At 48.1% G+C, this 72,089-nt stretch overlaps 2 protein-coding genes and 1 pseudogene across 2 annotated transcripts; 2 read left to right on the forward strand and 1 right to left on the reverse strand.

Moving 5' to 3' along the window:
• Positions 1 to 22,005: 22,005 nt before the first annotated feature.
• LOC136464979 (protein FAR1-RELATED SEQUENCE 5-like) lies at positions 22,006 to 25,067 on the reverse strand (annotated as a pseudogene).
• Positions 25,068 to 35,328: 10,261 nt separating this feature from the next.
• Positions 35,329 to 36,450, forward strand: LOC136464981 (uncharacterized). The gene is made up of 2 exons (XM_066463897.1): positions 35,329 to 35,634; positions 36,055 to 36,450. The coding sequence occupies exons 1-2, from the start codon at positions 35,329 to 35,331 to the stop codon at positions 36,448 to 36,450; spliced, it is 702 nt and encodes a 233-aa protein (XP_066319994.1).
• A 9-nt stretch (positions 36,451 to 36,459) lies between these two features.
• LOC136464982 (uncharacterized) lies at positions 36,460 to 36,864 on the forward strand. The gene has a single exon (XM_066463898.1). The coding sequence runs from the start codon at positions 36,460 to 36,462 to the stop codon at positions 36,862 to 36,864; it is 405 nt and encodes a 134-aa protein (XP_066319995.1).
• Positions 36,865 to 72,089: the final 35,225 nt, after the last annotated feature.

A 72,089-nucleotide genomic window follows, 5' to 3' on the forward strand; every position in this document is an offset into this window, starting at 1 on the left:
TATTTTTGGAGATTTTCAACTTCTTTAGAAAATTTGTGAGTAATTTGTAAAATGGACTCAGTGGCAATTCTATAAATATTTCAAAAATCAAAATGGAGCAGGGCGCCACCTCCTGCTCGCCACCGAGCTGCTTACCGCCGGCCGTCTTCGCCGCTTCTTCGCATGGTGACATGTAGCTGTCCCCGTGGCGACCTCGTTCAGGAGCTAGCGAAGCTAGACGCACCCTCCCCTTCTTTAAAGAGGAGCACCCGCCGCTGTCGTCCTCTTCTTTTCTTCTCTGCTCTGTTCCACCACCGCTCAGCTCCGCCGCTCGCTGTAGCCGCCATCGAACCATTCCCGTCGTGCCTACCTATGCCAGCATGATCGCCTCGATCTAGCGCTTCTCTTCGGCTTGCTCGCATCACTCAAGTTGGTTAGAATCACCCAGTGCAACATATTCTTCCCCGTGACCGGCCGGAGCTCCACCGCGATCATCTCACCGTGGTCAAGCCACTCCGGTGAGCCTCTCATCGATTCTTTTTGTGGTTTAGCCTCCCCGTGACGTCCAATTGCTCGTAAGCTCGATCGTTTTCTTAGTCGAAGCCCAGGTACGTCAGAGAGCGCCTCGCCGCCGTGCCCACGCCTCCATGGCCGCCATGGCGGTGTAGAGCTTCATCCGGTGCACCTGCTGCTGTTCTAGGTGTCGGGGTATGTTCGCAGGGTGGTGTTGGTCATGCTGGTGCGGTCCGCCTCGTCGGAGCCTCGCCACTGGCGAGTTTGATCGGCCAGAGCCGGCAGCGCTGCCGTGTCCTGTGTTTGTGTCACTGATGAACAGGCCTAGACTGTCAGTGAGAGAAGGGAGAGAACAGTGAGATTTTGTATTTTCTAAATTTTGAATAGTGCAGAAACTTTGGTAATTCATAGGAAAATAATTATAGCTCTAAAAATTCTAAAAATTTGTGTGTAGCTTCTGTACATGTTCTATTATGGTTTAAAAATATGAAACTTGAAATTTGAATAAATGTTTAATGTTAAAAAATTCAGTCAATTAATTGATAAAAGTAATTTCCATGATTTTTTGTAGGCCACTGTATAACTACAAAAATTATGAAATTTGTTTTGGTACACTAATTTGTCATGAGGAAGTGTACATGAAATTTTGAGGTCATTTGGAACAAGTTCGTTTTGAGCTTATTTCCAAATTAATTCAAAAATGAATAAAAGCAAACCCTAAGTGTTAGGTTAGAGTTTGATCTTGTTTTGGTCATGTTTTGTGACCAGTAGGGTTTCAAGATCAATTTGGTCAAGTCACTTAGGTCATAAGCCGTAGGTCATTAAAGTGTTGGTAAGAGTTTAGTTAATGAATGATTTCATTCATTAAGGGTAGAACTTTGGAGTGAAACTTTACGGTAGTCCTCTACAAGACTATAGGGTTTCTTAGTAATAATTGTTGTGTGGTCCTTGATGGTAGAATTGCAAGTTGGTTTTGTTGGCTTGCAACTATATCGTGAAGGAAAGTTATACTCAAGGTGTTATTACGTTTCATGCACCATGAAAGCATCATGTTTACATTATCATCATGTTGAAGCATATGTTATTATTTCATGTAGAATCTGAGAGTGAACCGATCCTCTGGTGTTTTGACCTAGAACTAAAACTTGACATGTCATCATATGCATTGCAAAGCATTCATAAAGTAGAAAAATTTTGAATGCATTCACTAAATAAGCTTTATTTCATAAGTTGTTATTTTATGTGATGTAATGTGATCTAAAACTCTAAATGAAGATCATGACCACAAGGGTCAAATTTCATGTGATCATGTGAAACCATGTCATTTGACTCAAATAACCCTAATGGGCCATGTAATTGGTAAAAAATCATAGTTAAGTAAAAAGGTAAACAAATTAAATTTTAATTCAAATTCAAATCATAAGAGTCCTTTTTGCCCCTTTTGTCTATTTCAAAATCTATTTGGAATTTGGGGGTGGAATGGAATGGAATGAGAAGGATTGGAACATGGGATATGAACACTTAGTTCGAGATAATGAACTAAGAAGACTTAGGGGTAAAACTTGAAAATAGGATAAAAATAGTAAGCTTTTGGCAAAGAACTTTTGAATCTTGCTACATCCTTACCTTGTCCCAACACCTGCATCACTAAAGTCCTTCGCCCCCTTTTTCGTCAGGTCAGTCTTGTTGAGTACTTTTGTACTCAGGGTTTGTAGACCCTTGTTGCAGGTGAGTCGTATGCACAGGCTTGTTTTGGTCCCTGCTGCATGTCAGTGTTTGAAGTCGATGACGATGAGGAATGATGAATGGCCTTTGGACAAGGCACTAGCTTGCGTGAAAAATGATGTTAATGTAATATTATCCCGCTACTATGGTTGTATGACACTTATGGTTTTGTAAGTTTGAAACAACTGGTTTGTAATATTAAAACTAAAGTCTTCCGCTTTATAATCTCTGATATGTATATTGAAAACTGTTGTAATCTGCAATGTCTATGATTGGGATCCTGTTCGGAAAAGATTCGTGGATGATTCTGGTTTCCTGAGGACACCCGACAGGCCTATTAAGTTGTTGGAAACTCGTGTACGCTATCAGAGGTCTGTTGAGACAATGATAGGTGCACATGGGCCTGATTTCTTTAGAGGTTATGCCACAGCTGGTATCGGAGCAGTTCCTATCTAAGATCATTATAGGCTACTTTTGAAAACCTTCAAACTAATTTGGATCAAAGAGATTAAACTTGATATTTTAAGTTCAAATTTCTTTCTTCTTACCTCTGATCTAGCCTCAATCCTATCTTATTTGAAAGTTTGTGGCAGATAATATGATTAGGTTTGTCCTATGTATTAAAAATCTAGTACTTTTGATTGTATAAATCTTTTGTGCTTAGATTCGTAAGATCGATTCATGCATCATGCTTGAACACCTTACATAATAATTCCCCTTAAAAGTGGTTGGGTAAGTAATGTCAATTCCATTCTTGCTAACCCTCAAACCCTCTTTATCCTCAACATTTCACAAGTAGCTCGCGATAGCTCACATACATCGGAGTTCAAATAAGTTATTACAAACCAAATTTAAAGTAGCGGAAGCAACGTAGTTTTGTGATCATAACACTAGTAGTTTAGATACATAGCCAGTCCATAGTCATATCCCGCAAAAGCATTCTAGATGAGAGACACTAACAGAGACCGTGCCCAATGGTCTAGTCATCATCCCCCACAGGGAGAAGACAGTACTTGCAGCAGCCATTATAGAAGATGTCATCTGCAACAAGAGGGAATAAACCCTGAGTACGAGAATATACTCAACTAGACTTACCCGTCATAAACCAGAAATAACATGACACCAAGAAGTATACAAGGCTGATATATAAGTGGAGCTCGCTTGACAATATTTTGCATAAAAGCTTAAGTAACATAAATAATCATTTATTGCTTAAGCATCAAGTTAATAATCATTAACCTGTCATCTAGATTAGCACCTATTCTATAGCAACCACTTGATCAAGGAACAAGCATTAATAACCATATCAGGTATAATAAGTCCATCATTAAATATCATCATTACTAAACCATCAAGGCATTTAGTGTGACAACAATGGAGATAATCCTGTCAAGTTTCTCACTAACCAGGAGAGACGGTGACTCGAATCGATTACTACCCAGCTAGGGAAATATTCCTAACACAAACCCATACTTCCCCCATCGAGGAGTATTAGGTCACCTTTGGTACAACTTAGAATCGTGGGCCCGATCAGCGCTGCACTCCTAGGGATACCATTCCACCAGGATGTTCAGGACTTTTAAACACCTGCCCTTGGACACTAGCAACGGCTCCCCTTCGAGGCGCACTTTCACTTACCGGTTTTCAGCCTAAGTGGAGCTACTTGGCTTTGCGGTCGGTTCATCGGATCCGGCCAACTAAGTGAGAGGCATGCGTTCAAAATGACAAGAAAGGCTCCATGCCTCAGTCCTTAATCGACACAGACAGGGATAGATCCACACCCAAGATCTCCATGCCTTGTTGCTTTACTATCGTCATCCCGCTCGGTCTCATTTTTATATTATTAACGCATGGTTCTTTTGCACGATAGCAAATATAGCCAACCGTGACCAGATAGATCCCTATATCTCGCAGGTGACAGGAGATCACCCTACTTCTACCAGTCTAAGCAGGGCTATGCATTTACTCGATCCTGACTAAATAGGATTCGGGGTATGTATACTGGACAAGGAAGGATATAATGCAACAATGGTTCCAGACAACTCCTATACTTAATGCAACAATACATATATAACATATATACTCAATTGCTTTCATAAAGTAGGAGGCTTATAATGCTCCAGGGCTTGCCTTTCACGAACAACGAAGGCTCATGCTGCGGGCACTCAAGCACGACATCCTCGCTGGCCTCTGGTTCTGCTGGCTGGACCTCCTGAGCAGGCTCCTCCACCTCCTGGTAGGTTCCCTCGAACTCCACGAGTGTCACTCCCTCCAGTACACCTATTGCATGCACATGCATAGGGTCAATATCATGTATGCACAAGAGAATGAGATGACATAATGACCATGTATGAGAATGACAGCAAGGTAACTCAAAGTGATTAACATTCATTGACCGAGTATGTGCAATGCTCTATTCAAATCACTTTAAAGAGTAGGTGTAAATCTCCTCTCTGTAGAGCAAGAGTGCACACTTATCGAGTTTACACAATCTAAGGTATAATTGCTCATCCTCAGTTAGAGGCCTAGTACCTACATCTAACAACTTATTTCAATTAGCCTAAGCATCTAAAACATCCCAATCATGCTTAAGCAAAGCAATCAAGCCATCAGGCAATTTTAGCAACTCTGGGCATACAACAGCAGTCAAGTAATTTACTCATAACTGGAGATTTATAAATCCAAATGACTTGCAACAAGACATTCTGGAAATCTTATGAAATTATCTACATTTCATCTTTAGACACCTCAGCATCATTCCCAAGTTAAACAAGTCGAAATTATATATTTATAAAATCTTGTCCTGACAAGACATAGAACAACCAATTCTGAACCCCAAATTTAAACAGTTGTAACTCCTAAACCCCTTGGACAAATACCACCAACTTTTAATAGTAGCTAGATACATGAACTATCTACACCTTTTATATTCACAAGTTTCCCAGCAAACCACATTTACATGGTGTAATGTACAAAGTCCCCAGAACTTTCCAGAAACTATTAATTGCAAGAAATAAATATTAACTTATGTTTTAAACTCTCATCTAGACAAAACCAACTTCACCAACATGTTACACAAGCCCAATGAACACCAGAAAACATGGTGCTCACCTCTAAATAATTTCTTTTAATGCCTTTATTAATTTATTTAGATAATTAGGTGAAATAATAAACATATATCAAAAGTGCTCAATAATTTCTACAAAAATTTCAGTAGCTCATATATGTCCTCAATAGGCTACTGCACAAGTTTCATAGCATTTGCACAAGTAGAACATTCTATGCAAAAATTACAAGCCAATAGTGATTATAAAAACATTTAAATAGAATAAATCACAAAGCCCTATTTCCGGCATCCACACTACTACCCTAGCATTTTTCCTAAGCAACACATATCAATACAAGACCAACCCAAGTGGATTCACATTTTTAGCATGCTTAAAACCCTAGATATACATTTTTCCAAGTTTATTAGGGCATACACAAGATAATTATACAATAATTATTTTACTGTGAAACATGGCATATTTCATATTTTTAATAAAAACTAGAGTCTATCATGAACACAACCCAACTTGAACCACCTCATTTGGAGCTCTAGAACTCAAGATATAAATTTCCAAAGATTGCATTCAAAACTGGATTTGAATAAACCCTAAACCCTAAGTGCTGTCACTGACGGGTGGGACCCGTTGGGTCAACGGACCCACTGGTCAGCCACACCGAGGCAGAGGATGCTGTTGACCGGCGATTCCTCGCCGCCAGTGAGGTTTTCAGCGAGGATGATGGCACTAGCGTGCTCTCCACGCCATCCCTCATCGGTTAGAGGCGAAGGTGGAGGCACGGAGCTACCGGAGCTGGCCTACCGGCGGCGATGGTGGCACAGCGGCGCTGCTCGACGATGCACCGACCATCTCCGACTAGTAGCGGTTTGATTGAGCTTGGCTCGAGCATCAAGGCTACATGAGGAACCTGCTACGCTAGAGAGAGAGAGAGAGAAGAGCGGCGTCGGAGAGGCTCGGCCACGGCGGCGCATGCACGATGGTGCTCCGATGAGGAACCCACAGCGGTGGAGAAAGCAATGCGGCCTCACCAGGACTCCGCTGGCTCAATGAGGGGGTCACCAGGGTAGAGGAGGACACGGCGGAGCCATGGATGTGAGCGGTGGAGCAGAGACACGATGGTGCGGGCTCTAGGCGGTGGCAGAGCTTGCGGTGGCGCTGCTACCGCTGCGGCTTTGCTAGTGAGCACGCGAGCGAGATGGAGGGGCGAAGTGAGAGAGCTAGGGGCGAGGCAGAGGCGTCATGGCATCCTTGAGGCCACCCCAGCCTGACCGGTGGGCCCGCGGCTGGCGTACGGTGGCCAGATGGCGTCCATGGCCTGACGGCGATCGGCCACCACGGCCCAGTCAGCTCTACATTCAGAGCTCCAAGCCCGACTGAAACCCTATTTTCATCGATCATTATTTCCCAAACCAGCGAGAATCAGCGTGTGGTGCAATTAACAAGTTGTATAGCTACATGTGTACTTCAATTTTGTCAATTGGAGCTCGAGCTGGTTCATCCTATATTGTGAGTTACAAAGCTCCAAAGCAATGTACCGTGAAACTAAAATGCAATATGACTTAACCAAATTTGCTAAGTGCTTAAACAACATGTATAACTGACTGGTGGGCCAGTTTTGAGGGTGTTCTGGTCATTTTCATGAGATGGTCATTAAACAACTTTTGTTCCTTATTAAATTGGCTACAACTTTTCTTAAGGGTGCACAACCATGCAAACAATCTAAGCTATACTTTGTATTTGGTCAACTAAAAGCACTCTAGTGGTCAACCAGAGTCAACCATCACTTAGAAGCTTAATTAGACTAAGTGGTCAACATGAACATTATTACATTAAGTGTCCTAAGCATAGTTAAGGTACTAATGAGCCTAGTTGACCATCACTTGCATTAACTACACATGGCCATAAGCATACATACACTGAAACATAAAAGAACATAGCAATGTTTCACATGTTTCATAATAATGTTTCACTAGTTTCATATAGATGTTTCATGTATATTGCTCATGCATGGATGAATGATGCTTATGCTAATGTAATGCAAGTGCAATGATGCAAACATAACATTGGGGTGTTATAGAGACGTGAAATGAAACGACTGAGTGCTGCGAGGCATCTAGTGACGCGCTGTACCCCTTTCAGGTTCTGCATCGGACCCATTTTCGTGATGGTCATGATTTTTTTGGGGTTGGCTTTGATGCCGCGCTCAAAAATGATAAATCCAAGCAGCATACCCCTCAGCACCCCAAAGACACACTTTTCGGGGTTGAGTTTGATGCTGTTCTTCTTGAGCCTTTCGAAGGTTAGCTCAAGATCGGCTACAAGGTCGTCGGTTCATTTGGACTTGACTACAATGTCGTCCACGTATGCCTCGATGGTTCACCCGATGAGTTCCCCAAAACACTTGAGCATACATCGCTGGTATGTTGCCGCCACGTTTTTGAGGTCAAACGGCATCATGACGTAACAATACGAGCCGAACGGGGTGATGAATGAGGTTGTGAGCTGGCCGAACTCCTTCATCGTGATTTGGTGGTAACTAGAATAGGCGTCAAGGAAGCCGAGGGTTTCGCACCCGGAGGTTGAGTCGACTACTTGATCTATGCATGGCAAAGGAAAAGGATCCTTAGGACATGCCTATTAAGGCTCGTATAGTCAACACACATTCTCCATTTCCCATTTTTCTTTTTTACAAGGACAGGATTTGCTAACCACTCAGGATGATACACTTCCTTGATGAACCCGGCCACCAAAAGCTTTGTAATTTCCTTGCCGATTGCCCTACGCTTCCCCTCGTCGAAGCGGTGCAGTCGTTGCTTCACTGGCTTAGAACCCAGCCTGATCCACAAGGCGTGCTCAGTGACTTCCCTTGGTACGCCTAGCATGTTCGAGGGTTTCCACATGAAAATGTCCTTTTTCGCACGGAGGAAGTCGACGAGCGTGCTTTCCTATTTGGGGGAGAGGTCGGCGTTGATGCACACCGTCTTCCCCTCAGAGGCGCTAGGGTCGATAGGGACCGCTGTGGCAGAACCTCCTAAGAAATCGAGCCCACGTGCACCTATCGTTGTCTCAACAGACCTCAGATATCGTACACGAGTTCCCAACAACTTAACAGGCCCGTCGGGTGTCCTCGGGAAACCCGGATCATCCATGAATCTTTTCTGAACAGGATCCCAATCATAGACATTGTAGATTACAACAGTTTTCAATATACATATCAGAGATTATAAAGCGGAAGACTTAAGTTTTAATATTACAAACCAGTTGTTTCAAACTTACAAAACCATAATTGTCATACAACCATAGTAGCGGGATAATTTTACATTAACATCATTTTTCACGCAAGCTAGTGCCTTGTCCAAAGGCCATTCATCATTCCTCATCGTCATCGATTTCAAACACTGTCATGCAGCAGGGACCAAAACAAGCCTACGCATGCGACCCACCTGCAACAAGGGTTACTCTAGAAGACTATAGGGTTTCTTAGTAATAATTGTTGTGTGGTTCTTGATGGTAGAATTGCAAGTTGGTTTTGTTGGCTTGCAACTATACCATGAAGGAAAGTTGTACTCAAGGTGTTATTACGTTTCATGCACCATGAAAGCATCATGTTTACATTATCATCATGTTGAAGCATATGTTATTATTTCATGTAGAATCCGAGAGTGAACCGATCCTCTGGTGTTTTGACCTAGAACTAAAACTTGACATGTCATCATATGCATTGCAAAGCATTCATAAAGTAGAAAATTTTTGAATGCATTCACTAAATAAGCTTTATTTCATAAGTTGTTATTTTATGTGATGTAATGTGATCTAAAACTCTAAATGAAGATCATGACCACAAGGGTCAAATTTCATGTGATCATGTGAAACCATGTGTCATTTGACTCAAATAACCCTAATGGGCCATGTAATTGGTCAAAAATCATAGTTAAGTAAAAAGGTAAACAAATTAAATTTTAATTCAAATTCAAATCATAAGAGTCCTTTTTGCCCCTTTTGTCTATATCAAAATCCATTTGGAATTTGGGGGTGTGACAAAAAGCAAAGTTGAAGCTTATTTTATAAGGATCAACTTTGGTATTCAAAGTTGTATCGGAGCAGTTCCTATCTAAGATCATTGTAGGTTACTTTTGAAAACCTTCAAACTAATTTGGATCAAAAAGATTAAACTTGATATTTTAAGTTCAAATTTCTTTCTTCTTACCTCTGATCTAGCCTCAATCCTATCTTATTTGAAAGTTTGTGGCGGATAATATGATTAGGATTGTCATATGTTTTAAAAATCTAGTACTTTTGATTGTATAAATCTTTTGTGCTTGGATTCGTAAGATCGATTCATGCATCATGCTTGAACACCTTGCATAATAATTCCCCTTAAAAGTGGTTGGGTAAGTAATGTCAATCCCATTCTTGCTAACCCTCAAACCCTCTTTATCCTCAAGCTATCCTTATAGTCCTACCCTAACTTCTATAGGCTATGGCAAGGCTAATGTGGTTGCCTATGCCCTAAGTCGCAAGAGTCATTGCCATTATCCAACTGTGAAACCTATGCAACGAACATTGTGTCAAGAGATGGAGCATCTGAATTTACAAATAATAGAACAAGGTTCCCTGTCTAATATTGCAGTTGAGTCCACTATCAAAGATTAGATCATTGCTGCTCAACGGGAAAGTAAGGGTATAGCCCATATCAAAGATAAAGTCAGATCTAGAAAACCAACATGCTTCAATATTGATGAATCCAATGTCGTATGGTTCAAAGATAGATTGGTAGTACCCAAGAGTCTGGAGCTACGAAAGTAGATTCTTGATGAAGCTCATTCTACAAGATACTCCATTCATCCGGGTAGCAACAAAATGTATCATGTTCTAAGAAAGAGATATTGGTGGACCAAAATGAAAATAGAAATAGCTCAATATGTGATACTTGTCAGAGAGTCAAAGCGGTTCACATGAAGACTGCAGGTCCATTACATTCATTGCCAGTTCCATCTTGGAAGTGGGAAGATATCTGTATGGACTTCATTGTGGGATTACCTAGGACATCTACAGGCTACAATTCAATATGGGTTATTGTCGATCGCCTAACCAAGATAGCTCATTTCTTGCCAGTTAGAGATAAATATCGAGCTGAATAGTATGCAAAGCTTTATCTTGATAGAATTTTTAGTCTGCATGGGGCACCCAAGACCATCGTCTCTGACAAAGGGTCATTGTTCGTATCTAAGTTTTGGGAAAGTTTACATGAGTCTTTGGAAACCAAACTTATCCGTAGTTCTGCTTATCATCCACAAATCGATGGACAGACTAAAAGGGCAAATCAAATTCTTGAAGATATGTTGAGAGCGTGTGTCCTTTCCTATGGTGCTAAATGGGATGAATGCCTTCCCTTAGCTGAATTCTCATATAACAATAGCTATCAAGAGAGCATTAAAATGGCACCATTCGAAGCATTATATGGTCGTAGACGCAGGACACCTTCAAATTGGTCAGAAGCTGGAGAACAATGGTTCTTTGGACCGAATATGGTCAAGGAAGCTGAACAGAAAGTTAAACTCATACAAGCTAATATGAAGGTAGCTCAATCCCGACAGAAAAGCTATGCTGATAAGAGGAGACGACCGCTAGAATTCAAAGTGGGAGATCATGTCTACCTCAAGGTATCGCCGATGAAAGGAGTTCATCGTTTTGGGATTCGGGGAAAGTTGGCGCCCCGTTATGTCGGTCCTTTTCAAATCCTACAATGATGTGGACCGGTCGCCTATCGCATCAAGCTACCAGATCACATGTCAGCTGTGCATGATATCTTCCATGTATCCTAGTTGAAGAAGTGTCTTCAAGTACCTGACCAAGTGATCGACTTTGGTGATGTAAAACTAGAACCTGACTTGACTTATGCCGAGTACCCCATTAGAGTCTTAGATCAGAAAGATCGAGTCACTCGAAGACGTACAATCAAGTTCTACAAGGTACAATGGAGCCAACACACTGAAGATGAAGCTACTTGGGAGTCCGAGGATTACTTAGAAGAAAACTCTCCTGACTTCTTTACTTCTATCTAGTTGCAATACCTTGTCTATATTGTAACTTGCCTCTTTTGTCAAAAGAATGGAAAATCCCCCCCACTTGCCTTTTGAACAAAGTTATGATGTGTTAGCTTGACACATTTCCTTTTCCATTACTTAGCCCTAAGTTTTAAATCTCGGGATGAGATTTCTTTAAGGGGGAAGGGTTGTAACACCTCTGGTGTTTTGACCTAGGACTAAAACTTGACATGTCATCATATGCATTGCAAAGCATTCATAAAGTAGAAAATTTTTGAATGCATTCACTAAATAAGCTTTATTTCATAAGTTGTTATTTTATGAGATGTAATGTGATCTAAAACTCTAAATGAAGATCATGACCACAAGGGTCAAATTTCATGTGATCATGTGAAACCATGTGTCATTTGACTCAAATAACCCTAATGGGCCATGTAATTGGTCAAAAATCATAGTTAGGTAAAAAGGTAAACAAATTAAATTTTAATTCAAATTCAAATCATAAGAGTCCTTTTTGCCCCTTTTGTCTATTTCAAAATGCATTTGGAATTTGGGGGTGTGACAAAAAGCGAAGTTGAAGCTTATTTTATAAGGATCAACTTTGGTATTCAAAGTTTTCAAATTTTACATATAAAATTTGGAGTAATTTTAAAATGATTGAAATGCTCAAATGCACCCCAAATTCAAATTTCAAAATGGAAGCAGAATTTGAAAATGTTTATTTAAGAAAAGTTGTAGAACTTGAAAATTGGAGCAACTTTTATTTTTGGAGATTTTCAACTTCTTTAGAAAATTTGTGAGTAATTTGTAAAATGGACTCAGTGGCAATTATGTAAATATTTCAAAAATCAAAATGGAGCAGGGCGCCACCTCCTGCTCGCCACCGAGCAGCTTACCACCGGCCGTCTTCACTGCTTCTTCGCACGGTGACACATAGCTGTCCCTGTGGCGACCTCGTTCGGGAGCTGGCGAAGCTGGACGCACCCTCCCCTTCTTTAAAGAGGAGCACCCGCCGCCGTTGTCCTCTTCTTTTCTTCTCTGCTCTATTCTGCCACCGCTCAGCTCCGCCACTCGCCGTAGCCATCGTCGAACCATTCTTGTCGTGCCTACCTACGCCAGCGTGATCGCCTCGATCGAGCGCTTCTCTTCGGCTTGCTTGCATCAGTCAAGTTGGCCGAAATTGCCCAGCGCATCGTATTCTTCCCCATGACCGGCCGGAGCTCCGCCGCGATCATCTCACCGTGGTCAATCCACTCCGGTGAGCCTCTCGTCGATTCTTTTTGTGGTTTAGCCTCCCTGTGACGTCCTATTGCTCGTAAGCTCGATCGTTTTCTCAGTCGAAGCCCAGGTACGTCGGAGAGCGCCTCGCCGCTGTGCCCGCGCCACCGTGGCCACCATGGCTAGCATAGAGCTTCCTTCGGTGCGCCTGCTACTGTTCTAGGTGTCGGGGTATGTTTGCAGGGTGGTGTTTGTCATGCTAGTGCGGTCCGCCTCACCGGTGCCTCACCGCTGGCGAGTTTGATCGGCCAGAGCCGGCAGTGCCGTCATGTCCTGTGTTTGTGTCACTGATGAACGGGCCCAGGCTGTCAATGAGAGAAGGGAGAGAACAGAGAGATTTTGTATTTTCTGAATTTTAAATAGTGCAGAAACTTTGGAAATTCATAGGAAAATCATTACAGCTCTAAAAATTCTGAAAATTTGTGTGTAGCTTCTGTACATGTTCTATTATGGTTTAAAAATATGAAACTTGAAATTTGAATAAATTTTTAATGTTCAAAAATTCAGTCAATTAATTAATAAATGTAATTTCCATGATTTTTGTAGGCCACTGCATAACTACAAAAATTATGAAATTTGTTTTGGTACACTAATTTGTCATGAGGAAGGTTACATAAAATTTTGAGGTCATTTGGAACAAGTTTGTTTTGAGCTTATTTCCAAATTAACTCAAAAATGAATAAAAGCAAACCCTAAGTGTTAGGTTAGAGTTTGATCTTGTTTTGGTCATGTTTTGTGACCAGTAGGGTTTCAAGATCAATTTGGTCAAGTCACTTAGGTCATAAGCCCTAGGTCATTAAAGTGTTAGTTAGAGTTTAGTTAATGAATGATTTCATTCATTAAGGGTAGAACTTTGGAGTGATACTTTAGGGTAGTCCTTTAGAAGACTGTAGGGTTTCTTAGTAATAATTGTTGTGTGGTCCTTGATGGTAGAATTGCAAGTTGGTTTTGTTGGCTTACAACTATACCGTGAAGGAAAGTTGTACTCAAGGTGTTATTACGTTTCATGCACCATGAAAGCATCATGTTTACATTATCATCATGTTGAAGCATATGTTATTATTTCGTGTAGAATCTGAGAGTGAACCGATCCTAGTTGAGCAAGTTGTGGAAGAATCCCCGGTTGTCTCAGGATTCGATATTTGTGGTACTGATCCAGAACCTGAGATCATCAACGAAGGCAAGCCCCGGTTTATGCATTAAACCATTACCTTGTTTACTTTGAAAAGTTTATCACCTATGTTACCTATTGCATTAAGTTGATTTATTCAAATGTTACCTACTTGATGCATTGCCTACCTTGTTAATTGTTTACCATCCTTGAAGATGATTTCATTTACAAAGACGTAGAATGCTTAGTATGCTTTATGGTAGGCTTTCAAAGTAAAAGTTTCGATACAAACAAAGATGGCATACTGGCCAAAGAAAGAAAGAAGATAGAATGAACTAGAGACTAGTCGGGTGACTTATCTTGAATGTTGGGTAATGTTGCCGACTATGTCGCTTAAAGGCCACTCATTGTGGATCTTCTGAACGAGACACTTTGTAGTACTGGTCACATACTCTGGTAAGCCTACTTCGGCTAATCTGATACTAAGATGAATGCCCACACACTGGGAGTGAAGAGATGGTGGGAGTAGCGTGTACCCTCGTGGCTGGATTGGAGGTGTGCTATGCTCTTGGGTGGCGTGGAGACGGCTTAGTATGGGAGGATCCGGTAGCGAGGTTGATATATGCAAGATTAAGTTCTACATATGTCATGTGATAAGGAATCCCCAGCTAGGACTTGAATCAATTCGAATTGCCAGTGCTTTGCGGATATGGAGACTCGATTCATTACAGAAGCAATGCAAGACTGGTGAATTACTAAAACTTGAGATAAGGAATGGAATGAGAAGGATTGGAACATGGGATATGAACACTTAGTTCGAGATAATGAGCTAAGAAGACTTAGGGGTAAAACTTGAAAATAGGATAAAAAATAGTAAGCTTTTGGCAAAGAACTTTTGAATCTTGCTACATCCTTACCTTATCCCAACACCTGCATCCCTAAAGTCCTTCGCCCCCTTTTTCGTTGGGTCAGTCTTGTTGAGTACTTTTGTACTCAGGGTTTGTTAACCCTTGTTGCAGGTGGGTCGCATGCGCAGGCTTGTTTTGGTCCCTGCTGCATGACAGTGTTTGAAATCGATGACGATGAGGAATGATGAATGTCCTTTGGACAAGGCACTAGCTTGTGTGAAAAATGATGTTAATGTAATATTATCCCGCTACTATGGTTGTGTGACACTTATGGTTTTATAAGTTTGAAACAACTGGTTTGTAATATTAAAACTTAAGTCTTCCGCTTTATAATCTCCGATATGTATATTAAAAACTGTTGTAATCTGCAATGTCTGTGATTGGGATCCTATTCGGAAAAGATTCGTGGATGATTCGGGTTTCCCGAGGACACCCGATAGGCCTGTTAAGTTGTTGGGAACTCGTGTACGCTATCTGAGGTCTATTGAGACAACGATAGGTGCACGTGGGCCTGATTTCTTTGGAGGTTCTGCCACAACCGCCTTGGTGCCTTCGACCAGCTCGAAGGAGCCAGCTACCTTCTTGGCATTAGGCGCTTCCTCGGCGTTGACTTGGTGTATGGCTGGGAGCTCCGCGGAGGCGATGGTGGCCGAGGAGAGCTCGCAGCACTCCACCTCGCACTCATAAGCGCGCTGGACAGAGGTGTCGATGGTGATGATGCCGTTCGGTCCTGGCATCTTCATCTTGAGGTAGGTATAGTTGGGGATGGCCATGAACTTCACGTAACATGGACGTCCTAGGATGGCGTGGTAGGTTCCATGGAACCCCACTACTTCAAAAGTGAGGGTCCCCTTTCTAAAGTTGGAAGGAGTCCCAAAAGTAACGGGCAGGTCGATCTACCCGAGCGGTATAGCCTACTTCCCTAGCACAATGCCGTGGATGGGCGCTCCATCCAGTCAGACGTGCGCATGGCTGATGCCCATGGCATCGAGGGTCTCGGCGTAGATGATGTTGAGGCCACTGCCTCCATCCATCAGCACCTTGTTGAGGCGCTTTGTGTCAACGAGGGGGTCGACCATGAGTGGGTACCGGCCTAGCCGTGGGACGTAGTCTGGGTGGTCGGCCTGGTCAAACGTGATGGCAGCATCGGACCACCTGAGAAAGTTGGGGACGGCCGGTTCTGCCGCGTAGACCTCCCGACGCTTGGGGGCGTAGGAGTCTGGCCCACTGAAGATCATGAGGACCCTGTCCTCATTGGGGCAGACGTCGTCGTCCTTCTCCTCAATCCTGTCTGCCACGGCCTCCGGCTTCTTCTTGGGTTTGGCTTTCTTGGAGCTTGCTCCTAGGAACTTCCTCAGTAGCCTGCAATCTTTCATTGCGTGTTTAATTGGGCCAACGTGGTGTGGGCATGGCCCTTCGAGCATCTTCTCAAAGTGGTCAGGGGTGCCCTTGGCAGACACCTTCTTGCCCTTGTGCTCGACGGTGGCCATGAGGGAGCCCTTATGCAGCTACTTGTTGTTGTTCTTCTTCTTGCCCGAGCGACCCGAGGCGCCTTTGTCGGCGTCGGCGTCGTCGCACTTGGCCTTGCCCTTGGACCGGTTGAAGATCACTCCAACTGCGTCCTCGCTGGAGGCATAGCTGATGGCGATGTCTAAGAGCTCCTTTGTGGTCCTAGAGACCTTGCGCCCTAGTTCATGAACCGCTGGTGGTCCCCGACAGGAAGCACTGATGACGTCGGCATCAGTGATGTGGGGTAGTTTGTGGCACTTCCAGGAGAAGCACCAGATATACTACCAGAGTGTCTCACTTGGCTACTGCCGGTAGCTCCTGAGATCCCAAGAGTTCCTAGGGCGCACGTATGTGCCCTAGAAGTGACCGACGAAGGTTTCTCTCAGGTCTGCCCAGTTGTGGATGGAGTTGCATGGGAGGTGCTCCAGCCACGATCGGGCTGTGTCGGCCAGGTACAAGGGGAGGTTGCGGATGATGAAGTACTCATTATCCGCACCACTGGCCTGACACGCGAGGCAGTAGTCCTTGAGCCAGAGGCTAGGGTCTGTCTCCCCAGAGTACTTGGTGATGTTGGTCGGCGGTCGATACCACTGGGGGAGAGGTGAGCGAAGGATGGGTTGGCTGAAAGCCTAAGGCCCCGGCAAAGGTGGGCTCACGCTCGGTCTTCCCTAGGGTCATGACGTCCACCGTGGTGGGCACTGTACCCATGGTTGGCCTCCGGCTGCCTGTTATCCTATTCATGCCTGCAGGCATTCAAGATGACACAGGCGTCCTGAGTAGGGCCAACCCGCTCCTGGATGGGAGGCAAGTTGGCTCCTGCCACGCTCTTTGGAGGCTGGTGGACGAAAGCGTCCCCAGCGTTCGCCCCCTGGGTCGTATGTTGGCTAGCGCCGAGCCCCCGTCTTCGTGATAGGGAACTTTCTGCCTGCTAGGCCGCCGCGCGCTAGAGGAGCTCGTGGATCTCCTGTTGGGTCTTGCGACCTTCTAGAGTTGCGGCCTACGGGAGCTGTCGAAGCAGGGCCACCGCTGCCTCAATGTTTTGGCTGGCCCAGGCGAACCGTGGTGGACGGCTGTCGTCCTCCACGATTTGTTGCTGCACTTCGCAAGCTCGGGCATGAGCGCGCCCGCCCCAGGCTTGTTGCTGGGCGATCTCCCGCTCTAGCTGGTCATGCTCCTGCTGGAGTTCGTGTCGCGCCTCCTGGAGCTCGCGCTGCCATGCCTGCAGCTGGTCGATTGGCAGTGCCTCAACCGGGGGGCCGCCCCCAGCTGAGGCGGGGCCATCTCGGCCGGTGGCATGCCGTACTGGGGGACTCCTCGTGGGGCCTCCCGTGATTCACTGGCATCGGAAACATGGCCTTCGAGGGTGCGTTCCCCCTCCATTGCCATGAAGCACTCACGCGAGGGGTGATGGCTCCCCTTGATAGAGCTAGAGTCGGAGAGTGTCTCCAAGTCCGACGCAAGCAGGTCGTAGGTCGATTCTACGACATGGTCCACCGTCCCCACAAATTCGCTGTCTAGGGGAGGGGAGTGATAACGTTGAGCTATGAGGGTTGCGACAATCCTCGCAGCGTTGTGCAGGCCAAACGGGAATGCTGTCGGGGCATCCCTGGCAAGCACGTCTGGGGAGATCGGTTCTCCGCCGGCGAGCTGACTGATGATGTTGACGAAGGAGAAGGTGAGGGCATGCAAGTCTTCCTGGGATGGGTGAGGTCCCAGGTAAACTGCGAGCTAGCGTTTAACCCTCTCAAAGTCAGCGTCGAGGAGCTGGTGGCGCTCCGGGGCGTGTTCCTCTGGAGCGGCGAGCTACAGCCCCTCGAAAGCCTCGGCGATGGCGCTGAGGCCGGTGACGGGTGGAGGCTAGGGGGCGGTTCCCCTGACCAGCTCCTTGTCGGTGGTGACGACGAAGTCCATGCCCCCGAAGCGCACATGCGCACCAGGAACCCAGCTGATGCCGTGACTGGCCATCCGAAGCCTGGTGATGATGATCAAGATGAGCAAAGAGCCCCTACTTGGCGCGTCAACTGTCGGTGTTTTGAACTAACACCAATGAGTAAATTTGTGTTTGCGCGTTAAGGCTCGGATGGTGTGCAAAGTGACACGAGGATGTATACTGGTTCGGGCGGAATGTTCCTACGTCCAGTTGCGAGCTACAGCTCGTGTTTGCACTAAGTTTGTAGGAGGTGTGTACAAACGGTCGAGAGAGGGAAAGCTTCCCAGGTCTCTGTGTGAGTGGATGTGTGTGTGTGAGAGCGACTGCGGATGTTCTCGTGTCCCAGATAGGAAGCCTTGCCTTCCCTTTTATAGCTCAAGGGGAGATCAGGTTACAGACGTGAAGAAAAAAAGAGGTCAAGGAGGAAAATAAGAAAGAGAAAAACAAAAAGGAGGGATGGTCAATGGGTTCGTCTTCTCTTCCTTCTGGGTCATCCCTGTGGATAGCACGGTCGCTGATGGCGACGGGCGCCACTCCTAGCCCCTGTTGCTCCGTACGGGTCCAGCTGACCAGGGCGAGGCTCTCTATCTCGTTACAGGGGACGAGATGGCCAACAGGGGCGATCTCTATCTCGTTACAGGGGACGAGATGGCCAACAGGAGCGATGGGACGCCCGCCGTACGCAGATTAGGCAGCATAGTGCCCTCCTGTAGCCACATCCTAGGCCGTCGTGGGAGCCCAGGCTTGATATGTCGCTTCTGGGCTGACGGGTTCTGCCCAGGAGTGGTTGGGGATGACGCGAGCCACTCGTGGCCCGTTCGTCCCTGTATGGGGTAGCTAGAAAGGACGTAGGGATTCGGGGCCTTGGCCTTATATGCTCCGTCCGAGGGCCCTTCTGCATAATGTCACGGGGCGGAAACCTGCACAGGAGAGTCGGGCGAGACGGGGCGTGCCTCCGAGGGGTCGGGCGAGACGGATCGGGCCCCCGTGGATGGGGCGAGACGGAGTGCTCCGCCGCGGGGTTGATTGTTTAGGGGACCGTGCCCCTTGGGTTGGACTCATCATCCCGTGGGCCAGCCGGGGCGGGCCCACTCCCTGGGGGTCGGGCGAGACGGAAACTTCCCCAAGGAGTCCGCTAAGGTAGGGCCCACATCCCTGGGGTCGGGACGGGTCGGACGGCTCTGCTTTATTATCGGTTGGGTCAGTATCTGAGCGGGCTAATCTTCTTGTCATCGTAGTCGTGATATTTATATCCGACAAACATGGTACGTTCTCTTCTCAGTTCCCAGTTCGCACCTCTCACCTCTTCGTTCGTCCAAAAACTCCTCTCACCTTTTCATGAATAATGCTTGGATGAGAATTTGAAGCGCATCTCGCAGCGTTTGCCTGTATTTCCACAAGGTCCTAACTAGGTGCTGTTTTTTCAGTGGAGGATTTCGTCTGATATTCATCTTTGGTGAAGCAGTTTATGAACGCATTTGAGATGAACCGTCTAGGATCGGAGGAAGTGGCATGGCATTAGCCGTAACGTTGTGGAGAGTAAATCTTGTAGGGGAAAATATACTGGAAGGAGAAGCGAATTGCATCTCTGAAATACCTGTGCAGACAAACCCTTGCGCCAATGGTGCTGCTATACAGGTGCGCTTGCCTTTTTTGATTTATGCAATATTTGTTCTCTTCGTTTCGTTGATTTATAGTGCACTATCTTGGTCCGTCACATTGCACCAATTTTTGTTAAATACTATCTTAAATACTGGAAGAGGTAGGCAGGTAGCTAGTGAAGTCTACAGGTTATGGTGAATTTTGAGTTTCCCTCCAATTAAGCACACCAACAGGAGATTTTCTGCCTGGCTTATGAACATTGTAGATGTTTCCATGAAACTCTAGCACTGGCTGATGGGAATAGGATAAGTTTTTCGAAGAAAGATGTCGCTATTGTCTTTGTCATCCCCTTTGGCCACCTTACCAAGGAGTTTATCTAAGGATAAGATTGAGATTGCATGCTGCCCTGGTGGCGGAAATGATCAGCGTAGTATTAAGGTTGTACAGGAGGTAATACACTCTAAATATCCATATGGGATGACCCAGCAGGTTGCTATGTCAACATTGTTTGTTCCTGGGCCGAAGCATGACTATGTGTTGATTACTGAGGCGCACTTGCAGACCTTTCAACTATACATTTGTACGATTGGGCCTAATTTGTTCTAAAATGGTTACTTGGAGCTGCTGTTAAGTTTAAGGCTGACATAGTTGCAACTCCCCTACCCCACCCAAGCATAACTGGATTTCATCTATATGTTCAGTAACATGTTTATCTTTGTTTTTATTCATACTATTACCTGTGAATGGCAACCTTTCATTTTTTATCCGCACAATAAGGCTCAGTTTATTATTTTTTTCTCGTTTCTGCAGGTCATGTATGTTGTCAGCATTGATCTTGGCGATTGGTCTCTGGATCACAATTTTCTACCTTGTATCAATTGATTTACCTTTGAAAGGCTATGGGCTATAATTGCAGCATACAAAACTGATCCATCTATGGAGTTGATTCACAATTTGGAACATCCAAGCTATTCTTCCATGTGTTGTATTACAGTTGTTGGTTGTGACTCAGGAATGAGCTTTGTTTTCAGAGAGTTGGGTGGAAAAGTATGGAAATACTCATCTTCAGGGTAGCCGGTCTGTTAAAATTGGGAGATCCTCTGCCCCGCCGAGAAGAAAGCTCAGCTACAACTGTATGTGAAGAAAATCAAAGAAGCGTCCAAGATGATCTTCTGTCTGCCTGGGGTAGAAACTTGAAGATCCCAAGAAGTGAGTTGCCCCTGTTAGAAGCTTATAATGATCCTGGTGCTATCTATATGAAGTCAAGCTTGAGGGCTGATGAAGCTGTGCGGTACTCCCTGAACAATCATCTGCCAGCTGTTACTTTCAACACTCCAAGAAATGAGATGATGGTTGCTGAATCTTTTCCTGACGCCGAGGATGTCATGATGTTTTCAAGTCTGAAGTCTGGTGAAGAGGGATGGTATAATCTGAAGTATCCAATGGATGGGGTTGCTCTCAATGTTATCTGAAGTTCGCTAAGGTGGCCTGGGTGGCCGACGCCTCTTCCTATTTTTGTTAGAAACTCTCTCTTCCTTTTAGTTTTGCATGAGCGGTGCTGTGTCCTCCTTCGGCTGTTGTGAGGCTAATAATTGAACATGGAACTGTGTTGTAATGACTTGTTGGTCTTTTGATTAATAGTTGAAAGGTCGGGGCTGTTTGGCCCTTAAACTCTAAAAAAAAGTTGTTGGTTGTGTATGAGTTCTGCCATTTTCAAGGACTTATGTGAGCTGGTTTGTTTTCTGAGATATAGTTCCACTGGGTGTTGTCTACCTGTGCTCTCGTGAGCGGATATGTTTCATACTGTTACCTGTGAATGGTATTGTATCAGGGCCTATACAAACTGGTACAGTGTTATCCTTATTACACAGCAAGCTCTCAACTGCGACATTAAAAAAGGCTACATTCTACCATTGAAGTGTATGCTTTTGCCATTGACGCAGTTAGAGAAGTCAGACCATGAGTTGACAAATCTGTCTACAGTTGATTATCAAAGCTATGACTCAGTTGTTCTTATTACTTGTTAGTCATCTTGGAAGCACAGAGTCATATTGATTTAAACTCCAAAGTCAACAGGGTACCCTTGCGACAACTTGAAAGCAGTAAAGCTGTTATTGCTGTGACTTATTCCTACCATTGGTGTATGAACTTGGAGCGTTCCTGCTGTACGTGCACAGCTAAATTCATTCCCGCTACGAAATATAGTAACATGAAGGCTAATGCTTCTAATGATACCTAAGTTCCAGACAGATCAAATTAGGGTCGTGTCCTTATTCAAATCATTTCATACTACATCTCTTTTTCTTCTGAAAACTAGACACAGCTGCATGGCTTCATTCTACAATCCCATGACCTCATCTACCGCCCTTGTCTTGGCTCCTTTTGGGTTCTCTTCATCTGTAGACTCCTTTTGCTTCCTTACCCTTCTTTGTTGGCCTAGGTGGGCATTTAATAGAATTGCAACTATGTCCACACTTTCCTTCATGGTTGCCTGCTCTATAGGTTGTGGTGTTTCAGACTTTGGTACCATTGATTCTATTGCTTCCATCGCATCTGCAAAGGCTTCATCGGTTATACCATTGGTTTGATTAGTCACCTCAAACATTCTCTTTACCAACTGCCTCTTCTTGACATAAGCCGTGATATCATTGGTTGCACAACCATTCTTCGACCCTCCAATTTGGAATCCATGGTCTCCTTGAGTGTTTGTCCACCTCGCCATTATGTTTCCACAGGGTATCTCTTTTACGTCTAGGTTCACAAGTATCTGTATTTACAGATGGATCAAGTTTAGTATCAGAGAAAACATACTTTTTTGCACGCAGAGAAAAACTTGCTTCAAATTTAGCATACTGAAGTGCAACATGCCTACCTTAAGAGAGTGCCTACACAACATTCCCATGTGCTCGTATAGTCCACACTCACATGAGATTTTTTTCCCCTCCATCATAAATTACTTGGTAGCGGCTTCCATCTGGATTGTCATCATCCATTACATGAGAGACTTCAAACAACCCAATGTCATCTCTTCTCTTTATTAAGAATCCTCCTGATTCATACAGTTCCTGGTAGAACATTTCATACATTCTTCGAGTATATGTTGTCTCTGCGTGCCTCTCGATTGGCACACCTACTCGTCTCTTCCTACGCATCTGCACCCACAGACATATGACCATGAACTACAAATTTGTTCACTTGTATAATATCATGACATGTACTGATGAATTTATTCTACACTAATAACACACCTGCTTTGTTAAATGTATCTCCTTGTCTTCCTGGTCGTTCCTGTCGCTCTGAAACTCACTAAACTTCCGCACAAACATGTGCATTGGTGCAGACCTTTGAATGAATTGCTTAAGCATGTGGTTAGCACTCTCGCTTCTTTGAGTGCTGGTCATACCTGCACAGAAGATGTTCATGAAGTAAGGTTTAGTCCACATTGCCCTGTGCTTGTACAATCTCTTCATGAACTTGTTCTTCTCAAGGTTATACTTCCTTGTTAGTTGCCTCCATTTCCTCTCGAATCTTTGGATTGAGGTCTCTTCCACCACCAATTTGTTAAATTCCTTTTTGAAACCACTGTGTTTGCTGTATGCATTGCCCACCTTCTGCTTCATTTTTCTGAGCACATGCCAACGACACCAACGATGCTTTGTGTTCTTTAGAGTACTCTTTATGGCTGCTGCCATGGTTTGCCATTGGTCTGTTAGCAAGGCACACAAATTACAAAAATGCATCTTTATTTGCCCTATGATTAATCTTTCTGTACAATATTATGATATTAAAATATATGCTTTGAGTTACCTGTAAGCATTGTTTGTGCTTCCTTGCCCCCCATTATTTCAGAGAACATACTGAATGCCCATTCGAAGTCCTTTGTCTTCTCGGTCGTCAGGAAGACACCACCAAATATAATTGATTGAAATGGTTATTAACACCAACGAACAGACCAAACGGAAGGTTGTAAAGATTTGTACGATATGTGGTGTCAAAAGTAACCACATTACCGAACTGTGCATAGTCACTTCTGTTTTTTTCTGGTGCACCACAACATTGATTTAATCCTTCCTTCCTCATCAATGACAAACCTTACCTCCATCCCTGGATCTTGGGTTCTCATCTGCTCTAGCAATTGCATCGTTTTTCCTATGTCATCAGTTATGTTCTCCTGTGCCAGCCTTGCGCACAGAGATCTCACCGTCTCTTTCCTGATCGGTACCCCCGATTGGTTACCGTACACACCGAGGATGCTGCACACACGCCCTATCGGTACATTGTTTTCTCGCAATTTCCAGATGAATTCTTTTGTCATTGGATCTATTTCACTCTGTGATGGCCATTGCTTGTTCTCCCCATATGTGTTGCGAGCACGGATGGTTGTGGTGGTTGTTGACACGGCTTATGTACCACCCATGGTCGCTAGTTCGGAGAAGCCTCACCATTGCCCTGCACCCTGTTCTGCATGTCGCAGCTCTCTTATTCCTGCACCACCCCTGTAATTCAAGTTTTGTCATTGATTGCTCCTTTTTGTGAGGAATACTTACTGTTACTATTTATCTAGCTTAGCACACGTACCTACCTCACATGAAACACAAGGTCTTGCCTAGTCCTATACTTGTTGTCGTTTATTCTGCTTCTTCCGATCCTAATTCCGAAGCCAACCTCCCATGAGTATAGGTTGTAGAATTCTTTCGCCTCCCTCGTAAGGTTGGAAAATTGGCTCCCTTGGACAGTTGGACGGTCCTGGGCAGTTTTTAGCGCTCTCTTCTAGTGGAGCTAAGCGTGAGTCAGGTGCATGTTTCCCCCTCTTCCTGCAGTGTGTCAAATAATGTTCGTCAGCTAAAGTATAGGTCGTGACTGTTCTTGCCACAGCCCAATAGTCCCTTTACTTCTCCATCGCCGCAGGAGATAAGATCAATTCTGCTGATTTACTAGTGGAAGAATAAATCAAGATGAAATAGCAGGGTTAGGTATTAACTGATATTGTTGCTTACCTCTTGATGCCGCTGGTTAGATTTGCAAATACTTGCTCCTGCTGATTCCCTGCTGCCCGAACATGTTCCGTTGATTCGTGCGCGCTGCTACCCTCGCCTCTTCACCCCATTGCATTTCCTGGCTTCCAAGGTGGCCGACAGTCGCTGAACTTCGTTCCATCGCTTGATGGATTGGCTCTAAATCTTCTGGATTCCTCGTTGCTGGCGAACTTTGCAAGCTACCAACCGGCAAGACAGTTGCATCCTTCATCGCCGGCGTGACCGAAACTAGATTCGTTGTTTTTGCATTGACGGGACCTACTGCGGCTGCCCTGTTAGCGCCCACGCCCGCCATCAGTTTGGGAAGTGGCTCCCTTCTCGCCGTCGCCGCCAGCACGGCGATCGAGCTTTCTCTATCCGCCATTTATCGTCGTCGCCGCCGTCGAAGAAGGCGGCACCAGCACGGCGATCGAGCTTCTCCTCTAGCTCCGCTGCAACGGGTGGTGTCGGCACCGGCTGCTCGAAGCTCGCCGTCGCAGAACGCGGCACCAACACGGCCGCCGACCTTCCCCTTTCCGCTGCCACGGGCGGTGCCGGCGCCGGCTGCTGGAAGCTCGCCGTCGCCTCCAGCGCCACCGTAACTGCTGCTTCCACCGCCACGCCGACACCGGCTGTTGGAAGCTTACCGTCAAGGAAGCTGCCCCATCAAGGAGTTGTTCCACAGCTCGAGCACCTCCAGGCTCGGCATGTCCCCGATGGCTGCCGGCACGGTGCCGTCGAGGTGGTTGCACATGAGGTTGAGCAGCCGGAGGTGGCTCAGCTGCGCAACCTCGTCGGGGATCGGCCCCGTGAGCGAGTTGTCGGACAGGTCGAGGAAGACGAGCGTCGAGATGTTGCCAAGCTCCGGCGGTATCTTGCCTTCGAGGCTGTTCTGGTACAGGTAAAGCACGGTGAGCGCCGGAAGCTTGCCGAGCTCCGCTGGGATGGGTCTGTCGAGGTGTCTGACGGCGAGGTCGGGGTACTGGAGGTTGGCGAGGCTGCCGAGCTCCGGCGGGATGCTTCCCTCCAGCGCATTGTAGCCGATGATGAGGCTCTCGAGCGACTCGAGCTCGCCGAGCTCCGCCGGGATCTTGCCGGTGATGTTGTTGCCGGAGAGGCCCAGGAACTTGAGCTTGGTGAGGCTCCGGTAAGCCGCCGGGATGTCGCCACCGAAGAAGCTTCCCCTCAGGTCGACGGTCTCGAGGGACGTGGCGTTGGCGAGGCCGGCAGGGAGCGCGCCGACGAAGTTGTTGCCGGAGGCGTTGACGGTGGCGAGGTCAGCGCAGGAGCCCAGGCCGGCCGGGAACGCGCCCTCGAAGGAGTTCTGGCTCACGTCGAACACCTGGAGGTTGGATAGCGGCGCCAGGGACTTGGGCAGCGTGGTGGCGAACGCGTTGGAGGAGAGGCTGAGGACGGTGAGCGATGGCAGCCGGAGCACGTCGTCCGTGACCTTGCCGCTCAGGTTCTTCCAGGAGAGGTCGAGCGCGTTTCTTCGAAATTCTTGGAGTTCCTCGTCTTCTGTTGTTCCTCGGAAGCACGGGTGGAAGAATTATTTTAGGGTTTGGATTGCATCATCCTTTGTAATCAGGGATTATTTCGTGGGTGCGTTTCTTCGAAATTCTTGGAGTTCCTCGTCTTCTGTTCGTATTCCTCGGAAGCACGGGTGGAAGATTTATTTTAGGGTTTGGATTGCATCATCCTTTATAAGCCGATCCTTTTATATATCATTGCCTACTTCTCGTATTTGATAATATATCTGAAGAACTGTTTGATCCGGCTGGAGTTATACCCTACCCTAGGCCTTGTTTAGATCATCTCCAAATTCCAAGTTTTTTCACTCTTTCTCTATCACATCAATTTTTGAACGCATGCATGGAGCATTAAATGTAGGTAAAAAAAAACTAATTGCACAGTTTGGTTGTAAATCACGAGACGAATCTTTTAAGTCTAGTTAATCCATGATCGAACAAAGTTTGTCAAATACAAACGAAACGTGCTACAGTATCCAGATTGCAAAAATTTGCAATCTAAACGAGGCCCTATGTTGTTTGCGATATTATTCTTGGCTGCGGCTTCTGCTTGCTGCTACTTTCTGAAAGTTGGAGACGCTGCTGTATACCTGGCCGTTTATTGTTGGATCATCATTTAGCCTGCTGTTGCTTGGATGTTTATTGACAAGTACTATTTATAGTCCGAAAATACTAGCTGTTGCAGTACTGCTGATTGTTAGGAAGTCCATCTACTATATTTATATTATTGTTGAAAAATCAGTCGATTGCCCCTCTGTCCTGAGAGAATATTTGTTAACATTTGTCGGATATAAATATCAAGGTGTCCTACACATACGGAACGACTACCGCTAACCTTGACCCGACCAGGGGTTAAGAATAACGGGACGGCCCCGGTCGACCGCTCAGGGCGTGGGACCCAGCACGCCCAACCTCAAGGGCACGGATCCCGTCCCGCCTGACCCCGAGGACTTAGGCACCCACCTCGACCAAAGGGCACGGGTCCCGAGTTCGGCCGACCCCGGAGGTGCCGATTCCGTCCCGCCCGACCTCGAGGGCACAAGTCCCGTCTCGCCCGACCTCGAGGGCTCGGGCCACGTCCCGCCTCGACCGACCCCGAAGGCTCGGGCCCCGTCCACGAGAGCGTGGGCTCCGCGTCGCCCGACCCCCGGGGTCGGATCGACCCCATGCGATAGATAAGACCCAAAAGACATGATCTGTACCGCATTAAATGCCCAAGACATGCGGATTTGACACACAGACTGGTCGGCACTGTGCCACCTGCCCTCCGCCGTGCCTGGCCACCTCGAACGAAGGAAGCAGGTTCAAAATCGTGTCCTGATGCAAGGGGGCCCGGCACGCTCCGACGTGACCGGAGACCTCTGGGAAACTGCGTCTCGAACCCACGTCCCCCAACAGTGTCAGGCAGATTGGTACTGTACCACTTGGTTCCCGAGCTGCCCCTGACACAAGATCTGCCCATACCGCACGCCAGGGAGAGAAGAGACGTCGCCCGCGTACTTCCACTGTCGTCAACAGGACCCGAGCGACCCGCCCACGGAGGAGAAGGGCAGCGTCGGATAGGAGCTGTACCACCTTTTTCTTGTTTCTTTTTCTCTCTTTCTCTCTCTTGTACCCCAGGTCCTTCCCTTAAGTTTATAAAAGGAAAGGCTGGGCACCCCGTAGAGGGATCGGCCCATCGACAAATCCATCAGACTAACGGGCCAACAAACCGGATAACCACATCCCACACGAGACACTTGAACCTCGATCCCTTAGAGACTTGGAACCCACTCCCTCTCTCGACCGTTTGTACCCCCTACTACAAACTTGGTGCCAATAACACGAGCAGCCACGAACTGGACGTAGGGACGTTCCGCCCGAACTAGTATACCCCCTCGTGTCCTTTGAGCACAGCCATCCAAAACCTTGACGCGCAGATACACAAATTCACTAGTCGGCGAATCCGAACGCCGACAGTTGGCGCGCCAGGTAGGGGCTTTTTGCGCGTCACGACGATCCTAACAACCCGGCTTTCGGATGGCCAACCATCATAGCCACTTCACTCTGGGCTCCCACATCCGGTTGGGGAGCCTGGACTTCCTCTGCACCGGGGTCGGCCACGACTTGGTCCTGCTCCCTCCCTCCACACCGGTTGACCACGTTGCTGGCATGGAGGAGGGGCGCACCACGCTCCACCCCACTAGGTCTGCCGACCCACCTTCCAACATTGACTCGGTCGTCAAGTCGATGAGCGGCCTTCACCTGCGGGCCACCTTGGAGCTCCTCTAGGGCCCTGGGGCGGTCTCCGACTTCGACTCCAGCGAGTACGACAGCGGCTGGGATGACGCTGACTTCTCCGGACTCATCGACCCGGAGGCTCTGCGACATTTTCTCTGTAGCTGCGACTACCTCCTCGACACCCCCTGGGACCAAGGCCATCCCGGGGGAACCACGGACATCCTTCCTTCCCCGACATCGTGATGCAGCTCGAAGAAGGAGAATCGCTCTCTCTAGAGAACTCCCCTAGGGATGTCTCGACCACATACCCCTTCAGCCTCCGCAACTCTGCGGAAGTCGTTAGCAGCTACATGGCGCAGCGGATGCACCCGTCCTGCACGAACAACGAGTTCGTAGGGATGGCGGGCTACTCCTCAGAGTCGGTCTACGACCTCCTCTGCTTCCTTCGTTCGAGGTGGCCAGGCGCGGCGGAGGGTTGGTGGCACAGTGCCGACCAGTCTATGTGTCAAATCCGATGGACGGCGCCAAGGGGAATCGCTCTCTCTGGAGAACTCCCCTAGGGATGTCTCGACCACATACCCCTTCGGCCTCCACAACTCTACGGAAATCGTTAGCAGCTACATGGCGCAGCGGATGCGCCCGTCCTACATGAACAATGAGTTCGTAGGGATGGCGGGCTATGCCTCGGAGTCGGTCTATGACCTCCTAGGGACGGGTTCTGAATCCCTCTGCACTTCCCGCTCTAGCGATGGGAGTCATCACCCCTCACGCGAGTGCTTCATGGCGGAAGTCAGCGACGGTCACATCTCGAGCACTAGTGGTACGGAGGGCGACCTGCGGGAAGTCCCCACCCCCGTCCCAGCAGATGGGATGGTGGTTCCACGTCCATCGGCTCCGGCAGCCTCCGCCCCACCCCTGCACGGGAGACTATGGCTAGAGCAGCTGTAGGCCCGGCAGCGAGAGCTCGACACGGCACGCCGTGAAGTGGAACGGGAACGCTCCTAGCTCGAACATGAGATCGAGCGCCACCGCGCTGAGCAAGGGCTCGCATGGGCCATGGCCCTCGATGTGCAGTGGCGGATCGTGGAGGACAACGATGGCCTCCCGCGGTTCCCCCAAGCCAGCCAGAACATCGCCGTGGCAGCCGCCCTGCTATGCGGCCTCCCGGCGCCCGCTACCCCCGAAGAGCGCAAGACTCAGCGGGATATCCGTGAGTTGCTCGAGCGCGCAGCGGAGCAACAGGCGGAAAGCTCACGGTCACGATGTCGTAGGCTTGACACCAGTCAGCGTACTTCCACCGAGCGCGACACGGCTAACGTGTCCGTTCACCAGCTGCCACAAGGCGCAAGGCCCGCCGACCTACCTCCGGTCCGGGAACGCGTCGGCTCCATCCGAGATGCCTGCGTCATCCTAGACGCCCGCAGGCGCGAAAGGGAGGACAGGCGGCGGGGTGCCGACCACGGCTATCACCCCCGCCTCGGCGGGCGCTATGACGCTAGTGAGGACCGAAGTCCGAGCCCCCCTGCACCGGGGCCTCGGGCTTTTGGCCAGCACATACTCCATGCACCGTTCCCCCAGCGGTACCGTGCACCAACCAACGTCCTCAAGTACTCCGGGGAGTCGAACCCCGGCCTCTGGCTTGAGGACTACCGGCTTGCATGTCAAGCCAGGGGCGCGGACAATGACGACTTCATTATCCGCAACCTCCCTTTGTACTTGGGCGACTCGGCCCGTACATGGCTAGAGCATCTCCCGCCCAACAGCATACAAAGCTGGGCGGAGCTCCACGAAACCTTCATGGGGAACTTCCAGGGCACCTACACGCGCCCTGGAAACCCCTGGGACCTCAAAAACTGCCGCCAGAAAGTAAAAGAGTCCCTTCGGGACTACATCCGACGCTTCTTGCGGCAGTTGTTAGGTCCTAATTGGCTAGAGGGGGGTGAATAGCCTATTATAAAAACTACAAACCACTAGACAAACTTGTTAGACTACTAAAAGGCTATAAAGCTTTTTGCACTAGCTCTAACAAGTGTTGCAAGCCTCCTATCCCAACAATTCTCATTGATATAATCTCTATAACAATCAAAGGCTAGGTCACTAAGAGCTCTCAAAGCTAGCTACACTAAAGAGCTCAACTAGGTGAAAAACTAAACTAGCAAGAGTAAGACAAGCTCTCAAAACTAATTACACTAAAGAGCTTGTTACAACTAGTTTACACGAAATAAAGATAGGATAGAGAAGTTTATACCGCTGTGTAGAGGTGATGAACCAATCAACTTGTCAACAATAAGAATGCTAGGAGAAATCCAATGGCAAGAGACAATCAATTTTTCTCCCAAGGTTCACGTGCTTGCCGGCACGCTACGTTCCCGTTGTGTCGACCAACACTTGGTGGTTCGGTGGCTAAGAGGTGTCGCACAAACCTCGTCCACATGTTGGACACTGCAAGAACCAACCCAAAAGTGAGGTAACTCAATGACACGAGCAATTTACTAGAGTTACCTTTGGTGCTCCACCGGGGAAGGCACAAGAACCCCTCACAAATCACCGAGAGGTGGCCAAGAACAATCACCAACTCTTGCCACAACTCCTCCGCTACTCCAAGCCGTCTAGGTGGCGACAACCACCAAGAGTAACAAGAAAACCACAGCAAAACGATCGCCAAGTGCCACTAGATGCAACAACACAAGCAAATGCACTTGGAATCACTCAATCTCACTTTGATTTGCAATATCAAGCAAGGAGATGAGTGGGAGAGGTTTGGCCTAGCTCACAAGGATGCAATGTCAATGAAAATGTGCAAAATATGAGCTAGAGCCAGCCAACATCTATTTATAGAGCCCCCCAAAACAATAGAGCTGTTATACCCCTTCACTAGGCACTCTGCGCATCGACCGGACGCTCCTTAATGTTGCACCGGACGCGTCCGGTGCAGCGTCCGGTCACTCTCGTGACGCCACGTGTACTAGCCATTTGAATTTAGCCGTTGGCGCGCAACAGTACGACCGGACACGCCAATAGTGGCGTCCGGTCGCTATCCAGAGAGGGTCCAGAACCGGTTTTTGTCGACCGGACACGTCCGGTCATCACTAACCGGACGCTGACAACGTCCGGTCGCTACCGTCCAAAATGCCCGAGCGCTGCGCAAGCGAGCACTGGACGCGTCTGCCCTGCGTCCGGTCAGTTCCTCGGCCAGCGTCCGGTCGCTACTCAGAGAGCTCCCCGAGAGCTCCTCGAGGCACCAGATGCGTCCGGTCACACACGACCGGGCTCGCCCCAGAGTCTACACAAGCACCGGATGCGTCCGGTGCAGCGTCCGGTGCACCCGAGATCAGCGTCCGGTGCACTAAAAATAGTGAGGAACATTTCCAAAATTCGCTGAATCCACTAGTTTGTCCTCTTTCTTCACCACCGAACTTCCACCCTTTGTAAATGTGCCAACACCACCAAGTGTACACCTCCATGTGCATGTGTGTTAGCATGTACTTCAAAGCATTTTCAAGGGTGTTAAGTTAGCACACTAGGTCCTAATGCAAATGCATGTATGATTCCACCTAGTGGCACTTGATAACCACGTTAACCAAGATTCTCCCCTCTTCATAGTACGGCTATCTATCCTAAACATACTCACACCCTCTGTGGTGTCTTGAGTGCCAAAACAAAAGAGCCCTATCAAGTTATACCTTTGCTTTTGATCTCTTTTGTTTTTCTCTTTCTTCTTTTCCGAAGTGTGAGCACTTGATTCATCTACTTGTGGCCTTCACCATCCACCATCATGATCATTACTTTGCTCCACAAGTTGGCTTGGACTACCTTTACTAATTAACACACTTAGCCAAGAGTTAGTCCAATAGGTTTCATCAATTGACCAAAATCAAACTGGAGCTTTCAGCAGTGCAATGAGCTCCCTAACATCGCCAATGCCGACGTCATCAGCGCATTCTTGTCCGGAACCTCCAACGAGTCCTTGGTCCACAAGCTGGGGCAGAAGAGCCCGTGGACCACCAAGGAGCTCCTCGACATCGCCACCAATCACGCCTCTGGCGAGGACACGGTGGGGGCTATCTTCGACCGCTCCAAGGGAAAGGTCAAGGAGGACGAGGGGGCCGGCGTAGGTACCTCCGACCCCTCCAGCAAGAAGAAGAAGAACAAGTAGCGACGCGAGGGCTCGCTCATGGCCGCCGTCGAGCGAAAGGGCAAGAAGGCACCCGCTGAGGGCACCCTCGACCACTTCGAGAAAATGCTCGAGGGGCCATGCCCAAACCATAGCTACTCCACCAAGCATGCCCTCAAAGACTGTGGTCTCATGAGGAAGTTCTTGGTGGGGGGCTCCAAGAAGGGAGAGCCGAAGAAGCCTGACCCCAGCAGCGACGATGCCGAGGGCGAAGATGCGGTCTACCCAACCGAGACTGCGTGTCTCATGATCTTCGGTGGATCTGACTCCTATGCCTCAAGACGCTAGTAGAAGTTCGAGCATCGCGAGGTCTATAGCATCGAGCCAGCCACGCCCACCTTCCTCAAGTGGTCTGGCTCGCCCATCACGTTCGACCGGACTGACCATCCGGAACATGTGCCGCGTCCAGGGCGGTACCCGCTGGTGGTCGACCCCATCGTTAACACCAAGCGGCTCTCCAAGGTGCTGATGGATGGAGGCAGCGGCCTCAATATCATCTACGCCGACACCCTCGATGCCATGGGCATCGGCCATTCGCACATTCGGCCAAACGGGGCACCCTTCCACGGCATCGTGCCTGGAAAGCAAGCCGTGCCACTCAGGCAGATCGACCTGCCCATCACTTTTGGGACTGCTTCCAACTTTAGGATGGAGACCCTCACCTTTGAGGTGGTCGGATTCCACAAAACCTACCACGCCGTGTTGGGGCGCCCATGCTACGCGAAGTTCATGGCGGTACCCAACTATACATACCTCAAGCTGAAGATGCTAGGGCCAAAGGGCATCATCACCATCGGCACTTCCGTTCAGCGCGCTTACAAGTGCGAGGTGGAATGCTGTGAGTTCGCCTCAATGGTCATTACCTCTGAGGAGCTTCTGACCGTCCACCAAGTGGATGACGAGGAGGCGCCTGACGTGAAGAAAGCCTCTGGATCGTTCCAACCGGCCGAGGACACCAAGGAAATCCTTCTCGACCCTAGTAGCTCGGAGGGGAAGATGGTGCGCATCGGCGCCACCCTCACCCTGAAATAGGAAAGCACGCTCGTCGACTTCCTCCGCGCGAACAGAGATGTCTTTGCATGGAAACCCTTGGACATGCCAGGCATACCGAGGGAAGTCGCCGAGCACGCCCTGTGGATCAGGCCAGGCTCCAAGCCGGTGAAGCAACGACTGCACCGCTTCGACGAGGAGAAGCGCAGGGCCATCGGTGAGGAGGTGACCAAACTTTTGGCGGCTAGGTTCATCAAGGAAGTGTACCACCCCAAGTGGTTGTCCAACCCTGTTCTTGTAAGAAAAAAGAAAGGGAAATGGAGGATGTGTGTTGACTACACGAGTCTTAACAAGGCGTGTCCTAAGGATCCGTTTCCTTTACCACACATAGATCAAGTAGTGCACTAAATGTCAGGGTGCGAAACCCTATGCTTTCTTGACGCGTATTTCGGCTACCACCAGATCGTGATGAAGGAGTCCGACCAGCTCACGACCTCCTTCATCACTCCATTCGGATCGTACTGCTATGCTTCCATGCCATTTGGTCTAAAAAATGTTGGGGCTACATACCAGCGATGTATGCTCAAGTGTTTCAATGACCTCATCGGGCGAACCGTTGAGGCCTACGTGGACGACATCGTAGTCAGGTCCAAACGAACCAAAAACCTCGTAGCTGACCTCGAGCTGACCTTCGAAATGCTCAGGAAGAACGAGATCAAACTCAACCCTGAGAAATGAGTTTTCGGGGTTCTGAGGGGTATGCTGCTCGGGTTCATCGTCTCTGAGCGTGGCATCGAGGCCAACCCAGCAAAAATTACGGCCATTACCAAAATGGGCCCGATTCAGAACCTCAAAGGGGTACAAAGGGTCATGGGATGTCTAGCGGTGCTAGGCCGCTTCATCTCACGCCTCGGCGAACGAGGGCTGCCCCTATACAGGTTACTGAAAAAGTCCGACCGCTTTGAGTGGACCCCTGAGGCTCAGGAAGCGCTTGACAAGCTCAAGGCCCTCCTATCAACGGCCTTGGTCCTAGTCCCACCGGTCGGACAGGAGCCCCTCCTGCTCTACATAGCAGCACCACCCAGGTGGTCAACGCCGTCCTTGTAGTAGAGCAGGAGGAGCAAGGATGTGCCCTCAAAGTGCAACGCCCTGTGTACTTTGTTAGCGAAGTCCTCTCCGACTCTAAGACTCGATATCCACAGCTCCAGAAGCTCCTGTACACGGTCCTCATCACTAAAAGGAAGCTCCGACACTACTTCGGGTCACACCCGGTGACAGTCGTATCTTCCTTTCCCCTCGGCGAGGTCATCTAGAACCACGAGGCGACGAGAAGGATTGCTAAATGGGCACTCGAGTTGATGGACCAGGGGATCACCTATGCCCCCCGAGCGGCCATCAAGTCATAGGTGCTCGCTGACTTCATCGTAGAATGGACCGAGGTCCAGATGCCATCGGTGGTCGTCGATCAGGAGTACTGGACGATGTTTTTTGATGGGTCGCTGACAAAGAAGGGAGCCGGCGCGGGGCTGGTCTTCATCTCTCCACTCAGGGTACGTATGTAGTATGCAGTCCGCCTTCATTTTTCTGCTTCCAATAACGTAGCAGAGTACGAGGCCCTAGTCAACGGTCTGCGCGTCGCCGCCGAACTAGGCATCCGATGGCTGGAAGTCTGCGGCAACTCATAGCTCCTTGTTGGCCAAGTCATGAAGGACTCAAACTGTCATGACCCCAAGATGGCCGCGTACTGCCGCGAGGTCCGCCGACTCGAGGAAAAGTTCGACCGCCTTGAGCTAAACCACATCCCACGAAGGGACAACGAGGCAGCTGATGCCCTAGCGAAGATCATGTCTAACTGGGATTCGGTCCCGACTGGGGTCTTTGCCAGTGACCAAGACCAACCCATGGTGCGGTACGGTGAAGCGGGAGGGGTCGGTGGCCTGCCGCCCCCCCCAGAACGTGGAGCCGACCGACCACTCTCGGGGGCTGACCCCTCAGTGGCCCTCGCGGCCTTCGTGGTCTTGCAGGCCAACGAGGACATGGCAAGCGAACCCGACCCCCAGGCTAACTGGAGGGCACCATTCCTCAACTACTTAATCCGAGAGGTGCTCCCCACTGATAAAATGGAAGCACGATGGCTCGCACGCCGAGCCAAGTCCTTCGTGATCATCGATGGAGAGCTTTACAGGAAGAGTCACACCAAGGTCCTACAACGATGTATCCCAATCAAGTAGGGGGTCAAGTTGCTAGAGGACATCCACGGCGGGGCTTGCGGGCATCACGCCGCACCACGCAGCCTGGTCGGAAACGCGTTCCGACAGGGGTTCTACTAGCCGATGGCAGTGGCCGACACCGAGCGAATCGTGCGCAGCTCTGAAGGGTGCCAATTCTATGCTCGGTAGACACACATGCCGGTCCAGGCACTCTAGACGATCCCCATCACTTGGCCATTCATGGTCTAGGGGCTTGATCTGGTCGGACCCCTCAAGAGGGCGCCCGGGGGCTACACCCATCTCCTTGTCACCGTGGATAAGTTCTCCAAGTGGATAGAGGCTCGGCCGATCTCTAGAATTCGATCGGAGGAGGCCATGACTTTCTTCACTAACATCATCCACCGCTTCGGAGTCCCCAACTCTATCATCATCGACAATGGGACACAGTTCACGGGGAAGAAGTTCCTCAATTTCTGTGACAAGAACCACATCCAAGTCGACTGGGCCGCCGTGGCGCACCCTCGCACGAACGGGCAAGTCGAGCATGCCAACGACATGATCCTGCGAGGCCTCAAGCCTTGGATTTTCAATCGGCTGAACCAGTATGGCAAGCGATGGGTCGCGGAGCTACCCTTGGTAGTCTAGAGCCTATAGATGACCCACAGCCGGGCAACCGGCCACACACCCTTCTTCATGGTCTACGGTGCCGAGGCTATCCTCCCCGCCGACCTTGAATACAGGGCGCTGAGGGTGAAGGCGTACACCGACCAGGGCAACAAAACATACCTCGAAGACACCGTAGATCAGCTCGATGAAGCACGTGATGTTGCCCTCCTCCGATCGGCCAAGTACCAGCAAGCAATGCGTCGGTACCACAGCCACCACGTCCGAGGTCGGGCCTTCAGCGTCGGTGACCTGGTACTGTGCCTCGTGCAGAGCAACAAAAACCACCACAAGCTATCACCGCCGTGGGAAGGACCCTACATCGTCGCCGAGGTACTTCGGCCAGACACTTACAAGCTCAAGGACGCTGACGGACAAGTCCTCACCAATGCCTAGAACATCGAACAACTACGTCGCTTTTACCCTTAGTCCTTCCTAAAAGTTATCATTATGATTATGAAAGCTAAGGGTAATGATTTTAAATAAGAAAAAGTATTACCTCGTAATGCTTTCGCTAAACGTCCGCCCAATTTCTAGTGACACCCGACCCTAGCAATGGCTCGGGGTCGGTCCTCACTCGGGGGCTGGCAAACAAACTACACCCAACAAAATTTTCTTTTCACATCTGACCCCTTCTTACAATGGGACCCACGAATAAGAGTTGCAAAAAAACTAACTGCCAAGTAAAACCGGTCGGACTGCAAGAAGCCTACGCCCCAGCGGCTACGGCGCCACTTGCTCACCAGCGTGATCGGCGCTCGGTCACTCGCAACACTAATTCCTGATGTCCTATCATGAGCTAAGGGTCAGATCGCAACAACCTTTTTATACATAAAGGTCCAGATATCCTTTTGGCCAAAAAGATGAAGTTCTTAACTTCTCCGATGCCAAATTCATCTGACTAACTAGCCCCTTGTGGGCAGGATTTCGTTATCCAACTCCTCTACAAGGTTCCACGCCGAGTGCTTCCTCCCCCACTCGAGTCAAGCCTTTGAAGGGGTGTTCCACCCCTCCAAAGCCTCAGGGGCTACACCCACCGGATGCGCTCGTGCGCACCCATCGGAGGGACGGATAAAGCACGCCGAACAACTACACTGAGGGTCAGAGTGCAACGATCTTTCCACACACATGAAGGGAAAAAAGTCAGAAGACGTTTTTGGCCAAAATGGGAGTGAAGAATTGTCATAAGTTTATTACATGCTCCAGACCTAAAACTAATTACCCCCTTAGGGGAGAATCTCTTCTTCCATATCTTTGGCCAGATTTCACGCTAGGGGAGCCACCCTCTCCTCGATTTCATCCATCTAGGCGTCGATGTCGCCGGGCGCGAAGTCTTCGCTCATCGCCTCCAGATCGATGTTCTCGTAGTGCGTACGGGCGACCGCAAAGGCCCGCTGGACGTCGAGATGAGGCGCATCCCTCGCAAGTTCACGCGCATGGTCGGTAATACCGATGGCACGAACCACGTGGGAGCTGGTCCCTTGCGGAGAGGTCATCCCATGGTCGTCCATAACCAGCCCGACGGCAGTGCGAAGGCTCTCATGGTCGCTAAACTCCGCCTCGAGGTTCCTCGACGCCTCGGCAAGCTTCTTCGCCAGGTCCTACGCCTTCTCAGTTTTTGCTGCCAGACGGCCGTCAAAACCTGTTCCAGCCATGCGTCAAACCACGTCAGAAAACCAGCTACGACCTCCCCAAAAAAGAAAAAATGGGCAGGAGGCCGGGGGCCTTACCATTCACCTCGACCTGGAGACACCGAATCTCTTCGTCATGCCGAGTGGCCTCCGCAGTGAGCTTGCTGGCTGCCTCTTGGGCCGCCACCTTTAGGTCCCTCTCGGCCTGAAGAGCCTGGCGCGCTGAGTCATGCTCTTGCTCTACAGAATGGAGCGTTCCTTCGGCTAGTCACGCGAGCTCGCGGGCCTCAGCCTCCCGACTCCAGAGGTCGGCCAACTCCTGGTTCATAGAGGCGAGCTTCTTGGCCAGCCGCTCGTGCGACTGCCCCTCCTCGGTGAGACGATCCCAAACGTCCCTCTCCCGATGGAGGAACAGGGATTTCTCCCGGCTGCGGTCCATTAGCGACTGCGGAGGAAGTGAAGACCCTAAGCACACGAACTAAAGGGAGAAACAGAAGGAGGCGGAGCCCAAAAACTCAAACGAATCATACCTGGCCTGCTGGGATGACGACGTCACACAGGGCATCCATCATGCAGGATAGCGAGCGCATCACCACCTCGACTCCATTGTGGACGCGCCCATGGTCCTTGGCCTCCTCCTGATCGTCAAGAACAAAGACCGTTGTTCCCGGATCCTGCCTGTCGGCCCAGCGGATCCGGGGTCCGCCCCATGCGTGCGGCTCGCGGCCCCTCCGGACCAGAGGCAGCGACAACCCGATGCCACCGAAGGCGGCGGCCGTCTCCACCAGGGACGTCTGGCCAACAAGACCCGACGGCGCCCCCTCGGGCCACGCCGATTCACGTGTCGGCAGCGTGTCCTCTAGGGCGGACTCTCTGTCACCAGGAAGCGGCGATGGCGCGCGTGAGGGAACCTCCACCGATGCCCCTGCCGTCGACCCCGGTGCAGCATCGATGGGCACCGGACTCGGACGATGAGCCGCCAGACGCTTCTGAGGCGCCAGCTGCAGAGGGACCGCACTCCCTCTGGCCCTACAGGGAAAAGCGGTGATGAACAACACCAAAGCTAGCGCGCGGAAGCTACAAGACGATTCCTTAACTTACTTCGAGGACACCTTGCGAGCATGTTTTGGGACCAGGCCGCCCAACCCCGGCCGCGCCTCATCGGTACGTGGCTACTTCGCAGCATCCCTCACCTCCGAGGACGCGGGCAGGACCGGGGCGTCCGACCCCGGCCACGCCTCGTCAGCACGCGGACGCGGCGGGTCCTCCGTTGGGACGGAGGGGCTGGGCAGTGCGAGGCCACCCGACCCCGACTGTGTCTCTCCATCGCGCGGAGGCAGCGGGTCCTCTGTCGGCTCGAAGGGCCTGGGTGGTGCGGGGTCGCCTGACTTCGGCCGCGCCTCTTCAATGCGTGGCAGTCCTAGGCCCGTCCCTGGCTCAGAGGATCCCAGCGTAATGGGACGGACTACCCCTATGGTCTCCACCGATGTGACCCCCTCGTCCAACGCAGGGGGTTCCGACGCGGTGGGACAGCCCGCCTCCGTCAACCCCGATGGCGCGGCCTCCCCGTCCTGACCAAGAACGTGGAACACGAAGGGCCCCGCTACCGGCGGGGGCGGAACCTCATCCTCATCCTTGATCTTGGGCCAGACTTCGGAGGGTAGGCCATCGACAGCGCCACCCTGCTCCTCCTCCTCCTCATCATCATCATCATCCTCGTCATCATCATCTTTGTCGTCCTCTTCCGAGCCCTAGCGGTGCTTCCCGCGTCGAAGCTTCGCCCGCTCTTTCTTGGCCTTCCTTGATTTTTCCGCTCCTTCTTTAGCTCGCCGCCTCGGCCATGGCACGATTAGCCGCCTTCTTGGCCGCGTCCTCCGGTAACGGTGGGTTGGCATCGCGGATGACGAGGTCGGGCTGCGAAATCCGACACTTGAAATCCAGAAGCAGAGGAGGGTCGAGTAGGAAAAAAGGACTCAGAAGGTGGCTTACCAGCTCAACGAAGCCCGCGTCCGGTCGCATCGCCGAATGCCCTAGGATCGGGTAGACCGGCACGAGGTCCACCGATGCACCCGGCGGGCTCTCCATGGCCTCCTTGATGCACTGCGCCACTTCCCCGATGCTAAGTGCCCCATCGGCAACCATCACCGTCCCCTCTTAGGGCACGTCCGATGTCATCTGGTACATCGGAAGGGCGCGCGCCATCAATGGCGCCAACCTCCGAATGTGGTAAGCCCCAATGACGCCGCTCCCTCGTAGGCCATGGGCCTTCAGAGTCCTGACGGCCTAGATGAGGTCACCAAGCCTCTTTGTCTCCTTCACGATGGAACCATACCACCACAGCTCCGGTGCCTCCTCGATCACATGGCTAGAGAAGACGGGCAGGGGGCCCACAGGGTCGTTCCTCAGGTAGAACCAGAGCTTATGCCATCCCTTGTTCAATTTTGACAAAGGGATGGACATATACTCTGACTCCCGGCTGCCCAAAGACGGATGCTCGCGCACCCTATTGGAACCGCCAGGTCTTGCACCTTCTTGTCCTTCTTCTGCTGCAGCTCGATGGAGAAGAAGTACTTCCAGAGCTTGAAGTGGGGCTCAATCCCCAGGTACCCCTCGCACAACACCATGAAGGCCAAGATGTGCTGAATCCCATTGGGATTCAAGTGCTACAGCTCGAGCCCATAGTAGTGAAGCAACCTGCGAAGGAACCGGTGGGCAGGGGTCGCAAGGCCACGCTCGTGGAAGGGGATGAAGGAGACAACATAGCCGTTAGGCGGCGCCGGCACATCTTCATTGTCCTGAATGAGCCACTCCATCGCTATGGTCCTGGCACAGAGGAGGCCTTTCTTGACAAGCCCCTCCATGCATGAGTGGAGGACATCGGAACGGGACCACGACTCCATTGGCGGACGGGGAGGCAGCGCGGAAGCGTTGATGGCGGTGCAAAGGTGGAAGGGGAAAAGAGACCTTGGCACAAGCAGCAAGGGGGCGCAGAGAGAGGAAGATGAGGAAAAAGGAGGAAGGAAGTCTCTATATTTATGGATACAGGACGGAGCCCAAAACTGACCGCTCCGGACTTCACATCGTCATAGTCCTCGATGGATCCTCCTCCTCCAGATTCCTTACCAAAATCACGCCTAACCACATGGCCCCATATGGTAAGTACAGGTAACAGTTCCCCCGAATTTACCGCATCATGATTCCAGGGACCGCACGCGCGCTGCTCCTAACCGCTCCCTCAAAGATTGTGCCGAAACGACAATATTTTCAGCCCCACAACACGGGCCAAACCGCCGTAGGTAAAAAAGGGATACAGGGCTGAGAACGCCCCTACGGCCCACCAAATGCCTAGAAGTTCGAAGGCTGGCCCACCAAAGGGTTCACAGCCGCTCCAGGGCACCCAGAGCAAGGGGAGGCTAAGGACGGGCCCGCTAGCGGCCAATACCCAAGGCGCGCGGAGCGCCGCGGGCGTCCCAACCCTCGTTCCAAGTCTTGGATGATGCATGGTCTGTGGTTATCCTCGAAGGAAGGCAGCGAGCCCTTGGGACCGGCTAAAAGGACCCGAGAACTATATGGACCAGTCACCAAGAATCTGGAGTCGGTCACCAGCTGACCTCGAACTGGCCCCCGCTAAGGGGATGCCAGAGCTCCACTCGAACAAACCCGTTAGCAACTCACCGAGCACCGTGCTTCGTCCAATGAGGAAAAGCGTGGTACGGCTCAACCCCTCTGTTCCAACAAATGAACGCGTGAGGGATAACAATCACAAGATGAAACAACCCTCGAACGGGCCCCTGCTATGCGCGGGGGCTCGGAATCGCAAAGAGACCGAACACGCGGTCGCAGGACGAACAACCAGCCGCCGCAAAAAAGTGTCTGAAGGAGTGTCCCACTCCTCCAAAGACTCGGGGGCTACTGTCGGATATAAATATCAAGGTGTCCTACACATACGGGACGACTACCGCTAACCTTGACCCAACCAGGGGTTAAGAATAACAGGACGGCCCTGGCCGACCCCTTAGGGCGTGGGACCCAGCACGCCTGACCTCAAGGGCACGGATCCTGTCCTGTCTAACCTTAAGGACTCAGGCACCCGCCTCGACCAAAGGGCATGGGTCCCGAGTTCGGCAGACCCCAGAGGTGCCGACTCCATCCCACCCGACCTCGAGGGCACAAGTCTTGTCTCGCCCGACCTCGAGGGCACAAGTCCTGTCTCGCTCGACCTCGAGGGCTCAGGCCACGTCCTGCCTCAACCAACCCCGAAGGCTCGGGCCCCGTCCACGAGAGCATGGGCTCCGCGTCACCCAACCCCCAGGGTCGGATCGACCCCATGCGATAGATAAGACCCAAAAGACAGGATCTGTACCGCATTAAATGCCCAAGACACGTGAATTTGACACACAGACTGGTCGGCACTGTGCCACCAGCCCTTCGTCGCGCCTGGCCACCTCGAACGAAGGAAGCAGGTTCGAAATTGTGTCCTAATGCAAGGGGGGCCTCAGCATGCTCCGACGTGACCGGAGACCTCTAGGAAACTGCGTCTCGAACACACATCCCCCAATAGTGTTAGGCGGATCAGTACTGTACCACTTGGTTCCCGAGCCGCCCCTGACTCAAGATCTGCCCATACCACACACCAGGGAGAGAAGAGATGCCGCCCGCGTACTTCCACTATCGTCAACAGGACCCGAACTACCCGCCCGCGGAGGAGAAGGGCAGCGCCGGACAGGAGCTGTACCACCTTTTTATTGTTTCTTTTTCTCTCTTTCTCTCTCTTGTACCCTAGGTCCTTCCCTTAAGTTTATAAAAGGAAAGGCTGGGCACCCCGTAGAGGGATCGGCCCATCGACCAATCCATCAGACTAACAGGCCAACAAACCAGAGAACCACATCCCACACGAGACACTTGAACCTCGATCCCTTAGAGACTTAGGACCCGCTCCCTCTCTCGACCGTTTGTACCCCCTACTACAAACTTGGTGCCAATAACACGAGCAGCCACGAACTGGTTGTAGGGACGTTCCGCCCGAACCAGTATACCCCCTCATGTCCTTTGAGCACAGCCATCCGAAACCTTGACGCACAGATACACAAATTCACTAGTCGGTGAATCCGAACGCCGACAACATTGTCGCTGTTTAGCATTGCACGGGCTTGAAGGAATAAAAATTCAAATCATATTAATTTTGATAATTTGTACCGTGAAAGATTGGGCATATTCTTAGGCATCGTAGACGTGTCCTCATCAGGTCCTCTCTGCCTTAGCTCCCCAGCATCGCATGTCGCCATGTCATCGAGACCAAACTCAAGTGCCAGGTCCGGTTTGGTTGCTTCAACAGGGTTCGGTCAAGGACTCCATCTAGCATCACCTCTGCTCGCTTTGACCAGACACGTCGGCCAGGGTTCGGTCCCTACCGAGGCTAGAGTCTAGTCACTCTGAACTTCTCCTTTTCATCTCCCAAGTGCTAAACACCAAGTGTATCACCATTGTGCACGTTTGTTAGCATTTTCACAAAGAAATTCCAAGGGTGTTAGCACTCACTAGAATCTAAATGTATATGCAATGAGTTATAACATCTAGTGGCACTTTGATAACCACATTTTACAACATGTTTCGCCTCTCTTCATAGTACAGCTATCTATCCTATACCCACTCACACCCACTTGGTGTCATGAGTGGCAAAACAAAATGCTCCTATCAAATATACCTTTTGCCTTGAGCCATTTTGTTTTTCTCTTTTCTTCTTTTCTCCAAGCTTGAGCACTTGATCATCATCATCATCATCATGATCATTATCTATTTGCTCCATTGCTTGGTGTGTATCAACCTATCTCATATTCACTTATAGCTAAAGTTTAATACACAAGGTTTCATCAATTATCCAAAACTAAACTAGGCTTTCACCCGCGTCATGGCACTCCCAACCAGTAGGCCTTCTACGCTGGGGTCCCTTGCCCAGCCCATATGTGGGTTTCCCCTCGGCACTGTCTGGTTGTTAGCATAAGCGTCCCTCCCGTCGACACCAGCGGCTCGGACTGGTTCCTAGACACCGGTGCATTGTCACACATAACCTCTGCCCCTTGTAATCTTCACTCTCTCCGCCCCTTTCTTCCTCTTCCTCGGTCACCATGGGCAATGGCACTCACCAGCCCATCACCCATCTAGTAGCTTCATCCATACCCACCTCGTCAGCACCTCTTTCTCTACACAACATTCTTATTACTCCTTAATTAAAAACTTAATCTCGATCGGTGTGTTTAGTAACCCGTGATAATAACATGTTGGTTGAATTCAATCCGCCTGGTTTCTCCGATCCATCAAGGATCTTCATAGTCACCAGGTGAAGCTCCGTTGTAATAGTCATGGCGACCTCTACCCACTACAGCCACCACCGCCTTGGTCGATCTCTGGCACCAATGACTGGGACATCCGGGATGTTATTAGTTGGCTGCTTCTCTGCGCTCTTTTGACTTGGCTTGCACCAAGTCCGCTACTCACACCAGCCACGCTTGTCAACTTGGAAAGCATGTCCGGCAACCTTTTTCAACTTCTTCATTAGTTAGCTAATTTCCATTTTAGTTAATTCACTCGGATGTCGGGATCTCTATTGACACCTGTGGAGGCACACAGAGACAAAATCCGCAAGCGCACAAGTATCGAAGTAGTTTTCACTTAGAGTATTATCGAGTATCGTATCCACAGGGAAACGTGTGTATGTCGCCTAAACACTAGTTTGTCCAAGGGTAGCAATCAAGGTTTAAGATATGAGTAGAGAGGATTCCTATGGTTATGAGCCTATGCAAAGCAAGGCTTATGATTCTAATGTTCACTTCGGGACGCCACTTAGACGGTAAAGCACCGCTAATAGATAACTCTACCGATGTGACTATGGTCCTACTATTTAAAAACCTGCTCAATTCGGTGTGGACTACGAAGGATAGACAGGGCTATCACCTCTCGCTGCTACCACACAACCAGAAAGCAGGGAGCAAACATAGGTAACCAATAGGCTAAGCACCACGCTTATGCTAACAATTACTACTCTAATCCAGTTAGCAAGAACTAGAGCACTCAAAAGAACTATGAACCCATGAACAAAAGAGCACAAAACTTACTTTAAACAGAAATGAATTACCAGAGGTATCTCAGATGTAGACTTGGAGAAGTCTAGATCCACCAAAGTACAAGCCGTAGAGGTAGCACCGACAGGCCGGTACTCCCTCCAAACTCTTCCCTTACTCTCTCTCTATTTGTATACAAAGACTAGATTATAACTAGAGGACTAATAATCTTCTCTTGATATCTAGCTCTGAGAGTATGATCCATTCATGGGACGTCTCTCAATTGATCCTGACTAAGAGGATATGAATTAGGGTTTTAGGATACCCTAGGGAGGGGGTACATGGCTGTATATATAGGCCAGAGCATCCATCGTGAGCCCTCGAATCAAACCGACCTTAAGCAACGGCTTAGATGCAAACCCTAAGGCGGTAAGGAACCAACGTAGCAAGGTGGACTCGAATGGGCTCTATAGCAGGCCGACCGACCCACTTTCATGGCCGTTGTTGATGGTCACTTACGTCAATTATAAACCATCAACATAAGCTGCAAAAATACTTAATTCTATCACCAAACATAGGTATAAGGGTTTAAACTGACAACTTCCATGAGTTTTGGCGAATCTATATTTCTACAGGGATTTAACAGGAAAAGGGGGCAAGAAACCTAGGACGTCGGGCTAAAATGAATATTCCACTGCATCCCCAACACCAGAAGACTCTAGAAGACACGAGAAGGCGATCCACCAAAGGGGGGCCCATCTACCATAGAGGCAGGTTGGCCGACCTAGCCCCTTGGTAGGCCCACCTGGCCTAGGCCCACTTTGTTAGCCACCTTCGCACGTTGGTCCTCCACCGCCTTAAGGATTGCATCTACACCATTGATCAAGGTCAGTTTGATCCGAGGGCTCTGGTTCATCACTTTGACCTATATAAACAGCCCTGTACCCCCTGAGGCAGAGGTATTCCTAAAACCCTAATTCATATCTCTCATTCAGAGATTAGGGTACACCAGGAGGATTAGGTCTAGACTCTCCAATGTAGTAGATTAGTAATTCAGGAGCGAGGATCAAGTTCCTGATCTATTCTTGGAGGCTTGGCAAAGCCATGTATTTTCACTTCTTCATCTTGTAAGACTTGTTCTCAATTTATCATATTCTTATCTACATGGCTATGCTTACTTTGAATATATATCTTGCTTAGTTATGGTTATCATTACTTTTGTGTGTGGTTCATAGAGCGCTTACCATGGTTGGGCTATGTAGCCGAGTCTCGTGTAAGTGTGGTGCTTATACGATACTCTGCCTGTTCTCTAGTTGGGTGGTAGCAGCGGTTGGTGACAGCCCCTTCTATCCTTTGTAGTCCACTCTAAATTGAGCAGGTTCTTAAACTGTAGGACCATAGTCACGTCAATAGAGTTATCTATTGTGGGTGCTCTACGGTGTAAGCGGCGTCCCGAAGTGCACAAGAGTAGGGTTAGTCTTAGCTATAGTAGGTGCATACATATACTTTGACCGTGTAATAAGAATATCATAGGAATCTACCTCACCTGTTGTTCTCTCGAGTTAACTAGTTTATGTTATCTTAGTGATCTATCCCTTGAGTGTCATTATCCTTAATTCATATCTTTACCTTTATCTCTTGCTCTAGCTAAGATGGTATGTTGACTGATAGACATTCCTTTATTACTCAATAAGTCTTTACTTTATTGTTTCCCTATGTTAAAATATAAATAATGATACCTGGAATACTCCCGGTAAAATGGTACAATGGTATTCTGTGCGCTTGCGGAATCCTTCATATTCTATTTGCGTTAATAAATACCAACAAACATTTTTGGCGCCGTTGCCGGGGAAACAATTGGCGTAAAGATTTAGATCATTAAACACACCACTAGCTTTAGTAGGATTACCCCTGTTCTGTTGAGTTGTGGAATAAGACAGGACAATAGATGCCGTTTCGACCTTCCGGCAAGCTTCTACATGAAAAGAAGAAACATTAAAGAACTGTCACATCCCAAAATTTCTATTTTAGGACGTGACTTAGAAAACACTAAATAACATTAAATGGTTTTATCATTTTTCTAAAAATTCTCAACTTTAGTTAAGTTGTTGATATTCTAGATAGTGGAAAAATGTGGGTTTCTAAAATTTTTGCAATCCAATTTAGTGGTTTGTTGCATTCATGCCGTTGCATAGCATTTATGTTTGAAAAATGAATTTATTTGTTTTCAAGATACGCTTAGGGTTTGATCTCAACTTCATCTTTCCAAACAATCAAACCAATATCTACGATTCTAATCAAATCTTTTGTCGACATCCTACTAAAACCCTAGCCTAACTCTCTCTCTCTCTCTCTCTCTCTCTCTCTCTCTCTCTCTCTCTCTCTCTCTCTCTCTCTCTCTCTCTCTCTCTCTCTCCTTTCCGGGCTCCTACTTATTTTTGATCGAGTCTTCCCAATCCCCTAAATCTATGTTATATGACCAATCGTTGTCTCTCTTCTCTTTCACACAATTCTATCATCACTTTGGTCAAGTCGAGGCAATCACATGTACGTCATCTACCCATGTTAATCTCAATTTGGGACAAGCTCATACCAATCAATCTCCCTCAAATAGTTGGTCTGTGCAGCCCGGACTTCTCTCTTTCGCTAATGGACCAAACCCAATCCTAGCTGCACCTTCTCCCGTCTCATGCCCAAATCCACAATCTTAGGCCACTACCAAAGCAGCTCTCCACCTTCTCTTTTCGCTAACAAATCAAGCCGAGTGTCTTCTCTAGCTTTGGGCCAAGTTCAGATCAGCCCAACCCACTTCTCTTCTGTTCTCCCATCACCTAGCTGCCCCTATCGCTCTCTTTCACATGGAGATGCTGCCCCTCTCCTTTATGCGGACAATCTCAATAACCACCACAATTCTTTCCACTAATTTCCCTTCTCTAATTTTTCTTATTGATGTACAGAATAAATATTTAACTCTTCTCATTCACCGTCTCCTGCTGCCCACGCCCACTCCTCCTCATGCCAAAGAATATACACCTATTCTTTCCTCCATAATTTACTAGACCCACCTGAGCTACTTTACTCTATTCAATTACATGCAAGCAACAGCAATATCTCCCATCTCCTGTCCTGGTGCCGACCTCTCCCTTCTCTGCCCATGCAAAATAACTGCTACAAATAATGCTCTCCATTGATTCTCATGAGTCACACGCCTCACTTCAATTCTCTTTTGAAAGCACTCTTTTACTCCGTTGGTTTTATTCCCTTTTCAATTCCATGCATCCATGCAAGAGCAACCAGCCACATTTCCTTCTCCTCCTATCTCTCACGCACAACAGATCTTCACTTGCTCTCTATGGCACCTCCTCCCTTTACTCTCATGCAAAAACATCGGCACACATGCTGTCTGCCAAGATGGACCTGCTAATGAAGAAGCCTAAAGACCGAGCTGTTGAAAAGAAAGAAGTCATGCACATTAATGATTCCCACATGACATGTGAAGAGTGTGGAAACACTGGGCACTCAGGGAGCAACTGCCCTGAATTTCAAGAGAATGTGAATTACATCAACAATAATTATCGTCCTCAGCAAAATCAAGGATGGAATCAGCCACAGAGGCCAAACTACCAAGATAACTACCAAGGTAACTTTCAAGGTAATAATTACAGTACTTTCAATCAGCCACCATTGAGAGATTTAGTTGCTGGCTAATCTAGACTTATTGATCAAATGCATAAAAAGATAGCTTCCAATGATAAAATTTTAGAGAATATAAGTACTAGAATGGATAGCTTTCCTTCTGCCGTTAAGAACCAACATAGTTTTAATAAAATGGTAGAATCACAAATAGCTCAGCTGGCAGTTGTTGTTCCTCCATCTGATCAAGGTAAGATTTGAAAATTTAGAAACTGCAAATCTTGTCGATATTCACAATGCAACTTTTTACTACACTCAACCATCAGAGGGAAGGTGGATAGACTATTCACTCCCAAACAAGAAAGGTGACCCAGGGAGACCTGTCATTCCTATCTCCATTGGAGGTCACATTTTTCAGGAAACTGTTTGTGATTTCGGTGCAAGTGTCAACACCATGCCTAAGGTAATTTATGAAAAGATTTTAGGAGATCCTTTGTTGTACACAAATATACGTTTGCAGCTTGCAGATCAGTCACTTTGCCACCCCAAAGGAATTCTTGAAGATGCCATTATTCGAGTGGGACAATCATATGTTTCCGTAGACTTTGTGGTCTTAGAGACAGGTGGAGATGAAAGAGCACCAATCATTTTGGGCCGACCTTTCCTGAGTACCGCAAAAGCCATCATCTACGCGGATACTGCCAAGATATGTTTCACCATCATGGATAAGAAGGAGAAGTTCTCATTTAAAGACCACATCCTATACTCTGCTGCTCATCCTCAGAAGGCGTACATTCCTGAAGAGCTGGTAGTGACCAAGAAGAAGAATATCAGAAGAAAGAAGAAGAACAAGGCCAGCCAGGCACAAGATGAGACAGTTAAGATGATCAACACAATCCAAACTGAATATGACCATCTCCTCACTTCGCCATACCTAGTCAAGAAGGATGATCCTGGTGTACCAACGATCGAATGTACAATCAAATAGAGAATTTTCCACATGACCTTTTGCGACATTGAATCATGTCAATATAATGTCTAAGGTAACATATGAATATTTATTTGGTAATGAACCTTTGTACCCGACATATATGCAGCTGCAGATGGCAGACCATTCACTTTGATTTTCGGAGGGCATAGCCAAGGACGCTACGGTCCAGATACAAGATCACTACGTCCCCATTGACTTCATGGTCCTAGACATGGAAGAAGATACTGAAGAAGCATCCATCATCTTGGAAAGACCGTTCCTCAACACTACTAGCGCAATCATCTACGTCGTATCAAGACAAATCCACTTCCAGTTCCCTAGTGAGAAGGTACGCTGTTACTTTAATAGTTATAACACTTGTGAGCAGCCCAGGAAGAACTGCTCTAGGAGGAGACGTCGATCATCCCACCGTCAAGAGAACCAACTCCCAAAGAATGGATGGGGAGACCATGAACCCCACCAGAATGAACAAGACAATGAAGAGTCAGAAGCATTTACCAAGGAAGAATCTACTCCGCCAAAGTCAATCACGATGACCAAGCAGGTATGGACGGAAAAAGAAGTACAAGCATTATCACAAGAGGTACGACTATCATCGCCGATCTAGACGACCGACGTACCATGGGAAGATTGAACAAGACGAGAAGTCCTGTCCGGAGGACTTAAAAATCCAAACCCTTGCCGTGAGGTAACATCGGTAGTTATCCATATTTATTTTCTAGCATTGCATGAATTATTTTTTTTCTTTTTAGCATATTTAGTTTTCTGCATTAAGCATTGCATCAAATATTTTTCCTTAGCGTATTTAATTATTTGCACCTGTCTAGCATTTAAGAAAAAGAAAATTAAAAAGATACTTTATTGCATATCACCATTGTTGCATTTAGAAAAGAAAAGAAAAATATTACTGCATTTCATTATTGCATCATAAAATCTTAAGCCCCATGTGAGTAAATCAATGGTGTGTAAAAGCCTGAAGAAATATTCACCATGGTGGCATAAAAAAAATTCCAAGCATATTTTCCTGCTGCATTATAAAAAAATAGAAAATCCAAAAAGAGATATTACAGAATCCTCCTGCTAAAACTTTGCCAACTTAGAAATCTATCTAAACTCACAAGGAGAACAAACCCTCGAAGGGATGATCGCTAACCCCTTGTCATAATCCGAGCTTCGAGTTTTTGGTGTTCTTGTTGGAGTATTTTGCAGGATGGTACTTTTGATCAAGAGCAAGTCACTCGGCTGTAGACATCTCACTCTACTTGAAGATGAGAAGATTCGCCGACCACCATGCTCTAGAAGGACCACTCAACATTTAACTCGCCATAGCAACATCTAGCTTGGGGGAGGAGCATCCCCGTGTATCTAGCTAATTATTTCTTTCCCTTTGCAGTTTTACTATTTTGAGTTTGCTTGCTGTTAGTTAAAAGAAATAAAAAGATTAATAATAAACTAAAACAAAATAAAAATTTATTCTAGCTAGTTATATATATTATTAAGGTATGATTTTAAATTCTGAAAGCAAAATAAAAAGTGTGTCAAAAGCTAGTAAAAATGATGGAGATAAACTCTTGCAATGGAAATGATGAATAGTTGCTCTGTCGTAATTCCTTTCAAGTACCTAGTTTTCAGCCTTAAATTCTCCTGAGTTTTGGATATGACTGTTTTGACATATGAATTTACTCTGAACTTGAAACTCGTGGATAGCATATGCTTGAGCTAAGTCTAGGTAGTTGACGGATATGATATAAGATGGTCTGAGCTACTGTTTATCTTGTTCCTAGCGATACTAGAGTTCTGAAGATTTCTTTTGAAAAATATAAAACCTTACATGATGAGCTCTTGTATGACAAAGCTTGAATTCCTACCAAAGCCAAATATGACGATTAAGATATGAAACCTTCCACTCATATATGCTGCTTGCTTTGGATTGAGTTTGGTCAAGCTTTGTTGATGCCTTATGAGAGGTTTGTCATGCTCTTAAAATCAACATCACGTACACACCACCACATATGCACTACTCCTACACTGGGGTAGATGCAAGAACATGCCATTCCATCTAGATCCACCCAAAAAATGTTTCACTCTACCCCATAGGAAACCTCTCAATAAATGCTCCAAGTTCTTGTTGTTATCTCTCAAAAGTTTTGTTGCAGAGAAGAGGCATGTGGCTATGCAAAAGTTATTCATAAAAAAAAGGGAATTGAAAAAAAATGGACGAGTGTCCGAGAGATTAAAATAATGGGTACTTTGATGCCCGCCTGAAAAGAGAAAAAGAGAGATAAATAAGATAGCCCATGTGTCGGGTATCAATATTAGGGATACCCAACTAAAGGAGGTAAACGACACATCTGTGTTAACCACCCGAGGCTTAGCGAACAACTTCCGCCTCGCTCGATCCAGCCGCCAGGCCTCGGGCGCACCTGGCCCGTCGGGAACAATCTCCGCCTTGCTCGACCCCTACGACGTAAGCATGGGAGTGCCCGACCCCCTCGGCATACTTTTGCCTCGCTCGAGGGACGCGTAAGGCCCTCGGGCGCAACCGGGAGCCGCGTGGTCCCCCACCACGATATCCACCCCCGCGAATGGGACGTGCACGACCGCTCACAGTGTACGGGGGCATGGGAACCGTGGTACGACTCGACATGACCCTGGTCATTCCACCATGACGGTGTCTATGCCTCTACAGCAACGGGGGCAACGGCAACTGTGCTACCTATCCCCCTCTCTACGCGAATCCAGATGCACGCACCGCCCATCCTCGACGGTACGGAAGCACATAGGTCAAAGCATGGCCACAACACATTGCACCAGTGGACGGAGAGGCCAAAAGCTTGACGCCCATTGCGTCCTTATGCTATAGGGTGAACTACTCACACCGGATAAGGAGGAAGACGGCCACGCCCGAGGCCACCTTTTTGTCTTTCTCTTTTGTCTTTTCCCCTTTTACCTTTTTACCACAATTGTAACCCAAGCCCTCCCCTTGGGAGCTATAAAAGGGGAGGCAGGGACCCCATCAAGGGGGGATTGATCGATGGACGAGGACCCCCAATCGAAACACAACACACTGAGCAAGCACTCAAGCTCACACACACACCACCAAAGAGACTTGGGATCAGCTCCCTCTCTCGAATGCTTGTAACCCCTACTACAAGCACCCTGGTGCAGAGTAACACGAAAAGCAGCACCCACTGGATGTAGGGACATTCGGCCTAAACTAGTATACATCTTTGTGTCCACTTTGCACACCATCCGGGCCTAGACGCGCAGTCACAAATCTACTACTTGTCACCTTATCTAGAGCGCCATTTTAGACACCGACAGTTGGCGCGCCAGGTAGGGGCCTTCTATGCATCATGATCCACTTCATCAAGCCACGGATGGCTAGCCGCGGCATGAGCCGGACCCCGGGCGCACACGTGCGTTTTGGGAATCTGGACTTCCTCGTCACCACGAATGGAGGGCTGGCACGGGCTCCAGCCCCCATCAGGCTTTCGCGCCCCGTCGGCGTTGACACCGTCACCAAGGCCCTTGAGGAGCTACAGCGGCATGCTTCGGAGGCCCGCACCCCTAGGAGCAAGCAACTCCTCGACTTCGACCACGAGTAGCTAGCATGCTAGCTCGCCGCCTTCCTGGGACCTCAGCCGCCCAGGAGGATTTACGCCATGGGAGGGCCTGTTCGTCATCGTAGAAGTACTATGCCTACAAGCTGGCCACCGCTGACGGTGAAGTCTTCACCAACGCTTGGAACATCAAACAACTACGTCACTTCTACCCTTAGATTTCCAGGCTATTTTACATGCTTAATCTCGAAAAAAATAAAAAGAGCACTCGTTGTTCCTTACTTTGTCTAACTCTGAGTGAGACCCGACCCTACCTCTGGCTAGGGTCGGGCCTCCCTTGGGGGCTAAAAGGGGGGGAACCCCCCGACACTTTGAAATTTTCACAACACTTTTCGAAAAAATTTCGTAACCGAGCCCTTCCAGCGCTGTTTAAGTAAGTAGGCATTTTAGAAAAGCGAAGAGCCCCTCGGGCCGGATTGGTCGGATTGCGAGAAACCTACACCTCAACGGTTACAGTGCCTTTGCTCACCAATCTTGTGCCTTTACTCACACTTCTAAAAAATCTATGAACATAACACAATGTGGGGATTGGGCAACCACTCGAAAAACTTTATGAAAAGTTGCCCACCCGAGCCCTCCGACGGCGACTAGGAAATGCGGGCGCGTTAGAGCACGAGAACCTCTTGGGTCAAGTTAATCGGACTGCAAAAGTCCTATGCCTCTATGGCTACGGTACCCTCACTCATTAACCCCGACCCAGGGGACCAGGCTCGACTCTAAGCACCGTAGGCCTAGGCTTAATACGAGGATCAGGTGAACATGTAAAAACTTAAGGCAAAAGATAAATACAAGTTTTTAAAGGGCCCCGAGGGCCACAGGCTTGTCCAATATCCTAAGTTTTTACACGGGCACCTCACCCGACGCTTTTTTATAGCTCTAAGGGCGGAGGGACAATCTCACCTTCGAACTTGGCCGCCAGAGTCTTCACCGGCTCCAGTACCTCCTCGTCGATGTTATCGAGCTCCTCCTCGAGGATATCGACGTAGCCCTCACTGAGCACCTCCAGGTCGATGGCTGACTCTTCACTGATGCACAGGATGTCATGCAGATACGTCGTTTCTACCCCAAGTTTTTTCTAAGATTGTTAACGTACTTTCCCTTATCGATTGCATTGTCGTATCCTGGATTTTTAGCGACAACCAACCCTGGCAACGGCCAGGGGTCGGGCCTCACTCGGGGGCTAATAGGGGGCTTATACACATTTGGAAATGCTTTTTGACCCGACCCCTTCTTGCGTTAAGCTTTAGAGGTAAGAATCATAGGAAAAGACACTGAGTAAAGCTGGTCAGCACGTAAGAGGCGTACGCCCGGGGGCTACGGTACCTTTGCTCCCCAGTGTGATCAGAGCCTTTCGCCCATACTTCGAGCTTTCTAAACTTAGCGTCAGGAGGAATCGGGTCGCGTCAACCTTTTATTCAAAAATGCTTTTTGCATCTGCCCCCTTCTCGCGTTAAGGGCTCAAAGAAAGAGGTTGTAGAAAATAGACGCTGAGTAAAACTGGGCGGACTGCGAAGTACCCATGCCCCGACGGCTATGGTGCCTTTGCTCTCCAGTGTGATCAGAGTCTTTTTCGTCCGCACCTTGAACTTTGCGAACTTAGCGCTGAAATGGGTCAGACCGCATCGACCTTTCTACCGACCCCGGCAACGGCTAGGGGTTGGGCCTCACTCGGGGGGCCAATGTGAGTATACTCACCAACGCTTTTTGACCTGACCCCTTCTTGCGTTAAGCCTTAGAGGTAAGAATCGTGGGAAAAGACACCGAGTAAAGTTGGTCGGAACGCAAGAGGCCTACGCCGCTGCGGCTACGGTACCTCTGCTCACTAGTGTGATCAGAGCCTTTCGCCCGTACTTCGAGCTTTCTAAACTTAGTGTCAGGAGGAGTTGGGTCACGTCAACTTTTTTTACGTTAAAGGACCCGACCCCTTCTTGCGTTAAGCTTTAGAGGTAAGAATCACGGGAAAAGACACTGAGTAAAGCTGGTCGGAACACAAGAGGCCTACGCCCCGGTGGCTATGGTACCTCTGCTCACTAGTGTGATCAGAGCCTTTTGCCCATACTTCGAGCTTTCTAAACTTAGCGTCGGGAGGAATCGGGTCGCATCAACCTTGTTTACGTTAAAAAGGGGGACAAGTGTTTAAACGACAAAGGTTGAATGTTTGTTCGATCAAACTTAATACAAAATACTTCTTTGAATTACCAGTCCCTAGGCACCATGCCTCAGCTCACTAAGGGACAACCTCATCCTCTATCTAATTTGCTAAATTTCATGCAGGGGAGGCCGCCGCCTTCTCGATCTCATTGTCGACGAAATATGGTCGGCAGTCCACCGAGGGGGGTGCCCGTGGTGGTAGATTATCGGTAGGATGCGTGTAATCAGGAACCAGATAGTGACACAAGGCGCAGAGACAGCGATTTAGATAGGTTCGGGCCGTCTGGTCGACGTAATACCCTACGTCCTGTGTCTTTGGTGTATTGTATTGAGATGTATACTGTGTGATCTGTCCCTAAGGGGGACCCCTGCCTCTCCTTATATACTCTGGAGGAGGAGGGTTACAAGTAAAGTATCCTATTTGGTACTATTACAATATCTAGTACAACTTGTAATCTTGCCATGTACGCCTTGATCTCACGGGCCGGGCCACCTCGGATGGTGCGCCCCATGTACCATCTTGTGGTACCCGGGGGTATATCCCCCACAGCTAGTCCCCGAGCGCCATGTATTCTGATGCGACACGCCATTTTAACCTTCTCCAAACAGTGAGGCTTGAGTTCTTGATATCTCCGACCACCATTGTCGCCGGAGAAGTAGGTTGTCCGAAGAATGTATGGTGCTCTTAAGAAGAAAGAAAAAGATTTCTATCCCAGGAAGTGTGCCCACTTGTATTTCTGAAAAGAAATGTAAGTGCGTCTTGAAGCGTAGCATCTTTGATCATCAGAGGCGTAGTGGTCGAAAAACAAGCACATTCACCGCAAGGTGAAGTGTGCCCACTTAGTCCCCGAGCCTGGTAGTAGGTGACTTAGGCACGTGGTGCCAGGGTCTAAAAAGAATTCCCAGTTAAATTGAGAACCCAATCGTCGTACAGGCGATACGAGATGCACCGACAGGTGCATCGTACCGATGTAGTCCCCGAGCTTGCTGGAAGGCGAGGTACGAGCCTTGTAGCAAGGTCTAAGTGAGAAAAAATATCCCAACTGTATGCGAGTTGCCAGTCACATGTAGTCGAGACGGAAAGTCCCCGAGCCGTGGTCGGAGAGTGGTCGAGGCAGTCCCCGAGCATAGGTCGAGGAGTGAGCGACGAAGTCCCCGAGCCGTGGTCGGAGAGTGATCGAGGCAGTCCCCAAGCACCGGTCGAGGAGCGAGCGACAAAGTCCCCGAGCCGTGGTCGGAGAGTGATCGAGGCAGTCCCCGAGCACGGGTCGAGGAGCGAGCGACGAAGTCCCCGAGCCATGGTCGGAGAGTGGTCGAGGCAGTCCCCGAGCACATGTCGAGGAGCGAGCGGCGAAGTCCCCGAGCGTAGCTCGAGATCCCTGCAATATAAATATATAGAACGGTAGTACATGATGTACAAAGTAATAAATTATGGAGAAAATGACGCTCAGCAGTCATTTGTAAATGAGCATGATGTGATAAAGCAGTTGGTGCTTTGTAAACATCAGTATTAATGTGAAGTTTGTGTTTATACTTAATATAAACTGCCCGACCAGTTAGTATGTAGCTGAGTCTCCAGCCCTAGCTAGCCCGTGAACCATAACGCAGGGCGCGGAGCCCGTGCACGTGTAGGAAGAACAAAGCGTCGCTAAGGAACCGCTGCCGACCACCCATAACGCAGAGGGCAGACGCTCATGCACGTGTAGGGAGGAGCCGGAGACAGGGCCGTCTCTGGAGGCATCGAGCGTCAACATGACTGGTCAAGAATTTGCATTAAGTATAGATGCATGTTATATTTAAGATGGTATACATGGACAAACGTTATTTGAAGAATAATCATGACGAGGACGTTGTGGAGAAACGTCGTAATGAAAATTGTATAAATATTAATATTAGAAGTGTACTTATCTTTGGATAGAAATCTGGTCGATGGCGATGAAGTTGTCCGGTCCTCGAGCTTTCTGACTTATCGTCACGACTGTGGTCGCGATTGTCGTAGCGTCGTTCTTCGCGGCGATCATCATTGCGACGTGGTCTGGTGATCGATGTGGTCGGAGCTTGGTGGAGCCGCTCGGGACGTGGTTGACGTGATCGGAGCTCGGCGGAGCCGCTCGTGACGTGGTCGGAGCTCGACGGAGCTGCTCGGGATGTGGTCGACGTGATCGGAGCTCGACGGAGCTGCTCGGGATGTGGTCGACGTGATCGGAGCTCGGCGGAGCCGCTCGTGACGTGGTCGACGTGGTCGGAGCTCGACGGAGCTGCTCGGGACGTGGTCGACGTGGTCTGGTGATCGACGTGGTCCGTGGTCGGCTCGTCATGGCTCGCTGGATGGCTCGACGCGGTTCGCTTAGTGGCTCGGTCGGTGGCTTGACGTGGGCAGACAACTTGCTCCTGGTTTACACCGTTTGACGTAGGCGGACGAGTGCGCGAAGTCGTAGTCGGACGAGTACATAGAGTCCTTGTCGGACAAGTGCATGGAGTATCAATCAGGCTCGGTCGAGGCGGAGTCGGCGACAGCTGGGGCCTGGGAATCGGAGTCGTACTTGATAGGACGGAGTCGGCCGGGGCTAGACAGCGCTGATGTGCACATCGATCTGCCGAGGTGCTGTCGCGTGTCGATGTACTTGCAAAACGCTGCACACCGGCACCTGAGTGATTTGTGCCATCTTGTTGCATGCCCACATGCAGCCACGTGTAGATGCAAGTTTCATCTTGATTAGTTTGCATGGCCTGTACACGCGCTCCTGGTTGGTCACGATAAAATTGTTCGGTCCTCGAGCTTTTCGACTTGTCGCCATGACTGTGGTCGCGATTGTCGTAGCGCCGTTCTTCGCGGCGATCATTATTGCGACGTGGTCTGGTGGTCGACGTGGTCCGTGGTTGACGTGGTCGGAGCTCGGCGATGCCGGTCCACGTACGTGCAGTCGATCTGCTTCATACGTAGATGTACCTTCCTTCTCGATGCATGTGTACAGGCAAGTCTCGGTAACTTGCATGGCGGTGTAGATGCAAGTACGTAAAGCAACTTGATTGGCTTGCATGTCTTTTCATATGTACGTGAGCATGTACAGATTAATTGGCTTGGCTTGCATGACGATCTAGCTTGCTGGCTTGTTGTCGTTCGGCTGACGCAAAGGCACGTAACCATGTACGTACTTGTCCATACCAAATCTATCAGGCCTCATGGACTCGGCGATAGGCTCCTCGGTGACGCGAAATCAACAGGCTCCACGGAAAACAGAACGGCAACGACCAAAAAAGAGACTCTAGGCAGTACGAGATGTAGCAGATGCGGTGCATGGACTCGCCTGGATCTGGCGCCTCGTACTCATCCAATGCCTTCACCAAGTTGATGGGAACCTGCTGGCCCCACCTTAACCGGAGTAGATGTCTAGTTCGATTGTTGCACGACCACGTGAATCTTTGATCTGGGTTGCTGGTCTTGGCACGGCGACTTGAGTTCGGCAGCAAATCTCCGTGTTGACGTTGCAGGCAAGATGAAAGTCGATCTCGCCAGGACGTAAGTCTTGAGATCCCATCTGGTTCACCATGGATCAGCGCGCACACCCCTAAAGGGGGCCCCTACCTGGCGCGCCACTGTCGACAAAATATGGTCGGCAGTCCACCGAGGGGGGTGCCCGTGGTGGTAGATTATCGGTAGGATGCGTGTAATTAGGAACCAGATAGTGACACAAGGCGCAGAGACAGCGATTTAGACAGGTTCGGGCCGTCTGGTCGACGTAATACCCTATGTCCTGTGTCTTTGGTGTATTGTATTGAGATGTATACTATGTGATCTGTCCCTGAGGGGGACCCCTGCCTCTCCTTATATACTCTGGAGGTGGAGGGTTACAAGTAAAGTATCCTATTTGGTACTATTACAATATCTAGTACAACTTATAATCTTGCCATGTACGCCTTGATCTCACGGGCCGGGCCACCTCGGATGGTGCGCCCCATGTACCATCTTGTGGTACCCGGGGGTATATCCCCCACACTCGTCTAGCTGGGCGTCAGTGTAGCTGGACGCGTAGCCTTGGCTCAACGCCACCAAGTAAATGTTGGCCCATGACTAAGTTCAACAACCGCCCTAGGGCGCCCTTTAGAGTCGGGGATGGCGAGGGATGGGCACACTAGCAATGAGCACCTTGGCGCGCAAGCGCCGAGGGCATCTTGACACATGCTCGAGTCTCGATCGGTAACTGATTCATGGTACCCCTTGGTGGGAGGCACCGAGCCCTCAGACCGGTCGAACGGTCCTAAAAACTATATGAATCAACCATCGAGAATCTAGAGTATGTCACCACCTTGACGACCAGCCGGTGCCCGGCGAACAGGAACCAGGGCTCCACTCGAACGTACCCGTTAACAGCTCGACGAGCACCATGGTTCGTCCAATGAGGATAGCATGGCCTGGCTCACCCCCTCTGTTTCACGAAGAAATGAGCGAGGGACAATGACTTCAAAGATGAGAAGCCACCCGATCGATCTCCTACAACGAGCGGGGGCTCGAGGGCTGCGCTCGCATCCCGACCCAATGAACGGTCATGACCCTGTGACAAGCAGGGGCTCAGGGGCTATGCTTACAAGCCCGACTGAACAAGCGGTCATACGAAAATAGCCAAGCTAAGAATAACCCTAGGGAATCGCACCCGAAGGCAACGCTGATAAGGACCACCCCGCACGGATCAAGCCCTTGAAGGGGTACCATACCCCTCCAAGGCCTCAGGGGCTACACCCGGTGGGTGCGGTCACATGCACCCACTGGACAACTTCCTTCAAACCAAACAAACAACAACTACCCATGTGTGCTCGTCCTTAAGCCTCTGAAGGAGTGCCCCACTCCTCCACAGGCTCGGGGGCTACTGTCGGGTATCAATATTAGGGCTACCCAACTAAAGGAGGTAAACGACACATCTGTGTTAACCACCCGAGGCTCAGCGAACAACTTCCACCTCGCCGGATCCAGCCGCCAGGCCTCGGGCGCACCTAGCTTGTCGGGAACAATCTCCACCTCGCCCGACCCCCTCGGCATACTTTCGCCTCGCCTGAGGGACATGTAAGGCCCTTGGGCGCAACCGAGAGCCGTGTGGGCCCCCACCACGTACGACATCCACCCTCGCGAATGGGACGTGCACGATCGCTCATAGTGTATGGGGGTGTGGGAACCATAGTATGACTCGACATGACCCCGGTCATTCCACCACGATGGTGTCTATGCCTCTACAGCAACGGGGGCAACGGCAACTGTGCTACCTATCCCCCTCTCTACGTGAATTCGGACGCACGCACCGCCCATCCTCGACGGTACGGAAGCACACAGGTCAAAGCATTGCCACAACACATCGCACCAGTGGACGGAGAGGCCAAAAGCTTGAAGCCCATTGTGTCCTTGCGCTACAGGGTGAACTACTCACACCAGATAAGGAGGAAGACGGCCACACTCGATGCCACCTTTTTGTCTTTCTCTTTTGTCTTTTCCCTGTTTACCTTTTTACCACAATTGTAACCCGAGCCCTCCCCTTGGGAACTATAAAAGGGGAGGCAGGGACCCCATCTAGGGGGATCGATCGATGGATGAGGACCCCTAATCGAAACACAACACACTGAGCAAGCACTCAAGCTCACACACACCACCAAAGAGACTTGGGATCTGCTCCCTCTCTCGAATGCTTGTAACCCCTACTACAAGCACCTTGGTGCAGAGTAACATGAAAAGCAGCACCCACTGGACGTAGGGACATTCGGCCTAAAATAGTATACATCTTTGTGTCCACTTTGCACACCATACGGGCCTAGATGCGCAGTCACAAATCTACTACTTGTCACTGTGTCTAGAGCGCCATTTTAGGCACCGACACCATGTTTTCTTGCAAAGTGTTCCTTAAGTTTCACAAGAGAGGTATGTTTTCAAGGAGCAAAGTAGAGTTAGGTTAACCACCATAAATATCCCCCATATTCCATACACATGCACATCTTGATTTGATTGTATGACTTAACTCTCTTTGGATCTGAGGTTTGACTTTACAACATATGTGTTGTAAGTATGCTCTTTCATGTTTTCTCCCTACCTATGAACTCCACTATAAGCTTTAGTTGTAGGAAGAGAAAGGCATAACGTCATCATTGCCTTGGTGAGGATCCACAAATACCACATATATTGAGAGATCTGAGAGTGTCATACAATGGAAGCTCTGAGTTTTATTTTGAAAACTTATAAAAAAAACTTCGGAATAATGGTTGAGCAAAGAGCTTGAGACATAGTGCTTGACTTGATTGTTCTGTCTTTCAATTGCTCAAGACAAGTGAAAGTTAAGAAGCTCCATGGTTAAAGGCAATATGAGTAAGTTTGAAAGTCAGAATAGTTTATCTGGAGGAGAATTTTTGTTTGAACGCATGTGTGTTTTTGAGGTGTGAAGACATTGAAGCAACTGCTGATCTGAGTATTGCTGAGTTTAGCTTTGCTAAGGGACTAGCAAAGGTTAAGCTTGGGGGAGCTTGTTGACGGTAGTTAACGTTCATCATAAACCGTCAACATAACTTGTAGAAATGGATAAAAAGGATCACCAATAGAAACTTAGGGGTTCTAATTGACAATTTCCACAAGTTTTAGTGATTATGTATTTTCAGCAGGATTATTTCAGAAAAGAGGAAAAGGAGGACCAGAACATCAAAAGGACCAAACTTAACCGCGATAAAAACTATCCTAGAAGACTCCAGAAGGCACCAGAGGACACCACACCATGGTAGAGCCCGAGAGGCAGCCATGTGGGGCCAGTCGGCCCCACCTGCAGGCCGCCTGGCCCCTAGGGGTGGCCCCCACCTATCAGCTTCCAGAACCTTCCTCCTACTGACTCCTAGGTTTCATCTACGCCGTCCTTCAAGTCGGTTTGATCCAAGGGCTCATGTTGGACCCTCAGGGCTATATAACCAGGCCCTGACCCCTCCTAAGGCATGAAGTCATTTGAGATCAAGTCTTCTAGAGCCAGAAACCCTAATCTCCTCAGAGCTCCTCTAGTTTTCTAGGCAATTAGCTAGTTAGGCTAGGTCTAGAGGGAGGCAAGTAGATCTTCACTTGGATTCTCGAAGTTTTCAAGAGCGTGGATTCGGTATAATTCTTTGTAACCCTCTCTCATTGTATTTTCCATCATTTTTGTATGCTTGCTACAATGTTTATGGCAACATTAGTATTCATCTTGTTTATGTTCTTGATTGCAATGTTCATCGTCTACTTTGATTATATACTTAGTATAGTTAGTTTATCATCATGTTTATGCATAAGTTCGTATAACACTTACTCTAAAGTACACCGGGTAGGTGGTGGAGATCATGTAAGCATGGTGCTTATATGTGATTTACCTGCGAATACACTCTATATTCCGGGCCATGTGGTAGATCGCGGGTGTGACAGACCTGTTGAGTCCTTTGTAGTCCACTCCCCGAATATAGGTCATAGAAGTAGGGCCCGGTTACGAAGGTTGTGAGAGGTTTTTGTACTCAAACTTCCTTGCAAGGAATGTCCCTTATGTATGAAGATCATGATAATCTTAGCAATGATTACTAAGTGTAATTGCACTAATCGATGTATGCTTTGACTTGTAGTTATAGAATGACTTAGGAATTATTCCTCTAATATTCTGACTTGACCATGCTTTTGTCATTAGACTAGTAGTGCTCTGAGTGATTTATTTATACTTGATCAATGCTTATCATATATATATCTTTTATCATTTGACTTACCCCTGTTATGAGTAGAGAGGTTCATTATGGTTATATTCTCCATCAATACTATAAGTTATCATTACATGTCCATAGTTACGCTTTACCTTCCCATAGCACAATATAGCCAACCGTGATCAAGTTATCACCTATAGCTCGCAGGTGACAGGAGATCACCCGACTTCTATCGGTCTAAGCTTGGCTAAGCATAAAGAGCGATCCTGGACTTAGTTAGGATTCATGGTAAATATTTCTGGACAAGGAAAGGTAATATGCAGCAAGTGTTTCCAAGCAACTCCTATTACGTAATGCATCAATACGAATAACTTAGGTGACATTAATAAAAATAGGGAGACTTATAATGCTCCGGGGCTTGCCTTTCACGAATGCGGCGGGCTGATGGTCTGGACACTCCGAAAGATTGTCAGCTTCAGGCTCTCCTTCACCTGGAATTTCTTGGAGCTGCACCTCCTGGTTCTCTTCCTGTGGATTAGCGTCAAGCTCCACTAACGTGTCTTCTTCGGTTGCACCTATTGCATGCATATGCGTAAGTAAGTTCCATGAATGCATAAAAAGGATCAAAGATGATATGACATGAGAATGTACATGATGCCATGATGATGATGATGTTACTTAGATGATAACAAGGTTATTTCTTGTTTACTGAGTAAGTGTATATCTCTTCTCTGTAATTCCTAAGACTCCACATAATTCCATTTTTAGTATACACACAACAGTCACAAGTTTAAACCATAACTGTAGTTATACTTATCCAAATATAGCGATCTTAGACTTTCTGGAAAGCTTATAAAATTACCTACAACTCTTATTTAATTATCAAAAGCTAATTCACACTTTATCTAAGTCCAACAGATTGATCTTCCAAAACTGTTCTAGGATTCCAGAAAAGAAACATTTAGGAAGACTAACTTTAAACAACCATAACTCCTAAACCATTTGGCCTATTGTCATGAAATTTTGACACAAGCTAGATGAACAAGTTCCTTACAACTTTGTTATTAACCATTTTTACAGTACAAGTCATTATGTACCAGTAAGCTACCAATTTTCACAATTTACTCAAATCTATTTTTCTACTTCCAAAAATAAGCAAATTAATGTTTCTCTATGTATGAAACTTCAACTTTGGACACCACCATAGGTACTAACAGTTGACATACATCAAATAAACACCAGAAAACATAACATGCAAGTCTAAATAATTTACTTACATCCCCTTTTTAATTTAATTGGATAATTAGGTGAAATAATAAACTTGTCTCAAAATTGCTCAGTAAATTCTAATAAAATTACAGTAGCTTCACTAAGCCTTCAAAAGACTACTGTAAAAATTTCACACCAATTGAACATATATAACATCCACCACAAAAATGACAAGTCAGCAAAGCTGATTTTGGCATAGTTGAGAAACCCTATTGAAAAGTGTCAAACAACAGATTTCATATTTTTCCTAGCAACCTACATGTACCAGTATAGTCTCCAATAATTTTCATGAGCATTGGATCCATATACTAATTATCAAAATTTATCAAAGAATCACCTAATTATAAAATGGAAAATCATAACTCACAAACTACTCAAGCACTGGCTCTCAAATTTTTACCAGAGCTGTATTACATCAAAACAAGCATGCCAGAAAAATTTCACAGCATTTGGATCAATATAACTTCAGATATGATATTAACAAATTTACAAGCATACAAAAACACATTCACAAGAGCAATTTAATTTTTCTAGAAAATTTACCACAAGTGCTCATGTTATATTTTTCCTAAATACTACACATTACCAAGTTCCTAACAAAATTGGAATCACCCAATTTGGATCTACCAATTTGGAGATACAATTTTTACAAAACAGCATCAAAACTAGATTTAAATCTACACCTAAAACCCTACTGAGCCATTGACAGGTGGGACCCGCAGGGTCCATGGCCCCACCGGCCAGTCACAGCCGGAGTAGGGGAGGTCGTTGACCGGCCACCGCTCGACGACGGCGAGGATGCGCGGCAAGGGGGTGGCACCAACGTGTACAGCTCGTTGTCCCGCACCGATGGGTGGAGAAAACGAACCCCTTAGCTACACAGGAGGAGGTCGACGGCAGCAATGGCGGGTATGGCGGCGCTGCGCGAGGTACGCCGGCCAACTCTAGCCATGGAGGTCTGACCTAAACTAGGTGAGAGCATCTAGGCTTCGCAGGGAAACTGAGGGAAGGAAGAGAAGGGAGTGAGAGGGCTCCGGTGATGGTCGGCCATGGTGAGCTCCAACTCCGGCGAGCCCCGAACGGCGCCAGGAACGACTAATGTGGCCTTGACAGAGGTCGGGTGGCTGCACGGAGATGGCAACGTGATAGAGGAGCTCAAGGCAGAGTGATGGGTGAGATGGAGTGAGGCAAGACACGGTGGTGAGCGCGCGGGAGCTCGACGGAGCTCACGGCGGCAATGTCGCCCGCCGTGAGGAAAACAAGAATGTGGCCTCTACCTTGCTTCACCGACTCAACGGCGAGGTGGATGAGCTACAGGAGATGACGGTGGAGTTGTGGGCTAGCTGGAGCAATCAACGATGGGACGGCGAGGGTGCACGGCTTGGCGGAGCAATGGCGACGACGGCGGCTTTGCTTTCCCGGTGCCTCAGACGCGCGCGAGAGGAGAGAGAGCGAATGAGCAGGAGTGGGAGCGAGGAGGAGGTGCCGTGGAGGTCATCGATGCCACTCCGGCCTGACCAGCGGGCCCGCGACTAGTGTACGGTCGCCATGGCATGACCATATGGCGGCAGCGGCCTGTGGCCGGTCGGCCACTGTGCCGAGCTGAAATTTTCCATTCAGCACCAAACAACCGACTGACAGAGCAACTTTGAGTCATTATACCACCCAATCTGTGATGATTTGGCTCATGGTGCAGTTGACAAAGTTGGAGATCTAAGTGAGTACTATAACTTTGTCAATTGGAGCTTGGGCTGGTTCGGCCTAGTTAGTGAGATACAAAGCTCCAAACATAGCTACTCGAAACTGACATTTCAGTCAACACTTAGAAAAATTTCTAAGTCCTCAAACCACCCTCAAAACTAACTTGTGGGCCCTTTTTGAGCATACTCTGCACATTTTCATGAGATGGTCATAAAATAACTTTTGTTCCTAATAAAATTTGCTACAACTTTGATTATGGGTGCTCCTCCATGCAGACACTCCAAGTTGCACTTTTTAAATAGTCCAACAAAAGAGATCTATAGGTCAACACAATTCAAATTAGCACTTAAAAGCATAATTAGGGCTAATGACCTTTATAAACATTGTTCCTAATGACATTCTAAGTGTAGTGAAGTTGTTTAGGAAGGTAATTGACACTTGCTAGCATAGGTCACACATAAGCATACACATATATTAGCATAACTAAGCAAAACAAGTTTATATTAAGCATGAAATGATTGCTCCCACCATGAGATGATACTTATGAATGAGATGATGATGCACATGATCATGTGATGCAAGTGCTTCTAGGGCAACCATAACACCAGGGTGTTACAGCCCTCCCCCCTTACAGAAATCTCATCCCGAGATTTGCACGACCTACCATCTCTCGTAGAAACTCGGATAGACTTCACATAAGTAATCTTCTCTTTCCCATGTAGCATCTTCTTCACTATGATTATTCCAAAGCTCCTCGTAGAATTTAATGACTTTTCTACGGGCCACTCTTTCTATTTCTTCAAGCACTCTAATTGGCCTTTCTTTATAGGTCAAGTCCGGCTGGAGCTTGACACTAGTATGCTCGATAGCTTCTTCGGGTACACGAAGACATTTCTTGAGTTGGGAAACATGGAAGACGTTGAATATAGCGCTCATTTCAGGAGGTAACTAGGGTTTATAAGCTACTGGTCCTTTCTGTGCAATGATCTGATAGGGACTGATATACCTAGGAGCAAGTTTCCTTTTTACTCCAAATCTTTGTACTTTCTTCATTGGGGACACTTTTAGATACACAAAATCCCCGACTTGAAATGTAATAGGACTTCTTCTTTTATCTGCATAACTCTTTTGTCTGGATTGGGCAGCTTCCATATGTTGCTGGATGGTTTGAACTTGTTCTTTAGCTTCTCTGACAAAGTCAATACCATAATATCTTCTCTCACCAGGCTCAACCCAATTCAGAGGAGTTCTACATTTACGACCATATAAGGCTTCAAAAGGTGCCATTTTGATACTCTCCTGATAACTATTATTGTAGGAGAATTTAGCCAAAGGTAACCAAGCTTCCCATGAACCCTTGGAAGAAATCACACATGCCCATAACATATCTTCTAGAACTTGATTCACACGCTCAGTTTGGCCAGCTGTCTGAGGGTGATACGTAGAACTATGGATTAAAGTGGTACCTAAGTACTTATGTAGGTGCTCCTAGAAATGATTAATAAACTGAGGCCCTCGATCTGAAACAATACTTTTAGGTACACCATGCAATCATACCACTTGATCAACATATAGCTTTGCATATTGATGGGGTCGATACTTTATGTTAACGGGAATAAAATGTGTAGACTTGGTGAGACGGTCAACAATTACCCATATAGAATCATGACCCTTTTGAGTAGTTGGAAGTCCAACAATAAAGTCCATACTAATATCATCCCATTTCCAACTTGGAATAGACAATGGCTGCAACAAGCCAGCGGGCTTCAAATGAATAGCCTTGACTCGACAACAATTATCACATCTAGCCACATAAGCTACAATTTCTTTCTTCATTTTTGTCCACCAAAATTGGGTCTTCAAATCTTGATACATCTTGCTACTGCATAGGTGAATGGATAACTTAGAAGAATGGGCTTCCTCTAAGATTTGATTCCTAAGCTTTCTATCTTTCGGCACTACCAGTCGATCTTTGAACCATAGGACATCATTCTCATCCAATCGAAAATGTTTAGTTTCCTCTTCATTCATCTTCCTTTTGATGTGAAATATACCAACATCGGTCTTTTGAAACTCAATGATCTTAGCTTCTAAAGAACAACTGATAGTGATGTTGTGCAAAACTGTAGGATGTAATAAGTTGAAGCTTTCTTCCAGCAGAGAGTTACATTGATACTTCTGGCTCAAGGCATCTGCAACCACATTGGTCTTTCCAGGGTGATAATGTACCTCCAGATTATAATCCTTGATTAATTCCAACCATCTGCGTTGTCTCATGTTCAGTTCTGGTTGAGTGAAGATATACTTAAGGCTTTTGTGATCCGTGTAAATATGGCAAAGATTACCAAGCAGGTAGTGTCTCCAAATTTTTAGAGCATGGACAACTGCTGCGAGTTCTAAATCATGAGTTGGATAATTGACTTCATGCTTTCTCAATTGGCGCGAGGCATAAGCAATGACTCGGCCTTCCTGCATTAAAACACACCCTAAACTGATACTTGATGCATCATAGAACACATCAAACGGTTTCTCAATGTCAGGTGGTGCCAAAACAGGAGCAGTGGTTAGCAGAGTTCTCAAAGTGTGAAAAGCTGCTTCACACTCCGGTGTCCATACAAATTTTTTATCTTTATGAAGCAATTGTGTCATGGGCTTGGCTATCTTGGAGAAATCTTGAATAAATCGACGATAATATCTAGCTAAGTCAAGAAAACTACGAACTTCATGCACGGAGGTTGGAGCTTTCCAATCAAACACTTCTTGCACTTTAGATGGGTCTACAGAAATTCCATCTTCAGATAATATATGACCTAGGAAGGGCACCTTCTTCAACCAAAACTCACATTTACTAAACTTAGCATATAGCTTATGCTCTCTTAGTCTAGACAATACCACTCTCAAATGTTCTTCATGGTCTTCTGCAGTTTTTGAATAAATCAAGATATCATCGATAAATACTACCACGAACTTGTCAAGCTCAGGCATGAATACCGAGTTCATCAGGTACATGAAATAGGCCGGAGCATTGGTCAATCCAAAGGACATGACTAGATACTCGTATAGACCATACTTGGTAGAAAAAGCTATTTTACGTACATCCTCAGGTCGAATCTTGATTTGGTGATAGCCTAATCTCAAATCAATCTTAGAGAACACTTTGGCTTTCGCCAATTGATCAAAAATGATATCAATGCGAGGCAATGGGTATTTATTTTTAATAGTCACCACATTGAGTGGGCGATAGTCCACACACATGCGCAAAGACTTGTCCTTCTTCTTCACAAAGATGGCCGGACAACCCCAAGGTGAAGAACTAGGGCGAATAAGACCCTTCTCTAACAGTTCTTGTAATTGGATCTTCAGTTCTGCTAACTCATTAGGCGGCATTCTATAAGATCTTTGAGATATTGGTGAGGTACCAGGTAGCAATTCTATTTTGAACTCTACATCCCTATCAGGTGGCAATCCTGGTAACTCATCTGGAAAGACATCTGGAAAGACACATACTATAGGAATCTCAGCAATAGTCAACATTTGAATAGCATCAGCTGTATTTTGCATTACAACTTCTCTAGGAAGAGGCACTAAAAAGGCATTGTTGGTCTTGGGTTCTCTCAACATAATGGTTCTAGTTGAGGTATCAATAAGAACACCATGGTTCTTCATCCAATTCATCCCCAAGATTACATCTATCCCCAAACCCGGTAGTATCACTAGATTCGCAGTATACTCCCGATCACTTATGACAATGCGTACGTCTCTAACTATCTGGTTGGTAGAAATATTATTCCTAGCCGCACTTATGCAGTAGCCACCCTTGTCTACTACATATATGTTCTGATCATACTTGGATGCAAATGTGGGGCTCATGAATGAATGTGAAGCTCTAGAATCAAATAGAACAACTACAGGATGGTGGTTTACAAGAAACATACCCACCGTGACAATTTCCCTAGAGGGAACTTCTGCAATGGTAGTATAATGCACATTCCCTGGATGTGCCTAGGAAGCTGCTCCCTTCTGATTTGCATTCTTCTTAGGATAAGGGCACTCCCGGATCCAATGGCCGGACTTATTACAGTTGAAACACGGTTGATTGGTAGGTGGAGCCCTTGAACTGCCTTGCCCTGTGTTACCCTTAGGTGGTAGGGCAATGGAATAAGCACGATGGTACCCTTTCTACGATGAACCTGCTTGTACTTTCTTCTGCGATGGGCGATACTTCTAAGTTGGCAGACGATATTGAGCTCCCACCACTACTGGAGCTTTCTGCTGAGACATGCCAGATTCATAAGCTCTTTTACGGTTCCTGGAGGCAACATAAATGTTGTTCTGATTCTCTTGAGTGAGTGCATCACTCACAAAGTCATTGAAAGTTGCACTTTTATTATTTGCCATGGTCTTCATTAATTTTGGACTTAAGCCCCTTTTGAAACTAGCTATCTTCTTGGCCTCAGTATTCATGAATTCAGGTGCATACTGAGAGAGATTGTAAAAAGCATGCAAATATTCCATGAGACTTTTGGTGCCTTGAGTGAGTCTCATAAACTCAGTGGCTTTCATTGTCATCAGACCCGAAGGAATGTAATGCCCCCGAAAAGCAACCTTGAATTCATCCCAAGTGATTTGAGCATTAGCAGGAAGTGCAGACAAATAATGAGTCCACCATATGCCCGCTGGACCATGCAGTTGGTGCGAAGCATATTCCGCCTTTAGGTTTTCAGTGACTCGCAGTAAACGAAATGTTTGTTCAATGGTATTTAAACAGTCATTAGCCTGCAATGGTTCTTTAGGTTCCTTGAATATAGGGGGTTTAGTGCCTAGGAAATCCTTGAAATCACTATATTGATTGGGTTCGGGCCCTTGACGTTGGTCCCGTTCGCGCCCATGTCCCACATTTTGTGCCAGATTGCGTAGAACTTCACCCATAGAGCGTTGGGTTTCCATAAGTTGAGCCATCATCTCAGCGGGCATGGGGTGTGGAGGTGGTGGTAGATCCTCACTTTCATTGCCATTGCTTCCACCAGCACCAAAATCACCCGCTCCTCTACGAGTGCAAGTCATCTACAGAATGCAAGGCCAAGTAATTAACGATGATGTCCGAAAATTGTAGGAGAATATTATAACTTGCCATGCTGAATTTACTGGAGAGAATTCAAATTCATACAATAAAACAGAGGCATAATAATCCATTCCCCAACATACATCACTAGTGTAATCACATGCCCAAATAATGCGATACTCTCATAATGACAAAGATGGACGATAACGATTGGATTTAGATTAAGAAACACACAAAAGCACGAGCATGTCTGATAGGTTACATCCAACCCATCGAGGTTGCAACCTTTTATCGAAGATACATAGGGTTTGAGATTGCACCCCAAAGACACACTTAAAATCAAACTACATGTCCATGCCTGAGGGTCAACAAAAGACTAGATCTAGCATATTAGCTAAGTGCCAAGCTAAACTACGCGTCATTCTCCAAGTCGGTGTCGAAGATCTCTCCTTCGTCCTCATCACCAACAGGCTCCAACTCCTCTACATCTGGTGGAGCATCCTCAGGTCCATTAACCTCGATGTTATCCTCATCATCAGCCATAATGACACCAGAGCCCATCTCTTCATCATCATGAGGAAGGATCGGATGGAGCTGATTATGTAGCAGATGAACTTCCTCATGGAGGTGGTCGTTGTACTCTTCTGCAGCTGCCAACTGCTGCTCAAGCTCAACCTACCAAGTCCTTAAGATATTCTCTTCGTGCTAGGCTTCGTTCCTTTGATTCATCACGTGAACCAACATACGCTCACAGTTGCAGTGAGCAACAATCAACCTCTGAACATTGAGTGTCTCCTGATCCCTTTCCTGCTTAACCTACTCCAAACG

Source organism: Miscanthus floridulus, chromosome 7 (assembly GCF_019320115.1).
Source record: "Miscanthus floridulus cultivar M001 chromosome 7, ASM1932011v1, whole genome shotgun sequence".
NCBI lineage: Eukaryota > Viridiplantae > Streptophyta > Magnoliopsida > Poales > Poaceae > Miscanthus > Miscanthus floridulus.

Coding starts and splice junctions, on each gene's coding strand:
- LOC136464981 (XM_066463897.1), top strand. CDS start 35,329: ATGGCCGCGTACTGCCGCGAGGTCCGCCGACTCGAGGAAAAGTTCGAC. Junction 35,635..36,054: donor TGCAGGCCAACGAGGACATG/GCAAGCGAACCC, acceptor TTCATGGTCTAG/GGGCTTGATCTGGTCGGACC.
- LOC136464982 (XM_066463898.1), top strand. CDS start 36,460: ATGACCCACAGCCGGGCAACCGGCCACACACCCTTCTTCATGGTCTAC.